At 37.4% G+C, this 72,089-nt stretch overlaps 4 protein-coding genes and 1 pseudogene across 4 annotated transcripts; 4 read left to right on the plus strand and 1 right to left on the minus strand.

Moving 5' to 3' along the window:
* The first annotated feature begins 2,639 nt into the window (after positions 1–2,639).
* On the plus strand, positions 2,640–4,270 carry LOC143614529 (putative (S)-N-methylcoclaurine 3'-hydroxylase isozyme 2). Its single transcript, XM_077087942.1, has 2 exons — positions 2,640–3,572; positions 3,671–4,270. The coding sequence occupies exons 1-2, from the start codon at positions 2,682–2,684 to the stop codon at positions 4,256–4,258; spliced, it is 1,479 nt and encodes a 492-aa protein (XP_076944057.1). The 5' UTR covers positions 2,640–2,681; the 3' UTR covers positions 4,259–4,270.
* Positions 4,271–18,461: 14,191 nt separating this feature from the next.
* Positions 18,462–19,063, plus strand: LOC143614530 (putative F-box protein At4g05475). Its single transcript, XM_077087943.1, has 2 exons — positions 18,462–18,777; positions 18,918–19,063. Exons 1-2 carry the CDS (start codon positions 18,462–18,464, stop codon positions 19,061–19,063), a joined length of 462 nt encoding a protein of 153 aa, XP_076944058.1.
* Positions 19,064–26,025: 6,962 nt separating this feature from the next.
* On the plus strand, positions 26,026–30,252 carry LOC143614531 (cytochrome P450 81E8 pseudogene; annotated as a pseudogene).
* A 9,327-nt stretch (positions 30,253–39,579) lies between these two features.
* Positions 39,580–41,817, minus strand: LOC143614532 (uncharacterized). The gene is made up of 7 exons (XM_077087945.1): positions 41,272–41,817; positions 41,016–41,166; positions 40,628–40,965; positions 40,306–40,558; positions 40,084–40,217; positions 39,882–39,984; positions 39,580–39,806 (listed from the first exon to the last, which is right to left on the minus strand). The coding sequence occupies exons 1-7, from the start codon at positions 41,815–41,817 to the stop codon at positions 39,580–39,582; spliced, it is 1,752 nt and encodes a 583-aa protein (XP_076944060.1).
* A 3,643-nt stretch (positions 41,818–45,460) lies between these two features.
* Positions 45,461–50,717, plus strand: LOC143614528 (TOM1-like protein 3). The gene is made up of 10 exons (XM_077087941.1): positions 45,461–45,497; positions 45,579–45,714; positions 46,753–46,831; positions 46,934–47,032; positions 47,124–47,237; positions 47,953–48,098; positions 48,172–48,253; positions 48,331–48,416; positions 49,413–49,613; positions 50,140–50,717. Exons 2-10 carry the CDS (start codon positions 45,596–45,598, stop codon positions 50,651–50,653), a joined length of 1,440 nt encoding a protein of 479 aa, XP_076944056.1. The 5' UTR covers positions 45,461–45,497; positions 45,579–45,595; the 3' UTR covers positions 50,654–50,717.
* Positions 50,718–72,089: the final 21,372 nt, after the last annotated feature.

Raw genomic sequence — 72,089 nt, forward strand, 5'->3', positions numbered from 1 at the left:
CCTCTTCTACACCTACACCTCCACCGCCGTCACCCATATATGCCAAAATCACCTGTACAAGCGAAATCACAGTCGCTAACCACCAAAGCGGCTGGGGCAGACTCGCCGGAGAAGAGGAAGACTCGCCAGAGCAAACTCGCTGGAAAAACGTCATCGCCGGAGCAGCCAATTTAGTTACCACCGAAGCGGCTGGAGCAGACTCGCCGGAGAAACGTCATCGTCGACTTAATTGTAACCACTAACCATCTTATCAGCTAGAGTAACTCGCCAGAGATACGTCGCCTCATTGATCTTCGTTAACTTTGTGGGACGCTGGGGATTACAACGACGGTGATGGTGCCATCGCCGGCGACGTCTTGTGATACGGAAATCTTGACGAGCATCTTAACAAAATTGTTAACATGAGGATGTCCATTTGTAAAATTCAGAGAGAGTGATTTGTAAAAGATTGGAGAGAGGTTTGAAATTTGGGAAAGAATAAATTATAATAACTTTAATACCAAAATTAAAAATAATCTATGGACAATCATACCCCTATATGCTTTAATCCATCCAATAGCTAAGATGACTTCTTACTCATCTTAGGAAAAAACTACTTCTTATTATAATCTTAACCTTGCTCTCTCTATCTCTCTCTCTCTATATATATGTGTGGGAAATGTAGAATGAAACTAGGGTTGTTCACGAGTCGAGCCAGGGTGGTTTCGAACTCTGGCTCAAAATTAAACGAGGTAACTTAGCTAGGCTCTAGCTTAGTTTTGAAGTTAAACGAGCTTAAGATCGAGCCATGACTCGAGCCGAGCTTGGGTCGATTTTTGGCTCACCTACAAAAATGTTCCAAATCAGTTCAGGATGTTTCAAATCAACTTTTTATAGCTAGTTTTATTCGAGTTTTTATCAAGCTAGCCACGAGCACGGGCTTTTTGAACGGCCCCTAAATGAAACCATTTGTTAAGTTATGAACTTTTGAAACCCATTTGTGTGGTTATGGGGGTGTCCACATCACTTTGTATTAGAATAAGCATGAGGGTAATTTTGGGTATTGCAAATGCTGATGTCCTTTCTTGTACTTGGCTCCAAATTATGAATTACGATTTACGTTTGTTACATTTACAGACGATATTAATATAAAAGATATAAAACGATGTAACAGATGTAAAACACCGCTGATTATATAAAGGTGGAGACATAAAAGATTTATGTTTCTTACATTCCAATTTACGCTTGTTTCATTTTACATGTGATATTAGTATAAAAGATGTAAACGATGTAATAGTGTAAAACACTGTTGATTTTATAAAAATAGAGAGAGAAAATTATGCATGCATCCAAATGCTGTGTTTTGTAGCAATGTTTTCTTCTTTCCTCATATTTCTCTTTCTTATTTTGTTATTTCTAATATTTTATTTAAAAAGTGATCAAAACAAGTTGGCCATCAACTTGAATTGATCTCACAAAGTTTTTATTTATTTATTTTGTCATATTAGCACGTCACGTCATCAAAACTAACCATGCTAGTTTTCAGTTAGTATGAAATTATTGATGAAAAATAAGTTAAAAATCTAAGACTGCACAAAAAAAAACATATTTTACTTGGAATTAATCATGATGGATTAATAAAACCCAATAACCTAAAAATAAGGTATTCTTGACTTTGACTATAACTTCATTTGACTACACATTTGGCTCCATTTGACTTTTGTATCTCCATTGGCTACATATTTAGTACTAAGTTTCTAATAAGTCGGCAATGAGAAGTAACCACGTGGTTTCTTCTAAGCATCCTCCCATGAACAAAGTGACTTACAAATTAATGAATATCACTAGTCCACTACTCCTTTAAAAGAAAATACCATATTACTCTCTTTCTTCTATCCACTCTCTTATAATTTCCTTTGTGACATGAAATGAAAATACTTATATCCATGAGCTAATTGAGTTAAAACTACATGTTTGAATTTAAAGTATTTTCCTATGTTATAACATGGATGTATACCTGAAAATGAGACGAAGCGAAGATTTAATGTTCGACCTTCATCTGAAAATGAGAAAGATCGGCGGTGATTGGTGGATTCCGGTATCGTGACCAGCGGTTCTTCTTGGGTGAATGTGTTTTGTGCTGATTAGTGGTCCATAGCTTTGGCCGGCTGTGTTTTTTGAATGAGTGGTGGGTATTTGTTAAATGCATGGATAGACATTTCTCTACACAAAACAAAACATTTCTTGAACTCATCGAAACAATAAAGTTATATAATATATATTAGTTTGTTTTTTTTTTAATTTCGGATATGCGTTTCACTGTCCGAACGGATATCCGAAATTTCGGTTTCGGATATCAAAACTTCGGATATCTGAAATTTTTTAGATACGGATTCGGATAGTGAAATCTACTATCCGAAATATTCGGATATCTGAAACTCCGGATATTCAACTTTGAGCACCCCTAGTCCCAACCTGGTCCAGCAAGTTGTGATGATTAGATAAGTACATTTACTTTTTTAGGGCCGTTAGAATTGGAATTTTGACAAGAGTCCAAAAAAAGAATTAATATCTTTTCCTACATAGATAAGAATATAATAAGGGTTTGCATCAATGATGTTTGGTTAAGCCGCTAGTGATCAAGTATGAGCCATGTTGGTTCTTATAAGTACCCCTTCAATTAACTAGTGATTTACCAATTAATGAACATCACAACTCCTGTCAAAGAAAATACCATGTCAGTCTCTCTCTTTCTTCTTCTACTAACTCCCTTGTTTCTATTCTTGATCATTAAAAGATTTTCGAAATCTTACAAGAACCTCCCACCGGGTCCACGCCCATTGCCGATCATAGGAAACCTCCACCAAGTAGGCAACAACCCTCATGTCTCTACCGCCATCTTGGCTAAAAAATATGGCCCACTTATGTCTCTCCGTTTAGGTCATAAACTTGTCATTGTCGCCTCGTCTTCGGAGGCAGCAGTGGAAATTCTGAGGACACAAGGCCGGTATCTTTCTTCTCGACATGTTCCTGATGCTTTACACGTTAATGAGCAAGATCACACTGTTATATGGTCACTAGAATGTAATGAAAACTGGAGGTTGTTAAGAACCATATGCCGATATGATATGTTCTCGGTTAAGGCCTTAGAGTCCCAATCTAGTATAAGAGAGAAAAAGTTGGCTCAATTGTTGGATTTCTTTTCTAGCAAGAAAGGGCAGGCTGTGAATATACCGGAAGCTCTTTTTACGACAGCGTTTAACACTTTGAGCAGCATTTACTTTGGACATGATCTTCTGGATTTGAACGATGAGAGTGGAACCGCAAGTGTTTTGCAAGAGAAACTTTTCATCATACTGAAGAATGGTATTAAACCAAATTTGAGTGATTTTTACCCGATCTTGAAGAGGTTTGATCTTCAAGGGCTAAGGAAGGAAAACTTGAACCATTTAAAGGAGGTGTTTGCTTCTTGGGCGGGCATAATTAGTGACAGACGATTGGCTGCGGCTGCAGGCTCTCAGGAGGAACTATGTTTCTTGGATCGGTTGATTAAGCGTGGGTTCTCAAATGACCAGATAAACATTTTTGCTATGGTAAGTCTAGCTCTCCTTAATTCACTAGAAATTAATATTGGTTTATATAAACAAACAAACATGTTTTACTAATATGTGAATTCGAATACAACTTGTAGGAGTTGTTTATAGCAAGTACAGATACTACAACCTCAACAATTGAATGGACCATGGCTGAGTTGTTAAGGAGAAAAGAAGCAATGATTGAACTTCAGCAAGAGCTAAAACAAAATATCAGCACGGATATTACAAAGCTTCCTTATCTAAATGCTTGCATTAAAGAAGTTTTAAGACTACATCCTCCTGCCCCTCTTTTGCTTCCACACCGTGCCATCCAAACGTGTGAGGTTATGAATTATACAATCCCTTGTGGGGCCGAATTACTTGTAAACGCGTGGGCAATTGGTCGAGATCCAAAGCTTTGGGAAGATCCACTTTCGTTTATACCCGAAAGATTTCTTGGCTCAGATTTGGACTTCAAAGGCGAACACTTTGAGTTCATACCATTTGGTGCAGGGAGAAGGATGTGTCCTGGTCAACCCTTTGCTATCATCAGTGTTCAGACTGTCGTTTCATCTTTGATTCGTCAATTTGAATGGGTGCTTCCAGATGGTCAGGACCCGCTGAAGCTTGACATGACTGCAAAATTTGGGGTGACTTTGCAAAAGGAAATACCTCTAAAACTTATTCTTAAACCGTCAAAATAATCATCGTTTTAAATCATACGTGTTATCTAATGTTTAGGCTAATATGGTGTGTTTGCATAAATATAATTAATAATAAGGTTACTTAGGAGTTATAAGTAGTATTTTTATTTTTGTTGAAAGTTTCTTAATTATGATTACGTGCTTACATATACGACGACCTTATCCTCAGTGTTAGCCGTATCTATAGAAGTTCTAACCTTAACCCGAACGCAGCTTCCCTAAACATTATTTTATCCATTATAACCGAAACAACAACCACATCATGATGATAAGTACATCTATATATTAAATAGTTCTCATAAATGACAAAAGCTGAAATGTTTTATCTTTTAGATAGATTGATGTTAACGAATATATGAATTATATATACATATTAAAATGGTGTGTTGAGATTGGTGCCAAATAAAGTATACGTTAATGGCAATCGGTTAATCTGTACCATTCTTTTTTATTTTTCATTAAGTATATTATATTATTATTAGCAGCCATCAAAAGTTTTTGCTTGTATTTTAGTCGGTATTTGGTTCTATGTACTTTTGACCACCAAGTTTTTATATTTTAGTCAAAGTTTGGTTTTTAATACTTTGTCATCACAGGATTGTTCTTTAACAACAAGTTTATTCTTTAAACTTTTGTCATCAAAGTTTTACATGTTTACATTTTTGCCATACGAGTTTCAAACCTATAAGTTCTTTGGACTTTTGCCAGCACAAATTTTTCCTTCAAACTTTTGTCACGTACCTAAGTTTCACATCTTCACCCTTTTAACACAAAATTTTTAGGCTTTCAACTTTAACCACAAAGGTTTGCAGTTTTACAAGTTGCACAAAACTTTTAATTTTTCACCTTAGTCACAAAACTTTTGGACTTTTTCAAATTGGTCACAAAAAAACTTTTTCACTTCTAACCCTAACACTTTTCACTTTCCACTTTGGTAACAATACATTTTAATTAATGATGCCATAACGAATCGATACCCACCAAGTTACTATCGTGTGCCCGCCGCAATGCGCCAGTTTAAGCAACTACAGAGATTAAGTTTCGATTCTTTCAAGTTTCATGCGAGATAAATAGTGAAGGTGTGAGGGTTCCTTCACAAATCAACTTTGAACTGCTGCTGCGCGCGGGTTCTTCAACTTGTTTTACTAAAAATCTAAGTTAATAAAATACTACCATTAATATTTCTTTTTATTTTTCTTGCCTTTTGCTTTCTACAATTTACAAGACGTAACCCAACACCCCTATCATCACACCGCTTGCTGTTGTTGTTTCAATATTCTTCAAGCCTGCGTATATAGTAACTAATACATGAGAATAGAAAAGAAAGAAAGTTAGTGGATGCCAGGTGGCATACATTGATTTGCCAGCCTTCTCCCTCTACCAATCACAGCAAGTACCGTGGCCTTTAGTTTTACTTTTATATAAGGTATAATTTAATTAGCTACAATACTAAATCTATGTTAAAAGTGTTAATTTAACAACACAATGTTAAAAGAATCATACCAAGTCAGCATTCAGTACCCACTTTAAACAACAGATTTGATCGCATGAACATATGCAAGTACCTTATGTAGTGGTGCGATGGTGGTATTGATAGTGATGGCAGTGCTGGGCGGTGGGTTGGAGTTGGTGGGGCCAGAGATTTGGGTAGCTTGTTCATATCAATGGTGCCGGGATGTTGGGGTTTGGAGTCGGTGATCGGGTTGATTGAAACCAAATCTAGATTAAAAAAAAACAAGTGTAAGTCCCATAATCGATTGATTTGGACAATAAACTCTAATCAAATCGTGTTGTTGGAGTGTGGAATGCAACAACACTAAAATCTCGGATCATGTAGAAAACGAGAGAGAATACGTGTGAAAAAGTAAGATATTATTTCCAAGAGCACTAGGGGATTTAGTGTCATGAGTACCCTAGTACCCTAAGAACATACAAGCCCTAAACGGGCCAACCCCTAGGCCGAAATACATAAAATGAACAAAATGTCAAACAACGATAAGTAGTTATTACATAAGTCTATCTAGCTTTAGCCTTACAATCACCCTTTAGACTTCTGTTAACATCTGGGTCGACTTCACTCTTTTCTTCATTGCCTTTGATCGTCTCGCTTTCTTTGTAATGGAAACTCCCTTCCTCAGTATACCATTGTTGCATGTTTTGCTAAAATTTCACATAATTAGTTTCAGTGGCATCAGGGTGATGATGGAAAACTATGCGAGTATGTGGTATTCACTAGTTAGATCCTTGAACTGAACGGGGTTTTATCTCACTGCGCTGTCATGCCTTCAGACAAGTGTTCACATGCGTTGGCCTTAGGTGAGGGTTTTTCCCAGATCGAAAGGCGAGTATATCCCAATGTGATGAATTTAGCCGGTAGCCCATATGAAGGTTGTGTTTGTAATCACATCCAACAACAATTCTTTTGTGATTGTGACTTCATCTTTTCTTGAAATTTCCCAAATTACTTCATGAATTGATACATGTTTCCTTTGATTTTTAATATTCAGTAGTTCTAGGGTTCAAATTACTTGAATTGATACATTAATGTAGGGATACATTTGTGCGTATGTATTCAGTGGAGTGGTTTGACATTTAATTTGCTTTGCGAATGCCAAAGAGTTTGGTGTGACTCACCAACTTCAGAATGCCTAAAAGTGTGCACTGCGTGGCGAGAAATCTACAAGCTAGGACCCAGGGACAATGCATTCGGCCTCCAAATTACCCACTTGTCTTGTTAACGACCAATTCACATGCGAATTGTGGTGGGTTCCGGACTTCCAAAGATCAGTGTCGGGCTACTGTGATTATATGAGTAGCAACCTAGTCTCATGGTTCTCTAAAGCCAAGCAACCATATCACGTTCGAATGTTGAAGTTGAATACCATGAGATTGCTAATGCGGTTGCGAAACAAGTTGGATTTGTAATTTACTTCTTAAGCTCAATGTTATGACCAGGTGTGCTACAATTATATATTGTGGAAACATCCTCGCGGTCTTCCTATTCAAAAACCCCATTGAATATCAATGAACTAAGCACGTACGTTGAATTATAAATGCATTTTGTTTGTGAATAGGTTTGAGTTTTGCGCATTACTGCTGATTATTAATACACATACATATTTGCGAAAGGACTACCAAAGAAACTATTTATCATATTTCGTACTTCGTCCGCCTATAATTCAAACTGCGGAGTAGTGTGAACCGATATTATATTGTAAGTATATTAAACTAGTTTTTACCTGGCGCGTTGCGCCGGACAGGTCGGTAAAACTCAGACGGTGGTAAAACCCAAGCATTGAGCCAGTAAGTCGACGCGAATTCAGTCGGTTTCGGTGACGTGTGTTATTGTCCTGGAATTACAACCAAATATAAAACAAAAATAATATATAAAAATTGAGGTGGATCCATATAGTGGCGTCTATGGCAATACACGAGCGTTGATAAAACCCGACCGCTGTCGATTCCGGACGTTGAGGCTGTGAGTCTACGGGAATTCAGCCGGTTTCCGTCATGTTTGTTATGATATCGGAACTAAACAAAATTAGCGATCGGTTAGTTTTCATTACGTTCATTATACGATGGCTGACTAAAAAACAAAAACAAAATTTACGGACCAATTTGGTGCCGCCAAGTAACCCAATAGGGCACTTGTGGCACCAAACCTTTTTTTTGTTATATAGTAATAATGTTATACGCTTGTTATAGTAACTAGTCAAATCTGTATTGGGGATTTGATTGTATTTCCATTCTTATCTTTTTGCAGCGCTTTGTTAAATATTGATGCTTTGTTAAACATTGATGGGAGTAACCAAATCTTTTTTCTTGAACAACAGTTTTTATTAATTTTAATATTCGTGTGAGTCTTTTTAAAACGGGGTGTTAATCGTTCATATCGTATTTGTTTTTTTAAAGTTGTTAATCATTTTTTAGCATAAGCCACACGAGCGTGGATATAATTTTAAACATTTACACATTAATTTGTTTGGATTTAGTTTAGTATCGTAACTATATATACCATATCCTGATTAAAAATGTTTTCATTTTTCAAAAACATTCTTCCGCTTAAAAGAAGACAATTCATTTCAAAATAAATCGAGCAAACCCTAATTTGTTCCAACGGTTTATCAGCAGGCGATTCTCTCTCTTTCTCTTGTTCAGTGTAATATATAATATGTGAGTTCATCAAATTACTTGATTGTTTCATCATCCAAGTTCTAGGGTTTTAATTTGTTTGTTTCCCACCCATGTATCCAGTTGTTTTTAATCATATAAGTTTATTAAAAAGATATCATATACTTATGACAGACGATTATGCTCTTCTGTGGTTAAACACAGATGATTTATTTCATTATATGTTCCTGTTCTGATATATTTTGCTTTATGCATAAAGTGGCAATGCTGTCTGAAGAAACACTAACCAGACCCCGGACAGATTACTGGTAACCTGGGGGTTGGATAGCTGTTTCCCACGAGGGGTTAGACCCTTGGAAGATGGTTCTTCTGATAACCTGCAAAACAGACACCGTGAGCTCGTCACTGAGAAGGGGGGGGGGGGTTCCTCCTTGTGACCACCCTCCGGCGTGAGAATCAGACTAGATTGCTCTTTAAATATAAAAGTATATTAAGAGATTGCTAGAGCAGATATCAGGTATATTCTGATGATATAAGATAATGTAATGTTCAGATGATCATACCATTTGGGGTATTTATAGCCGAAGGTAGGTTTCCAAGGAGGTATGGCCGGCTGCTACAGTGTTCCTGTTCATCAACAGTAGCCTACGCACGTGCCCTGCTGGTAGTTGGTGGGTAGGCAGCGGCTGATAGTGACCAGGCCTGCTGTGTACTATTCCCTTTCCACCAACTGCCGGCTACGCACGTGGTATGACAGTAGTTGGTGAGTAGGCAGCGGCTAATAGTGATACAGTACAGGAGCATGCTGCTCGCCATACTGTATCAGTGAGCTGTCGTATCTCTGATCAGATCTTTCGCCCATACCTCGTCAGGTACAGTAAAAGATCCTTCAGTATACGGACTGGCTTATTTGGGCGGGAGTATTCCCCCTCCCGCCTCTGTGCGGGATTGCTCCCGGCTTGGCTCATTCCTTCAGGTGACACTGAATGATCGAGAGCTAAGTGCCTTGTGCGTGTAGCCATGCTGCGCGGGTGGCCTTCCCTAATGGCTTGTATCCGAGGCTGCGGGGACAGGCGGAGTCCTTCACCATTGGGAGGCATTTCCTGCGGGACCAGCTTGCGTACTGCGCGTAAGGACGTCACGTCTCTGAGCATGGTTGGTTCTGCGGATCCAGTTGGTCTCTGCGCAGACTTCCCTGTTTAAGGTGAGTCTTGCGGGTCCAACTGGGCTCTGCTGGGACCTACCTCTTCAAGTCCCCCCAGTCCAATGTTCTTCTCATGAGTGTTTAATAAAGTGAGGTGAACTTTTGGACTTGAGCAAAGGGTTTTGAAAAGGGTTTTGTAAGGTTTTCCATGGGGATTCTTTCCGCGGAAGTCCTTGTCACTTGCAGAAATGCCCGAGTTTCCTGCTTGGTCTTTGGGTATGATGCGGGTAGGTCTGTAACCTCCTCGCAAGTCAGGAGCATTGAGTCCCAGTTGTATGGATTTTCCATGAGGTTTTGGTAGTTTTGAACATAGTGATCAATTATGTTAAGACCACCAATTCCATCCTGGAGCTTCAAACAACGTAGTTCTCGACGTTCCCGCTATGCGGGGATGTTATTTCCGTTTCCGCAAGCATTGCCCAGAAGATCCTTCTTGGTTTCAATTCCCAGCGGAGCGCTAGGTATGTGAAGGGTTTTGCCTTAACACTGTACCTGCGCTCGTCTTACGGTTACTTTACTTCCAAGGTATTCCTGGCGTCAATTCCCTGCGGGTGCTAGGTATGTGAAGGGTTTTGCCTGAACACTGTACCTGCAGCCGTCTTATAGTTACTTGGTTGCCGAGGTACTTGGCTTCAATTCTCTGCGGGTGCTCGGTATGTGAAGGGTTTTGCCTTTACACTGTACCCGCATCCGTCTTACGGTTACTTGTTTGCCAAGGTTTATTTGGCTTCAATTCCCTGCGGGTGCTAGGTATGTGAAGGGTTTTGCCTTTACACTGTACCCGCATCCGTCTTACGGTTACTTGTTTGCCAAGGTTTATTTGGCTTCAATTCCCTGCGGGTGCTAGGTATGTGAAGGGTTTTGCCTTTACACTGTACCCGCAGCCGTCTTACGGTTACTTTTTTGCCAAGGTTTATTTGGCTTCAATTCCCTGCGGGTGCTAGGTATGTGAAGGGTTTTGCCTTTACACTGTACCCGCAGCCGTCTTATGGTTACTTGTTTGCCAAGGGTTAAAGGGGTATTTTCCCGCTTACTTTTTAATATTTTCGAATTTTGAATTTTGAAATTCGAAGAGTTGGTGAAAAGATCAGAACAGTCCAAACCTCTGAAACGTCGTGCGACGGTTTCTTCTGACTGTGTCAGGACGTGCAGGAAGTTATGGTGACGTGACAGAACATGGTCATTCCAGTCGCTTTTTCAGGCGCGTGGGCGCGATTTTTCGGGCGCGTGGCCGCGAAATTACTGGCACACGTCCTTTCAACAGCTGTTGCCAGCTTGCTTTTTGCCACGTGTCATAGTTTCATTGCACATTCGATTTCTCTCTCCTCCGCATTAAATTCACCGCATTAATTGCGATTACTATATAAAGGGGGAGAGGGTTATTTGCAATTCACACTTTTCACTCTTCTCTTCATCTTTAAGGCGATTTCCGGCGAATACTCCTTTATTCAATCGAGCATTCTCTCGAAATCGTTCTCTTCTTCCTCTGCAAGATGTCTTCTCGTGATGCTGAAGCTATAGCTGACGACAGGGGTACTGCTGGCGAGTGCCAGTGTGCTCTGCCCGGCGATCAGTACCGGTACGTTGTCTGGAAGTTCATGCTCGATCATCTCGAGCCTGAGTTTCCTGAATCCCACCAGACCGTGTACGATGCCCCCAGAGGCAAGATCGGGGTTTATGCTGCATTTTTTTTCTATGGGAATCTTAGATTCCCATTGACAAAATTTGTTTACCGTGTCCTTGAGAGGCACGGTGTTCATTTGACCGAGCTGCACCCCATGGCGATCGCCAAGATTCGCCATTTTGAGTGGGTGTGCCGGATTTTGGGCATCGAGCCCCATGTGGACCGCCTGATGACCTTCTATACCTGGAGGTGCATCCAGGGGTGGTACACCTTGACGACCCGTATTAAGGGTCTGAAGATTTGCGACACCGAGCGCAGTCTTCGCGCGTGGAAGCAGGAATTCTTCTACATTTCTGCCCGCGCCATCCCCCTTGCCATGAAGTTTAAAAATGGCCAAGCGATACCGAGCCTTCACGCCCCCAACTACCAGGAGGCGGAATGGTTTTCGAAGATATCCCGGATCCAATCACCGGTTTACCGGTTTGCGGAGTCCGGGATGGTCATGTTAGGGATGAGCCGGGTGTGGAAGGATGCGTCTCAGGTTCCCATCCTTCTCGAATACGGTTTGAACTCTATTCCCTATGGTATGTCTTGTCTTTCTTTTTGATACGCGTTTGTCTTCTAACTGTTTATTCTTTCAGAGGGAAATGATTTGGAGTCGCTTCTGTACCCGCGGGAAACCGACGGTCCTGCGCGGATGGGTACTCGTGCTCTGGACGAGGGCGAGTTGCCCATCCTGGAGCAAACGGCGGATCGGTTTGTGGAGGTCTATCCGCTGGGCCACGAGATCCTGAGCCACCGGCGTCCAGGTAAGGCGATATTCTTTCCTCAATCCCTCAATGCTGTACCCGCTGCTGGAATTCCTGACCCGTCTTCTTCTGAGGAATCCTCAGATGCTCCTCCGTTGGTGCGGAAGAAGAATGCTGCTGCCGGCGTGAAGGGGAAGGAGAAGGCCTCCACAGCTGATCCAGTGGTTCTATCTGACTCGGAGTCAGATAGTGAAGAAGTGGCGGGGAAGCCTGGTGGTGAGAAGACCACTGCTCCGGAGGCTACGACCGTTACCTCCGGAGAACCAACGAAGACGACGGTGACCGGTACCAAGAGGCCGGCTCCATCGGGTTCCTCCCCGCCCGTCCGTACGTTCAGGGTCAAGAAAACCCGTAAGTACAATCATAATGTCTGTAGATTTATCACTTCATAAATTTATCCAACACTCTCCTCTTTGTGCAGGCGTGGATGTTGACGCATTCCGGGGTGAAGCGCAGAGGAGTACCCTTCCGCCAATGACGGTAGGCTTGGTCAGCCTACCTGAGGCGTCGACCCAGGTGACCGCGCCTGCTTCCGCTGGTTCAGTTGCTCCTGAGCAGACTGTTCCAGCTGAGATGACGTCCCCGCCGGCCGTGAGTGCGATTTTTACAGCATCCTTCACAGAGCCGGCGGTTACAGCTGCTGCTGACTACGAGGCGGCGACCACGGCGGCGACCACAACGGCGACCACGGCGGCTGCCACCATGCCCGCGCCACCGGCACCGATGGCCGGATCATCAGGTACGCGCAGGGCTTCCCGCCGATCTTTGCCACCTTCCCGTCTGCCTGACCTGTTGGATGGATTTCCTTTAGGTTCAGGTGATGGGTTTGGCGGCTATCGGCCTGTCATTGACCCTACAGGTGCGTGGGGTTCCTTTCTTTTTCCCTTGTTTTTTATCATCTTTTCCTTACTGCCTTTGTTTCTTTTGCAGTGTCGGATTCCAATGAAGTGTATGTTCCGCGATGGAACATACGCCGAGGAACAACCCTTCGTACCCCTGTGGAGTGCGTGGACTGGGCTCGCCACGCTGCTCCTCATGGTGCGTTGGGGGAAGCCATGGCTAGCTACCAGGAGGGTAGGCTAACCAATGAGCTTCGGGTTCTCCAAGCCCGGATGCAGCCGCGCGTCGAGCTGCTTTGTCGTGAAAACGACAAGTTGAAAGCAGCTCGCGCCAAGGACGTATCTGAGGCGCGTGCTCTTCGGGAGGAGAACCAACAGCTGGCGGCAGCTGCCGCCGACAAGGAGAAGGCCTTCAAGGCCCTCGAGGTTGAAGTTCAGGCGCGACTCGAGGCCCGCTCCAAGGCTGCCCAAGCTGTGAATGAACAGCTTCGGCTGGCCAGGGAGACTGCGCGAAACGCAACCGAGAGGGCTGCCAAGGCTGAAGCCGTTGCTGAGCCTTTGCGTGTGGAGAATGAGGAGCTCAAGGCCAAATTAGAGGCTCTCCAACGCGCTCATGATGCCTTGGCAATGGAAGATGCCAAGAAACTCCAGGAAATCCTGGACCAGAGGGGGGTGCTTGACCACACCGAGCGGAAACTTAAGGGCGTCGAAGAGGCTGCCGCAAAGGAAGTTTTACTTGCCAACCTTAACAAGAGCGAAGCCGAACGCGCCCATAACGAAGCTCAAGCTGCCCTCCAATGGCTTCTTCGAGAAGCGTTGCCTCAGGTATGTTTAGTTTTATCTTCACGCTTTTCTTTTGTAAGAAAAGGTTCTAATACTTGTGTTTTCTTTGTAGGTTGTGCGTCGGGTCTTTTCAGAGACCTCTTACGATGATGCTATGACCGCAGCCCTCAACGCTTCTCATGAGGATGGGGAAAAGGCCGGCTTCCTGCTTGGTCTAGGGTTTGTTGAGAAAGGCGTCCCGCCTTCCAACTTCCCTTTGTTCGATGTGGATACCGAAGCCATTTATGACCAAGCATTGAACCAATACGCCGCCTTCCCGCATCCAGTGGTGGAAAAGGTGGACGAAGTAGCTGCTGCTGATGATGGGTTAGCTGTCCTCAAAGCGTTCCTCGAACCACCCCGTTCTTCTGACGGAGCGGGTCCAAGTGGAAGCGGCCCTGAAGCTTGATCCTGAAGATCCCTTCCCATTGCTAAGATAGACTTGTATAGTTTTATTCTTTTAGGCGGGTAGTTACCCGGCCATTCTTGTAATATATTCTTGAAATATTAATCTTTTTGCATATAAGATTGTTATTTCCTTCTTTGGGTTCCTTGCTTTATAAACTTATGACTTGCATACTTAGTTTAAATTTGCAATTTTCCAAGTGTTTAGAATAAGAACCTTTGAACGTGGTTGATAATGGGTTAAAGTTTCGCTTCCTCCTTCGTGATTGTGCGGGTAGAACCGTCACTTGCACTTGGTAGGATGGCTAAACTTTAACCTTCATCTGACCTGCGTGTAGGTTTTCCTTTTCGAAATTTCTAAGGCATTAAGATAAGTTAACCTTTGAACGTGGTTGATAATGGATTAAAGTTTTCGCTTCCTCTTTCGTGATTGTGCGGGTAAAACCGTCACTTGCACTTAGTAGGATGGAAAAACTTTACCCTTATCTGACCTGCGTGTAGGTTTTCCTCACCTTTTGAGGATAAGTTAACCTTTGAACGTGGTTGATAACAGGAAGTCTTGCTTCCTCTTTCGTGATTGTGCGGGTAGAACCGTCACTTGCACTTAGTAGGATGGCAAAACTTTACCCTTATCTGACCTGCGTGTAGGTTTTCCTTATCCTTTTTAAGAATTTTGTTTTGAACCGTTCGACGCGCGGTTGTCGATAAGTTAGTGTTCGGTTTCCTTTCATGATTCATGCGGATAGACCGGCACTTTCATTTAATGGGATAATTGAACTCTTCCCCTTCAACTGACCTGCGTGAAGGTTTGTCAAGTTATTGGGTTCGTGCGGGTAGGACCGCCTTCCCACGCAATGACTTCACGTAATGTGAACGCCGTCACCAGTGTTGCATAGTTTAACCGTTCGACGCGCGGTTGTTGATAGGTTATTATTCAGTTTCCTTTAATGATTCATGCGGATAGACCGGCACTTTCATTTTTGGGTGCTGAACTTTTTCCCAAACTGACCTGCGTGAAGGCTTGTCACGTTATTGGGTTCGTGCGGGTAGGACCGCCTTCCCATGCAATGACTTCACGTAATTATGCGGTGAAAACCGGCATATTAGTGTTCAGAAAAGTATAAATGTAAAATCATCAGCTTCGATGTTCTTAAAGAGAATCATTTCCATTAGAAGTGGCTCTTGGCCTTTTCTTTACAAATTGGAATTGATTTACATGCAGACTGTGTAAATGAGCTCCCTTCCATGTTGTTGGGATGGGAGTGCCATCGAGCCGATACGCACCTGGTTCGGGATCTCGTTCTTTACGCAGCATGTAGTCTCGATTTTGAAGCTGGAATTGATTCGTGTTTTCCCCAGCTGAGGTTCTATACGCACCCGCCTGCTCAGCCTTTATTGTGCCACGAGGTGCGCGAGCGTCCCATCTCTGACAAATGCTTCGACCATGTCCTTTACGTCTATGCATTCTTCAGTGTTGTGGCCTTTTGTCTTGTGGAAGTCACAGTATTTGCTCCGATCAGCATCGTGACGATGTCGAATTATTGGAGGCTTTGGCCATGGGAGCTCTTCAGTGGCGAATATCTCAGTGACGCTTTTGGTGAGTGGCGTCCATCTGGAGTTCCGGTGCGACTGTACATTATCCCTTCCGCCCACTCGATGTTGCAAGCCGGATGAGGTGTCAAAGTTTACCCTTGACTGCCAAATGCCTAGCTTCCGTTTTTTATTTAGTCTGGCGGTGAGGACGTTGTCTTCTCTCGTCTTCTGAGTGTAGAGGTTTGTGCTCTGTGGGAGATCTCTACCCAGTTGCTTCTCTGTTTCCGCATAGCGTTTTGCTGCTGTCATGATGCCATCCCATGTGGATGGCATGCCATCTTTACCCGTTATGGTGCGGATGAGCTCTGGGTCATGTGCGCCCTGGATGAAGGCAGCGCGAACAAGATCTTCGCTGATATTGCCCAAACTTAGCTTCTTTGAGTTGAAGCGAGTGATGAAGTTTGGCAGAGATTCATCTTCCTCTCGTATGCATTTGAGGATTGTCCATTGCTCCTCGGTATACTTCCGTTGTTGGCTGAAGTGTTGGCTAAACTTCTGTTGGAAGTCTGCCCAGTCGTAGATGTGGTTGACCGGTAGACGATCAAACCAAGCTCTAGCAGCCCCAACAAGCGTCATTTGGAACATGTAGCACCACGTGGGTTCCGTCCAATTGCTGACGGTTGCCCCCGCTATGAACCTGTTCAAATGATCGTCTGGATCAGATAAACCGTCATATGTGCCTATGTTAGGCATTTGTTTGGCACTCTTTGGGGCGATTGCTTCCGCAATGTCCCTTGCAAACTTGGACGTTCCTGCATTCGCAACGTTTGGTCTGAACGTTTTGGAGAAGTCTCGTGGACTTCCACCTGTGCTTTTTGGTTTGAAGGCTTGTCCAAAATGCCTTTTCGGTTGGGATTCCGTTTCCTTACGCTTCCCTTTTGCCCTATGGCGAGGGTTCGCGTCGGAGTCGGATTCCTCCGAGTCATCCTCCCAGTATTCGAATTCGTCGGCCTGTTGCACGGAACGCAAGCGTTCGTCCAACTCAGCCTGGAATTCCTTTTGTCGTGCCTCCGCCCATGCCTTAACTTCATCGAGAGTCTGGCGGGGGAGTCTTCGTTTCTCAAACTGGGTATCGGTGGATCCCTGTAGGCGATCATTTACTGCACTTGCCCCAGCTTTGGTAAGTGGGGTAGTGTTCGTAAAATTTACTTCACTTGCCCCGGCTTCGGTAGCCGGGGTAGTGTTCGTAAAAACTGTGTTGCCGGTATTCCCCCCAGTAGCTGGGGTTGTGGTTACCGGAATTTCTCTAACCATCTTTGTAAAAGTTTGAAAAAACTGGAGAAAATTGTAGTTCTAGCTTTATGCACGGATGGCGCCAATGAAGAAACACTAACCAGACCCCGGACAGATTACTGGTAACCTGGGGGTTGGATAGCTGTTTCCCACGAGGGGTTAGACCCTTGGAAGATGGTTCTTCTGATAACCTGCAAAACAGACACCGTGAGCTCGTCACTGAGAAGGGGGGGGGGGGGTTCCTCCTTGTGATCACCCTCCGGCGTGAGAATCAGACTAGATTGCTCTTTAAATATAAAAGTATATTAAGAGATTGCTAGAGCAGATATCAGGTATATTCTGATGATATAAGATAATGTAATGTTCAGATGATCATACCATTTGGGGTATTTATAGCCGAAGGTAGGTTTCCAATGAGGTATGGCCGGTTGCTACAGTGTTCCTGTTCATCAACAGTAGCCTACGCACGTGCCCTGCTGGTAGTTGGTGGGTAGGCAGCGGCTGATAGTGACCAGGCCTGCTGTGTACTATTCCCTTTCCACCAACTGCCGGCTACGCACGTGGTATGACAGTAGTTGGTGAGTAGGCAGCGGCTAATAGTGATACAGTACAGGAGCATGCTGCTCGCCATACTGTATCAGTGAGCTGTCGTATCTCTGATCAGATCTTTCGCCCATACCTCGTCAGGTACAGTAAAAGATCCTTCAGTATACGGACTGGCTTATTTGGGCGGGAGTATTCCCCCTCCCGCCTCTGTGCGGGATTGCTCCCGGCTTGGCTCATTCCTTCAGGTGACACTGAATGATCGAGAGCTAAGTGCCTTGTGCGTGTAGCCATGCTGCGCGGGTGGCCTTCCCTAATGGCTTGTATCCGAGGCTGCGGGGACAGGCGGAGTCCTTCACCATTGGGAGGCATTTCCTGCGGGACCAGCTTGCGTACTGCGCGTATGGACGTTACGTCTCTGAGCATGGTTGGTTCTGCGGATCCAGTTGGTCTCTGCACAGACTTCCCTGTTTAAGGTGAGTCTTGCGGGTCCAACTGGGCTCTGCTGGGACCTACCTCTTCACTGTCAAAATCAAAATCAAATGGAGGAAGAAGCAAGGCGGGTCCAAAGCCCAAACGGATACGGCGAGTGAAGAAACCGACAAGGAACTGGTTGGAGCTTCCGTCAGATCTAATGCTCAATATACTTCAAAGACTCAGTGTGCTTAACATCCTTGATAATGTCCAAGACGTGTGTACCGCTTGGCGTGAAATTTGCAAGGACCCTGCAATGTGGAGGGTCGTTTATATGAATGATTGCTTAGAAGATAAGTTCGGAAGGAGCGGATGCAAGGAAATGTGTAAGGATGTTGTGGATAGAAGCCAAGGCCAATTGGTTGATTTGACCATCGTTGGCTTTTGCGATGATGAGCTTCTTCGGTATGTTGTTAAAAGGTATGAGTTTTATCTTTTTGGTATTCTTTTCAACATGTTTCTGATATGTTTGGATTGGCTTTCATTAACAGATCAAGTCAGCTTAGACGTCTAGAAGTCATACAATATGATCCTAGTGACTGAAATCTGGAGTAAAGCTTTCAAGAAATTACCTTTATTGGAGGAACTCAGCCTAATCGACACAAGCATTTGGAAAGAAGATATTGAAGTTGCAGGTCGTTGTTGCCCCTTGTTAAAAACACTCAAACTGAACCAACTAGCTGATAAGATGTCTGATAGATTATGGGATGATGGTAGTGATGATGATGATGACGATGATGACGAGGAGACCTTGACTATGAAGAAGTTACCCTTAGCGATTGGGAAAAGCTTACCTGGGTTAACTCACCTTGAACTCATTGGGAACTACATGAGAAACACTGGTTTGCAGGCCGTTCTGGACGGCTGCTGTCACCTTGAATCACTTGACCTGCGTCGGTGCTCGCGCATTGATCTAAAAGGAGCGTTGGGGAAAAGATGTTCGCAACAGATTATCTTAAACTTCCCCGTGATTCTCTTAAAGGGTGTCCATATAATAATTATGTTCTTGATGATTGGGATTCTGAATATGATAGAAAGTTGGACTCTGAGTCTGATGTTGATGACTTTGCTAACTTGAGCTTTGAGAGTTTGCGTGAGATGATGGCTTTCGAGTCTATATTTGATTAATCTGTCATACTGAGAGGTGAGTTGTTGTATGGATCTATAAATGTATCATTCATTCTTAATATGATGTTTGGATGCTAATTGTGCTTGTGTTTTCCTTTTGAAGGTGTAGCTGCAAGAACAGTCTTCTGTTAGGTGTAGCTCAAGCATGGTAAATCGAGTAATCAATACTCTGTTAATGATTTATCCAGTTTTATGAAACTTGTCACATTGTCAGATGTTTCTTTCTTTGGGAACTTGCTTTGGAATTGAAATGCATTTCTGTGATGGTTGTTTCAAACAGGTCTTACAAAATATGTGACCATTTTGCTAAATGTGATTAACAAGACTTGATTGCATTCACCTTTTAAATGCCACTTTATTAATTCTTAGGCATTTGGTTTTTGTTTTTTATTTCATATGGGCATTGCTTTGGTATTAGGCTTGCATAGGAATGATATCATTCTTAATATGATGTTTGGCTTTGATCTAGGAGTGCAGAATCAGATTTTCGTACACTCTGTTCTGTGGCAAAAACCCAAGTATGAGGGTTTTAAATCTAAGATTATACATGTATAAAGATATAGGTTGATTTAGGTTAAGTAGTGTTCTTAGGAGAAAAAAAACTCTTAACGGGTCAGGATGGGTGACTAATTCCTGTTTTTTTAGTTTACTTCCAGTTATTCGTTGTCTTGGACAATTCTTCTCTTTTATTAATGTCCCATATATTACCTGAACAAGGAATTCCATGTTGAGATGCACAAATTTTGCAGTATTTCAAGTTTAAATGGCATAATTGCAGATTGTAGGAGTTACAAATTGTTGTTGCTACTTGTTGATAAATAGATGTTTTGTATTAGGACTTGATATCTTGTACTAGTCTAAATCACTAGGCCTAATTCCCAACCATTTTATATCTTGTTTAGTCAAATTTGCCTATCGTAAGACATGCTCTTTGACCAACAGCCATAAACATACAACATCTTCAATTAAGAGTATGAACTATATTAGGCTGCCCTTTGGCTGTTACAATGATGCAAGGAAAACTCCTTTTCAATTAAGAGTATGAACAGTGCCTAAAATCTTGTCTGCTAATTGACTTGCAAATAGACTATTCTATATATTCTCTTTTTAGTATGTTAGACTGTTAAGAGTCTGAGAATTTACTAGCATACAGGTATTATCTGCGTCTAATCATATAAATTGGACACATATAGTTTTTTATATTTCTTAATTCATTTTGCTGAACTAATCTCTCTAGATATAATTTTAGAATGTCATGTTTGAAACCCATTCTTACTAAATTGATGATTTTATAAACGGCCCTCTTGATCCGTATCCATTTTTGCCAAACTATGATCCGAATAGAACCGTCATGACCCGTACTTATGGACGGAGCTTATTGAGGGCCAGGGGTGGTCCCGGCCCCCTGTTAACTCGTTTTTTCCCCAAAACTTTGTATGCGTAATGTAAATTTACTTGTTTTTGGCCAAAAAGTTGAGCCCCCCCCCCCTCTCCGTTTATGAAAAGTTCCATACAATTTTAGTCTGGCCCTTAGATATTTTCATCCAAGCTTTGCCACTGCCCATACTAACCTGAACCCATCAAATGCTACACCAACCCGCTTGGCCTAGGGATGGCAATGGGTCGGGTTTACGTATTCCCAAACCCATACCCGGATTATTAAAGCTCGTCCCAAACCCGTCGGGTTTAATCGGATAATTGCCCGTCGGGTTTCGGGTCCCCTATCGGGTTTTCACAATATACCGTCGGGTATACCTGACCCAGAACCCATCGAGTTTCTTTGGGTTTTTACAAAATGATGAAGCAAAGATGGATCAATTATTCATTGAGATTATGAACAAAAATAAAGATAATCAAACATTCAGTGATATTATAAATAATTTGTCATGTAAGTTGGTGAGATTTTAAACAATTTGCTATGTAATATGGTGTGACTTACTTTTCCTTACCCATGTTTGAAAGTAATGCATATGTACTCGCTAACAGATCTCCGATAAGATGTTAACTTTCATTTTCTTTATCAACTTATATATGATGTTCACGATTTATATAATTAAAATATATAAATAAAATTATCTCGGGTTATTGGGGTATATAATTGGGTAAACGGGCTTATGTAATCGGGTCAGGTAATCGAGTATATTACAAATCCCAAACCCGTCCCAAACCCGAAAAAATTTTCAAAAGTGACCCCAAACCCATCCCAAACCTTAATGGGACGGGCAATACCCGTCCCAAATTTTCGGGTTTTGGGTTTTTCCGTCGGGTTCGGGTCTCTTGCCATCCCTAGCTTGGCCTTCCCATTATGTCAGGTATAGCAATAAAGTTGTAATGAAACCCATCCTCTCATTCCCACAATCAAAACAACCAAACACCCTCATAAGTAGTTGGCGCTGTTTACCAGCCAAAGTCTTTACGGCCTCTTGCTTGAAAGTGTACAAACTAAGTTGGTCGGGCTCGGCATACTCTATCAAGCTAAAATTTTAGCCCTGTAGTACTCGGGTTGTTTACAAATTACACGTCAATCATCTACATAAATAATTTCAACCATTTTTTTTTATTGATTATCGGATGTTAGTCATTCAAGCCTGCTTAGGTCCGAACCTATTAGGAACAAAGCAAAGATAGCATGCAGATGAACACGCCGACTCCAAACCCATTTGCCAACCTGACGCGATTGACACCCCTAGTTGTATGCATGTTATCATGTTTTCTTTATATGCAACAGTTGTTTTCTGCCTGAACGCCTGGCTAAGACTTGGTAGATCTAAATACTATAGGAACGGATATTAATCATGTTGTTACCTTAATAAGTTAATATTGTTGTTTCGTTATGCATAGGATTTTGGTATCTTTCTTGCATAATTAGTTTGGCTTGTAATGTCTAGATATGATAATACAACAAGACAAAAATGCCATCTTTATTTCCTATACTACCAATTATTATAGGAGATCGACATGACTGCTTTTTATGGCTTGTCCATGGCAAAATTGAAGCCATTACAAGCCTTTTGCAAGCCATGTTCAACCATGATGGCACATATTATAATTAAAGTTTGGCCTTACTAAATAGAAAATTAGCCTGTCTAGCTAATGTTTTAATAATTGCTTCTTGATGTTAGAATCTATATGGACTTGTTTCAACTTATACATTTTTCAAACCAAACCAAAAATCTTCTCAAAACAAAGAAATGGATTTTTTTTTTTAAATTTCTTCGTCTAGCTCCGATTCTGAAAGCAAGGATGATTAAAAATGCCATGGCATTCCTTGGTCTAGTCGCACAAGCAGCAAGTCGTCCTCGAAAAGAAACAAAAGTTTCAGCGTAGAGAGATCACGAAGCCGCACATGAACGACTAATGAGAGATTATTTTGTTGAAGTTCCCAACTTCAATAAACAAATATTCAGGCGTATATCCCAGGGGCTATTTTTAAGTTGTTGCCGATATGGAGGCAAACTTTGAATACTTTCAAAAATGTTACGATGGTAGATCCAAAAAGGAGTTCTCAACAATTCAAAAAATGCATATCCGCAATTAGCCAGCTAGCATACGGGGTTGTTGTTGACGCTTACGATGAGGTACTAGCTATGCCTGAAAGAACGTCATTGTGACACTTTACAAAACTTTTGTGACAATATTATTTAATTATACGAAAAATAATATTTGTGTAGACCAACCAGTCACGACATAGAACTTGATATGATGGTCATGGTCCATGGATTTCCAGTGATGATAGGAAGCATCGATTGTACACAATAGGATTGGAGGAATTGTCCAATGGAGTGATGAGACCAATTCATACGAGGAGATCATAAATACCAACAATATCCCTCGAAGCAATGACTTGCAAGATTTATGAATATGAGATGCATTTTTTTGTATCGTCGGATCGAACGACTTAAATGTCCTATATCAGTTGCCTTTTTGCAACGAACAAATGCATGGGATGACACCGAGGTGTTTGTTTTGATGTGATCGGGCATCATTTTGATTTCGTTTACTACCTTGTAGATGGTATATAACCACTTTGGGTAGTCTTTGTAAAATCCCTAAATTTCTGGTGGAACAAAAAAATAGAAGTTTGCAAAGGCGTAAGAAGTGACGAGAAAGGTGTTGAAAAGGCTTTTAGTGTTTTGAAAGCAAAATAGGGAATAATTCGAGTATTGGTGCAACAAATGCATCCTAGAAAAGTAAGAAAGATATTGTACGCTTTCGTCATTTTACACAATATGATCATATAGGATGAGGGTAGGGCTATATCATTGGAACACATATCGATCCTCGAAACAACAATATGGCGGACGGAAATTTCATTAGTCTATTGCATAACCGAGAAACACATTTTGTTTTACGATTTAATCTTGTTGTGCATATATGGAATACCGACTTACCAAGGCTCGGCGAGTTAAAGAATTTTTAATGTTTCATTTAGTTTTTATTTTATTATCATTTTCTTTTTCTCTAATTTTTAATGTTTTTAATTTGTATGTTTTTAATTAATTGAATGTTATTCTATTATAATGTTATGTTATTTTTATTTGAATGTAATTTACATTAAATTAGTTAAATAAAAAAAAACTAAAATGGTTGAAATACAAATTAGGATGAAAGATAGTCTTTTCAAAGTCTAAAGATGATTATTACAACAATATGACGTGACACTAACATGAAAAAAAAAAGATCGTGAAAGACGTAAGGGTGAGAGAGAGGCCACCACCATAATAGATTATAAAATCCTCCACCCAATGTAAATAGTTAATAGTTAAGGCCGAGGGGTGTGGGGGGCGCGAGAGGGGGCGTGAGTGGGGGCGCCAGCCAATAATATTGTGACGTGTGGCAGAGAGAGAAACTTGATAAGATGGGTGTTGGTAGTGGTGATAGCGCCCCGGGCCATGGTGTGGAGGGGCACGAGAGGGGGCGCGAGCGGTTTATTTTTTTATAAATGTATTAAAAAAACGTATTATTAAAAAAACAAGAAATTATTTAAAAAAACACACATTAATTAAAAAAACACATTAATATATAAAAAAAATTAAAGTACTAAAGAAAAACATTATTCTTATTATTCGGCTTCGTCTTCTTCGATCAACCTCTTCCGGATACGTTCCTTTTGTTTTTCCATCAGCATTTGGTCGACCGGATTTAGGTGGCTGAAGTCTCTTGCAAGGAAGTCCAAATCTCTCATTCTTTTTTTTTCCTTTTTGTCAATAGAGACCACCTCCATGGTTTTGTTGAATTTATTGAGGGATTCAACAAGATCGTTGATGTTTACGGCTTCCCCCTCAGCCGGTTTTTTCCCCCTGGCGTTCCTTCCCAATGGCCGCCTCCTCGGCGGTGAAGACGTTTCCTCCCCCGCAACGTTTAGGTCGAATCCAACCCGGCAATCCGACCCGGCGGAAGTGCTGTACGCTCCAGACGAACTAGTTTTAGTCCGTTTCGGCCCTACTTCCGCATCAACGTCCGGCGCCACCAGCTCAACCCACTTAGAACACCTTCTCAACCTCTCCCACACCTTTACATCGTCCCACGTCTTCACCGTCCCATACCTCCGCAGGCACTCCTGCCTCCACTCTTCGACAGTGAAATTATAAACCGCCAAATCGTCACTGCCACTTGGTCTCATACGACCGGCGTTCCTGTTGAACAGATTATTAAACAAGCCGACAAATTTTCTGATTTCGGTCCACCGACCCGAAATCATATCGGCGGTCCGCTCTGTACTCCCAACGAGCGAATAGAACGTCTCCCTAACCTTTGTCCAAAAGACCTTGCTCTTTTGGTAGTCCGCTGCAAAATGCATAAATAAATTTGTAAGTCATTTAACTTTTTTTGGTAACTTTTTTATTAAAAATCATTTTTAAAAACGTTAAAACAATTACCGCAACGCCGATCCTCAGAAGTGACTATCCAAGCCCGACACAGGGCTTCCTTCTCATCCGATGACCACGGAGTGATTTTCCGTTTCGCCCTTCCGGTCGAAGCCGAACCCGACCCGTCCGTTGCAACTTGTTTTTTCCGGTGGACGCGTCTTCTTTGTCCCGCAGCTTCACCTTCTGGTTCTGGTTCTTGTGTCTCCGGAACTACAAAGTTAGGAGACGGTTGTATGTTGGATGGTTGAAAGCCGGATGGTTGTTGCGACCCCGAATAAAACATCGGTTGGTCCGGTGCCGACCATAAATCGTCGTAACTGTAATCTGATTCTAGGTTTGGGTACCAATTTCCAGCCATGTTTTTAAAAAAAGGTTTGGAAGATGGGGTGATTTCGGGTTTTGGGTGTGGTATGTGATATTGGTTTGGGTTTGATATATGTTTAATACAGAGAAACAAAATCGAGTTGGAAATAGGTTTGATATGGGTGTTGAAATGGGTTTGATATGGGTTTGTTATTATATATAGGAAAAAAAAAACGTTTTTTTTTTAAATAAAACACCCCCCAACGGCTATTCACCCTTTCCAAGAAAACTCTTGCGCCATTCTCAGCCGCTAGCACCCTGACGCCTGCCTCGTTTTCCGCTCTCGCGCCCCTCTCGCGCCCCTATCGCGCCTCGGTGGTGTGGTGCTCGCGCCCCGGGGCGCAAGCGTCCGGCCTCTTGCGCCCTTCCTAGCGCTCCACACCCCTCAGCCTAATAGCTTATTAAAGTGGTAAAACAATCCGCATATATATAGAGAAAATTAGTGATCTTTGACTTTATGAATACATTGACATTGTCATGTTGACCACTTTACCAAAAAGAAATTATTTGAAATTTCAATTTCCTTAGTCAGTTGACCGGCATTTCCGTTACCAAAAATAATGGTCAAATAATTGAATAAATCAATGTACTCTCACAGACGTCAAAACATACATTAAATATTACATAATTATTCATAAAATTAAATAGACATTTTTGCATCCCTTGATGGAAGTTTTTCAATATAAATATGAAACATCATAGGTGAAGACCTCACTAAAGATTAAAAAAATGGTGGAAACAAATGTCTTCCTTTTCATTCTCTCCCTTGTTATAATCATCTATATGATCACCAAAAAAATAACCAAATCAAACCTTAACCTACCACCAAGCCCTCCATCACTTCCTATTCTCGGTCACCTCCACCTACTTAAACAACCCCTCCATGAAACCCTACTTACCCTCTCTCACAAACATGGTCCTGTGATGCTGCTTCGTTTCGGTGTCCGAAGGGCGGTAATCATCACCTCTCCGTCCCTCGTCGAAGAATGCTTTACCAAAACAAACGACATCGCGTTAGCCAATCGACCATTAACACCTTCCGCTAAACACTTCAATTATGATTACACCACCATGGGTGCAGCCCCATATGGCCACCTTTGGCGAGCCTTACGTCGGGTGGCTGCCTCTGAACTCTTATCAACCACCCGGCTCGACGCAACCACACATTTGCGCGAACATGAAGTTAAACTTATGTGTAAGCAAATTATTAATAAATCACCAAACAAAGTGGATCTTAAGTGTTGGTTTAGAGACCTTTTGAATAACATAACAACAATGGCTATTATGGGAAAGAGGTACCATGGAGATCATGTTAATATCAATGATCTAAAGCAAGCGTCCGAGTTTCGGGATATGATGGAGGAGTTGTTTAAGCTCTTGCGTACACAAAATATTGGAGATTTTGTGCCTGTTTTAGGGTGGCTAGGTGTTGGTGGTGTTGAGAAGAGGATGATTGGTTGAATGAAGAGGGTTGATAGGTTTCTTGATGATGTTATAGATGAGCGTCGGTGTGTTGGGAGCGGCGAGTCGGGAATTATGGTGGATAAATTGATTGTTTTGCAGCAAGAACAGCCCGAGCTTTATACTGATGAAATCATAAAAGGCTTAATGCTGGTAAAACTTTGTTACTTTCTAGTTTTGTAATATTTTAGATGATTTGAAACACCTCAAAGTTGCAAGAACTTAGTAATTAAGAGGATTCTCATTCCACCTCCTATCCCTAAATCAAAAATTATACTAAAACTTACTATATTTTTTCTCTCTATTTTAATTAAATAATAATTTTTATATCTTTTATAATTACCTTTTCTCTTTCCTTCACTCACGACCACTTTCAAAATATATTAAAAAATTATAGGGAGTGAACAGTAGCTTTTCAAATATACAGAAAAATCACTACTTTTTCTAAAATATAAAAACTCTTCACTCACAACATTCTAAATTACTCTCTAAATTATAAAAACACCCCTCATTTGATGTGAGGAGTTGGATGAGAATGCTCCAAATCACCTTTTTAAAATGGTTTACATAAAATCACACTTTTGAGAATTTTTTTTAAAGCATGGCTTCTTTATTCTGTTTAATGACTAGCTAGGGGTTGAATTTTTTACTTTTATTTTAAAAGAGGGGTCGTTACTCGTTAGTAAGTAATGGGGCGAAGTTTGAATGTTTTAACGTGTGACCCTTTTTAGAGAATTATGGTTGTTTTTTAGTGTTTGATCACAAGGGGTAATTAAATTCTTTTTGTTTTTAAAAGAGAGATCGTTAATAGTAACGGAGTGGAGCTTGGATGATTATAGGTCTGTTTCAGTACTAGCTAGGTTCTCCTGTTCATTGCTAACTACTAAGAGTGTTTTTTAATAAATTTAATGATAACAAAGTGGAGCTTGGTGTTTCTAGCTTCTTGCTTGAGTGTTTTAATAAAATTTTGTTTGTCGTTAAAAAAATAATATGTAGTATAACATCTATATTATATATTACATTATTAAATAGTTTCGTTTGTATATTATTAAAATATTTGATAATATTATATAACATTTTATATATATTACGTATGTTATAATTTATTTAATATTTCATAACGTGTTTATAATTAATGCAAAACATTTAAACATCTGGGTTTAAAAGGGTCAGATCTCTGGTTCAAGTCTCACATATAACAAGAATTAAAAGAAAAATTGCCGTTCAAAATAAAATTAATGTAAATAAAATATTTTTTATTATATTTAGAATTAATATTATATTATAATGTAATTAAATTCAAACTCATATAATATAATGTTAATTAAATAAAGAATATTATAATACTAAATAATATCATATAATAATAAATTACTTAATACAAATATCTTATAATGTTATATAGTATGAAATAACTTATTATGTTATGTAGTATTTATACAATTTGATATTATACAAAATTATATAGTATTCGAGAGTATTATATAATTCATATTATATATAATATATAGATAATTTACATAATTTATGATAAATAATATAATATAGTATAATATAATATAATTAATATGCATGATATAATGCATATAATTTATATTTTATAACGATATAAAATGCAAGAACAAAAACATTAAATATAATAAAAAAAATACTCTTCGTTATTAATAACACTTTGATGAGATGGTAAGATGATTTTGGTATGAAATTGAAGATTATAGGTTCAAAATCTATAGAATATAAAAGTTTAGCCGTTAAAAAGTAATGGATGGAACAACGTACTGAGGCGGATCTAATGCATAACTAGGGTGGGCCGGTGCCCACCGTCCGGTTGCCGGCGTGCCGCGTTTGCAGGCAGACGCTAGTATATTATTACTCAATAATCAGTAAGTGCCCACCGTTCGACGCCAGTCCATGTCCACCGTCGGTTACCATTATCGGCGGATTTACAGAGGTTTTGTCTACAACAATCCAGTGATGCTATTGATATGAATAGGAGAGAGAGAGAATGGGGAAGATGAAAACTGAATACTTTAAATCAATACTGCTTTAAATGCTTTTTTATATTTTGTGCAGATTTTGTAAACCTAACTTTATTTAACTAAAGGCTTAGTATTAAATCAATATTTTGTTTTTTTCTTTTAAAAAAGCTTGCTGTCTCACTCGGCTTCAAGATTGAGGATCTAAAAAAGAGTTTTATTTTTGTCATTTTATTAAAATAATAGTATTTTGTATATAAACTTTTTATTTTTATATGTTACTTAACAATTTATAAATATATAATTTTAGTTTGTCAAAAAATATTAGTATCATTATATGTAAAAATGTCTTTTTGAAAATATAATTTGTGATCCTCTGATTATTATAAACAAAAAGTATATTGCGACTATCTGATTAAAAGTTTCTGATTCCGTTACTGAAGGTCGTGATAATGAACGTGATGTTTGGTGATAGTGTATAATAATCAAGGAGGCGGGTCTAAGTGCAACTTAATTATATATATGAAATATAATATATATTCTAACTTTTGAAGGGTGGTGTGTAAAAAGACCAATTTACTTTTTCATGTACCCTGAAAGTTTATTTTGCTTTGGGCCTCTAAAATGGTTAATTAGCCTTGGTCTTATTGGCCTGACCCATTTTAACATGATCCATTTTGTGTCCCCCATAACAAAAATTACTGAATCCGTCTCTAACAACCTACTAGCCAAATACTTACGTATCCAGTATCTTATGTTTTCTGAAAAAGTCTACACATCAATATTAATTCAAACTTCACTCCATTAGTAATAGAGGTAACCGCTTTTTAAAACAAAAAACACATTCAGCGCCTTAGTGATTAAACACCAAAAAGCAACCCTAATATTAGGTAAGTATGGAATACAAGGAAATATTATCATGTTTCCAAGTAGCGTACGTTTGAGAAGTTCGGAAGTGACCCTGAAAACGGAGTCTTTACTTTTATTTAGAGTTTTAGATAAGCTTGTTTATATATTTGTTTTCTTTTTTAAGCTACTAGTACTGTCTCATTATTTTTATACATAATTAATGTTACTCATAATATCGCTAAAAGAAATCATAAATCTTAACATCTTGTTGGAATATTTAGATAGGATGTTAACCACCTTTATCTCTTAATATATTCAGATAATGTTGATTGCGGGTACAGAAACGCCGTACTTAACACTGGAATGGTCTATGATGGTGTTGCTTAGCAATCCGAATGCTATGCGAACGATCAAGAACGAAATCAACGCTCATGTTGGTTCTGAACGTTTGTTACAAGAAACCGATTTGGGTAAACTAAGTTACCTTCAAAATGTTATAAATGAGAGTCTATGTTTGTACCCAACTCTCCCCTTACTACTTCCACGTGAAGCTTTCGAAGATATCACAATTGGTGGCTATTCGGTACCTCGTGGAACAATGTTGATGGTTAATGCATGGGCCATTCAAAGGGACCCTATTTTGTGGGATGAACCTGAAAAGTTTATGTGACACCCGGTAAATTCCCAATCCCTTAAACCAAGTAATCAACCTAAATATTAGGTAATTGTTATATGCGCCCTGCGCGAGCGCACCATATTAGAATCAGCACGTGCATTTGTTATGTGCGCCCTGCGCGAGCGCGCCATATTAGAATCAGCGCGTGCATTTGTTATGTGCGCCCTGCGCGAGCGCGCCATGTTAGTCAGCGCGGGCATATTATGTGCGCCCTGCGCGAGCGCGCCATGTTAAGAACCAGCGTGGGCATATGTTATATGCGCCATGCGCGAATGTTTTGGCTTTATGTTTTCATGTACCTTAACGTTATGTTGTCTAATGGGTTGACCATCCCGCATGATGCTAAGGCGGGTGCATCCTAAATCGTTTATGCGCGTGCGGAAGGGAACTAACCTCCCCGCATGGCGGGAACATTGAGAGCTAGTTTGTCTGAAGCTCCAAGATGGAATTGACTTCAACATAACTGATCACTATGTTGAAATACCAAGACCACCTGGAGAATCTACAAATGAAACTCAATGTCCTAACTGCGAGAAGGTTACGCACCTACCCGCAGCAAAGAAATGTCCTTCACGCAGAAAGCTATGCGCACAAAGTGATACGCACAGAACACTTAGTCTATTCTCCAGACGTAAGGAGATTACTCCCGCCCAAAAGGAAACAGTAGCGTGTTTCAGAGATTTTCCACTTTTTACTGTACACGGACAAAAGTACCTGAAAAAGCACACTGTAACATGAAAAGTCAACTGTCAGCCACCCTATTCTCACCAACCCCAGACCTGCATGTCCTGACCAAATCAAATCAAAATCTTTTATCCACTACTCCACTTTTAAATAAATAATAATAATTTCCATACCTTATCATCATTACACCTAGATATGAAAAGATTACAATCCCCTAAAGCAAGGGATTGTGTTCCCTTGAGTTTGCCTATAAATATGTAACCTAAACTATCACCCAAAACACACTTCAAACTTCTCTCTTAAGAACTGCAACTTGCACTAATCATCTCCCAAGCATCCGTTGTTTTCGTTTCCGATCCTGTTACCAGGTAAGCCAAGAATATAACCTTGAGATCTGCTTTCCAACCCTTATATTCTCCTAATTCTTGATCTTAATATATATACTTCTTGTTATTTAATCGCATTCTAGACCTTCAATTCCGAGGCCAACACCAACAAAACCCGAATCTCGATTAATCCCTTAACAAGAACCACAGGTGAGTCTCACAGCCCCTATTTTCACTGTTTTCACTATTTTTAAACTGTTTTCGGGGCGAGGGACACGTACTTAAATTACGATTTATCATGGTATACTTACAAGTTATGTAAACGATTATGTTTAAATTATGTTTCATGATGAGCAATGCAAACGGTTATCTTTGGTTTACAATGTATGTGCGCCAGAATTCGAGTAAGTGATCACTTTACCATTGGAACTCTAAGGGTAGGGACTGCTGGTTTGATCCACCCACTCGTAGGGGTCGCACCTCTTTGCATGGACGAGTGCCTAGTATGGTCATGGGGCAGTACTATGGGTTTGAGCCCGCTCGTAGGGGTCGCGCCTCTTTGCATGGACGAGCGCCTTGTTTTCCGGCACAACGTCTGCGCGTAACCCGCAGGACGGTATTATTCGCTCGTAGTGGCAGCGCCACTTACACAGACGAGCACGGTTTTTCAGATGTGTCCGCGCGTAACCCGCGGGACGGTATTACTTGTTTCGCTCGTAGTGGCAGCGCCACTTACACAGACGAGCACAGTTCCCAGAAATGTTCGCGCGTAACCCGCGGGACGATTTTATCAGAATGTGTTGATAGAACTATGTTTTACCAAGCATGTGTTTTAATGATGCTATCAGAATTATGTTTCAGAATGATTTTTATCAAGATTATGATGCAATACGATTTATCAAGTTACTAAAACTTGTGAACTCACTCAGTTTATACTGATTCAAATGTTTTTACGTGTCTTTCAGGAGATAACTAGGTAGCGCATGGAGTCACACTTAGAGCACCTCACGCTGAACATCTAAAACTAGCTTTTTGGAAGATTTTAGTTCTATCCCTTCGATGCGCGTGGTTGTTCCCGCCGCGCAAGGGGATACGGCGTGGAAATCTTCAACAGTTTTTATACTTGGATGTTTTTATGTAATTTTTAAACAATGTAATGTATTTGTATTAAACATTTCATGCGCAATGAAAATCTTACTTTGAATGTTTGCAATGGCTCGTGCTTAATTATCAATCCCCACTCGCGCGCGCCCGGCTGTTTCCGCCGCTCAGGGCCGGGTGTGACAGATTGGTATCAGAGCACTGGTTATAGCGAACTAGGAAAATAAGTTTTAACCTAGACTATAACCGTTGGGGAATCGCATGAAATATTTTTCAAAGAAAATATTTTCAAAAGAAACTATACACACACTTAGGAACACGGGTCACACAGTGTCTAGTGAATAAAGATAAAGAACATTATGTGCTCAGAGTAAATGCGCTAAGTTTAATATATTTTCATTCTCTTTTAAAGCGAGAATGCCTCCAACTAAAGCCAAGGGAATTACCATGACACCCGAGGAACTCGCGGAAATAATCGCGCAAGCGATCGCGACACATGAGGCCAGCAAGGCCGAATCAAGTCAGGGTCGTCAGAATGAGACCCCAGAACCCGAATCAGGAGCCTTGGACAAAGGATGCTCCTACAAGACATTCATGGCCTGTAAGCCTTGGCCATTCAAGGGTACCGAAGGGGCCATTGGGCTCTACAACTGGATTGACAAGATGGAGACAGTTCTCTCCATTAGCGGATGTAGTGAGAACCAGAAGGTCCTTTACGCGACCTGCATGTTCCAAGAAGCAGCTTCATCTTGGTGGAAGCTTCAAGTGAAGACCTTGGGGCGAGAAGTTGCTCTTCACAAAACCTGGGAGGAGCTGAAGGAGATGATGATGAGAAAGTTCTGCTCTCGCGCAGAAATCCAGAGTCTGCAGCAGGAATTCTGGAACCACACCATGGTAGGAACGGATATCGACGCCTACAACAACCGGTTCAACGAGCTTTGCCAGTTGGTGCCAGACATGGCAAACACGGAGGAAAAGAAGATCGAGAGGTATATCTTTGGGTTACCTCCTGTTGTTAGGGTTCCGCTCAACGCCGCAGCGCCTCCAACCTTTGATGAGGCGGTAGCGCGGGCCATCACCCTTACAAGGGATACGGTCCGTGCGGGTATGTTAACTACGCGCGGAATCGAGCAGCGAACCTCTGATCCCAAGAGGAAGTGGAACTCTCACCACCGAGGGTCCGACTCCAAGCAACAAACAAAAACTTACACCATTTTCGACCCATCTGTCTCTTTATTTTAGATTGAGTTTGAAAAATGCTTATTGGTTTATTGATGTTTTTAAAAAGCCAATAGTTTAAAATGTGTTTGGCAATCACAAAAATCTTTCCTATTTTAGTTTTTTGAAAGGTTTAAAAAGCAGTTTTCCAAAAACCAAAATCCTGGCTTTTCAAAATGGCTTTTTAAAAAAGCCAATAAGCTAATAAGCATTTTTCAAACTCAATCCCAAACACCCCCTTAGAAAACTTACATCCTACAGCTATAAATCCAAACAACCATGTGAATTAAAACAAAAAAATCAACCGAGCGGATCGACTTAAGCAATTGTTCACACAAACCATGGACATTTCAGGAGGAAGCAACATTGGCCATGGCGTGAAAACATTACAAAATAGCCATTTTTTCGTCGTATCTGGAGGAATTTCAACATCGTCCTGTGGAATTCGTGGACCTTTAAAACCGCGCCACGCGTCAACATATTAATGGATCCGACGAAATCGTTAAAGGACTGTCGGATCCAAATGAATTTTTAATGGATCTGACGGAATTCTTCATTTTCTACCTCTCAAACCCGAACCTCCATAACCAATCTCCATCTCTGTCTTTCTTATTTCTCCACAAAATCAAGTAAATTGCTTAGTTTTTCGAGAAGAACACAGCCATAGTGTTCAACTTTTACTTTAGAACTCAAAATCAAACCCCCTGAATTGAAAATTTATGGTTCGACGGACAAATTAAACAATCGGACCCTACAGAAGCATGAGTTGAACTGTTGGATCCGCCTGTTTATTATTACATCGTCTAGAACATGAATCCTTCATATAACTTAAAAAAGCGCTTGATATGCCGGAAAATTTGAATACGTATCAATATCTGATTGACTATACTAATCCGTTGGATCAGTTCTTGTTTCCATCGGATCCAACCAAATAATTTGGCCATTTTCGAAAATTTTTCCAAAACCTTGACTGTTTTTTAAAAGCGTTCATAAAAGATAGCCATTTGAGGAATTTTCCCTTTCTTTAGTCCTCTTGTAGCTTTATGGCTATGGTTTTTAATAAAATATTTATGTTTAGTTTTATTTGTTAAATTCTTTTTTTACTAATAAAACTAGTACTTTTACCCATGCGTTGTGGGGGAAGGTCAGCTGTTTTTTAATGTTTTTAAAATCGATAAAAGTGGGTTCAAGTGTTTGAAGCTAATGATTTCCTTTTGACTTTAGGTTGTTCACCACAAAACCATTGTATACAAAAAGGAACTTAAAAAGATAATACCACTTAACACATGAAAGTGCTTCGACTTAGATTTCAAAACTTTTCAAAAAATACAAAACATTGTTAGGAACTAAAGACACTAAAACATGACACATACTACGGAACAAACAAGACCACATTTATTTGACATACCATCCAAACTAATAACACTTACCTAATAACAAATAAGATGAGGATACATATTTATTATCACTTCAAACACAAGCAGATAATGGTACATGTACAGTGAACACAATTAAAAAAAAAACTCTAGAAAAACCATAACAAAATGAAATCATGCAACATATTTATCGACAAAATAATAGGTAGCCAACAAAAAAACAAAATATGAAACACCACCAACTAGCAGCTGCAAACAAAAGAAGATATATAGGTAGCCTAAATGAATCAGCATTATGGAATGGAAACCATATAAAAAGAATGACATAAAAAACATCCAACATAACATATAGTGCACATCTACATGGAATGCTTGGAGAAAAAACAAAAAAATTCAAAACCTAAGAAAACAAAATAGCCAAATTAGCATATACAAAACCAAACAAACACAATAAGAAAACAGACTTGAAACATCAAACAACAGACCTGAAACATCAAACGCAAAAAAAGCGGAAAAAAAATTACCACACACAAACGACAAAGAAAACGAAGGCTCATATCTTTACCAACAAAAGTTCTTGCTCAAATCCATCATGGCTGCAATCACATTTGCAAAACAATTGCCACCAGGTTACAAAGCCAATACAAAGACCAATTTTGCTCGCCCTTTATTTCATCATCACCCTGTATACTTATCGGATGGAACTGAAAACAACATAGACAAATCGGCCAATGTCGCAAACAATCACCATTGCAAACTTCTACTAGACCACCGCCAACCGAGCCATAAGGTGTGGCCGGGTGGTCGACGGCCACAGGCCCGACACCCCGCTAGGCCCGAATTTTTTTTAATTATACGTATTTTTATTAAAACAATATATATATTTAGTGTTTAACCTCAATTACATAACCACTAGCTTGATCTAGTTGCAAAGGGTATTACTCCCAATCAAAAGGTTATAGGTTCTAGTCTCATTTGAGACATGTTTAATCCTATCTTTATACAAAAGTTTTTTACACAATCAAAACTATAAACAAGTAAACTCATATCAAAATTAAATTGTTTAAACCCAACAAAATACTCCTTTTACTTAAGGCCCAAAAAAAATTTTCGCATTCCGCCCAAAATTTTTTTTGCTATCTCAAAGCCGGCCCCGCCAACCCTAAATCACTGCCACCAAGGGTCCAGAAATCGAACCAGACAACAGTTACAAAATATATCTTAGAGTGATTAGGAACAAAAGTGACGGGTGTGTGGGATGGCACAACTGTAGCTGATGGTCGGAGCAACACACAAGAACCCACCACCGCCATGAACAATCACCGTCACAACCGTCTTGCACTTTCGCCTAGAGTTCGTTTTGGAACCTGGCAACAACACACAAACAATCACCACCTCCATCGTCGTGCGTCTTCGCCTAGGGTGAGCCCGACAACAACCACCGATGAGTAGAGAGAGATAAGAGGTAGCATTGTGCCTCCAAATAATAGAGACACCTTCGTCGTCGCTATAGACGGCCGATAGTGTTCATTCGTCGGCCAAAGCTGATGAAACCGATGAAAACACTGTCGGGAATCGCGAGCAACAACAGGCAAACACCCCCCCCCCTCTCTCTCGAATCACCCTCTCTAGGTTCTAACACAGTGATACGCCTATGGATTATAGAGACGAAGACAATGACGGTTGATAGACCTAGAAGACGATCACACAGAGAAGTAGAGAAAGAGAGCGAAGGTGGATTCCAAATTGTTAGTAGTATAAAACAAGAAAAAAATAATGACCCATACCAGCACCAACACACAGCTGTCAATAACCAGAGATGTAACATGACGTTAGCAGTGTACACACATGAGAAGCACAAGATACAACTTCATATGCATAGCTTCTCTCACAAATGTGAATACATAAATGTTGATCACTACCACCAACCCATTACACCCCACATGCCACACCAACAAACCATCACATAAGAGCCCTTTCAAATTCTAAACTTTTTAAAACCCTATATTGTTCACAACAATGTAGGGTTTTAAAAAGTTTAGAATTTGAAAGGGCTCTTATGTGATGGTTTGTGGTGCGCACATATGATTTATATATGTGTAAACCCTCGGGTGGGCAAAAGTGAAATTGCACTAATTTTGACGTTATTTTACTAATCTCGTGAAAATAACGTTAAAAGTGACGGACGGTTAATCAGGCATCATGTAGTGGCGTTGATAGCCGAAAGACAACGGTACATGCACCGATCATCCGGTGTCCCGATGATTGAGTGCTATGTGCCTTATGTCCAAGGCTTGATGCAAAACTACTATCGAGCCGGGGGTCTCACCGAAAGCAGCATCTCTATCCTTATAGGGTAGAGGTAAGGCTGTCTACATCTTACCCTCCTCAGACCCTACCATAGCTTTGCTATTGGTGGGATATACTGAATACGATGATGATGATGATGATGATGACATTCTTCCACAACAACAAATCTGTAATGTATGGTTAATAGTTATTAATAGTTAATTGATAGCTTCTGCCCTTTATATATTAAAAGTATATGTAATGTATTGCGAGTATTGTTAGGATCATGTTCCAAAATCCAAACACACACACACACACACACACACAAACTACAGAAAAGTAAGAACACAAGAATTTACTCGATTTGGTGTAAGCCGATTTATATCCACGTGTTGCAACCAGGATGTATTATTATTGCTCTATGCTCTCATTATGAGAAAATTGCAGGCTATATAAATATATTACATATTAGGGTTTTCTACCTTGTGGTAGCGACACACGACCATAGTGTAATAATAAATGAAAAATCTCACAGTGTTACATTTGAGATGATGTTTAAAAAATTAATATATTCTATAATAGAAAGTAAACTGGAATTAGTTGTCACATTAATGCCCATCGTATATACTTTTCACATCCATTTGTACGTATGTTAAAATTCTTTTCGAATCCACTAAATTGTTTTCATATTCATCATTCATGTCCATTTCCTCTCCTTGTTCGCTTCCACTCTTTTCTGTGGCAAACTCGGATTTTTAGTCCAAAGACTAAATCCAATCCCAAAACCGAAATTGTATTGAATATCCTACCAAAATATATAATTTCAGTATGGTTTCGGCCATTTTCCGGGTCGGGTTTCGGTTATCCTCAATTCATCCAGAAATCTACTCAACCTAAAAGAAACCAAAAACATAATTTACTAAGAGATAAAAACATCATCATTTTGAGAATTAGATGAAGAATTACAGAAATTGTCTTTTATCTTTCGTCCAAATTTCTCTCGTTGTCCCTGATCTTCAAAATTGATCCTTTTTGTGCTTTACGTTTCAAAATCCTTCAGCATTTGTCCTTTTCGCCTAATCCGGTTAGATTTTCTCGTTAAGTCATGTCAGTAGCTACTCACGTGAGGGCAATACGGTCTTTTCAGCTATCCTTCAAATTTTCCCCAATATATAACGACCCCTGACCGATCATTTACTCACCTTCGACAATACCTAGGGTTCGAAAATCCAGAAATGTTCTGACCATGGTTCTCTGCAATTGTGGGAAAACGGTGATCATCCTCACGTCGTGGACGGGCAGAAATCCTGGTCGTCGTTTCTATTCGTGTCCTGACCAGGTAATTGACGATAATTAGGGTTTTTTACATTCTTTGTCTAAAATCTTGTTTTTATGTGAAAATCCAGAATTCAAGATGTGTTTTCGTGGTTGGTACGATCGTAAGTGTCAAAGATGTGCTGACATCATTCCGGGCTTGCTTTGGGTGAAGGACAACCTTGAAGTTGCGAATGAAAGGCTTGTCGGGAAAGTGAAAGCAAGTGAATCCAACGCAAAGAAGCTGAAGAAGTTCCTGATTGTTAGTTGGATAGGGTTTATTTTGTATCTTCTTTTGGTTCAAGGTGCAGACAAGTAATGTTGTGGTTTTGGCTGTTGATAGGTAGTCTTTTGGATGTGGGGTTGGTTTAAGTTGTCTTTTGGATGTTATCGTCTTTTGGGGTCGGTTTAGGTTGGGTTTAGGTTAAGCTGTAGGTGCAAAGTGCACGTCTTTTGTATCTCTTTTGTATCTCCAAGCAACATGATGTACAGTTTGTAGTTTAATGAAAGTGCTACAATGCACAAGTTTGTACCTGACACTCATACTTTGTTGCACAACCATTTGTCATACTCTGGTGCACAATTGCAATACACAAACTCAAAAGTCAAACTTATTCAAGTCAAACTGTTTAACACAACCTCAAACATAACCAAATCAACGTAAACTTCATAATTCACATAACATAAGTTGTTCACAATACTTAACCATAACCAGTTAGAATACCTAATAAAGTCAAGTGCTCCCACAAAGTTCAAAATACACAAAATCATTAGAGGGTTCAAAGTACACAATCAAAAGACATTACTAAAGCAGCATAATCAAATGAAGATCTAATGAAGCAAGATCCCATTAAGCTGCCTTTTTTCCCTTCTTTTTTAGTGGGCCTATGCAAGTCCTCACATTATGGCCAGTGCTCCCACACCTGCTACATGCTCCAAAGGTGTTCTTCCTTGTCAATTTGCCAGTTGCTGGTATATCATCCTTTTCCACAACTGACCTCTTTCATGCCTTCTTAGGTCTGCATGCCATGGTGTGATGCTTGGGGTGCTACAATGGTTGTAGGAGCCTCACATTTTGTCCACAAGGTCATCCCATTTATTGGATTTACTTTAAAGGAATAAACCAACTTCCACATATCCATTGTGTGCACCGGGTGAACCCAACTTTCTAATGCCCCCACTCTTCCTCCATTAGCAGCCACGAACCAAAATGCAGCCACAACATGTCTGCAGGGCATACCTGTACCAAATATAAGTCTTCATATAAACAAGGCAACTTGATACAATTAATTCAAACCAAATATAATCAACATACCTGTAATTTTCCAGTCCTTGCAACTACAAGTCCCCATTGCCAAATTCACAACACGTGGATCAGTAGGTTTTCCACTCACCTCATATAGATCCCCTCCATTCCACTGCACACTGTAATGATTTGCTTGTTTCTGGATTGCTTAAAACAGTTGTGTGGCCCTAGGTGTTAGCAGGCCTTCACATTTATCAATAATCCCAAGCACAGTCACAATCCTCCTCATTAAATACTCCCTTACATACTCAAGTGCAGATATGATGGGTCTGTCCCTGCCTTCCACAATCTTGCCATTGTATACCTCACACATGTTGTTAATCATTACATTAGAAATTGCCAATCCTGTTAAAGGATTATACAAGATTATAAGCAGACAGTCTAATAAGTATCACAAGCATACAGATTATTGCTAAAGTCTTTAAATACTAACCAGAGTTGTGTGACATGGACCAGGATTGAGGTGCTAGTTTTGACAACCACAAGTGTGCTTTGTTGTTGAACTCCTTTAACTCATTCATTGCAGTAAGAAACTCAGGTTTGGTTGTTGAGGTAGCACATTTGTATAACATGTTTTTATACAGCACACCTCTATGTCCTGCAAGCTTCATATTCTCATGGATGTGCCTAAGACAGTATCTGTGCTTAGCACAAGGAAACAAAGTTTGAATGGCTTGAAGAAGCTCCTGTTCAACATAAACAAAGGTTAACAGATAACATAATGACAAATAGCAAGTGAACCTTTAATTCCATACTTTTTGCCTATCAATCATGAAAGTAAACCTTGAATTGCTTCCTATTTCCAGATCTTCTGCCATAAGCTCTAAGAACCAAGTCCATGAGCTAAAACTTTCTGACTCCACAATTGCATAGTAGACAGGGTAGATTCCATTGCTGCTATCAAAACCCACTGCAGTAAGCATCTGACCTGGAAAGGTGCCTTTCATAAATGCACCATCTAGACCAAGCAAATCCCTGTTTAATGCTTTAAACCCCTGTTTTAAAGCAGCCAAACAAACATATATCCTTTTGAACTGTCTGGTTGTAGCCTCATGAGCTGATGGTGCTTCAACCTCAATCTTAACAGTGCTACCTGGATTTTTATCAAGTAACTCAGCAGCATAATCCCTAAGCAAAGAATACTGTTCTTGTAGTCCCCTTCAACTTTTTTCTTTGCTTTCATCTTGGCCCTGTATGCTGTCATCTTACGAACAGCAACACCATACTTCCTTCTAAATTGATCTTGAACTGCTTTAACAGGGATGTTAGGGTTTTCTTCAATCTGTTCTAACATCTGTTCAGATAGAAAAGTAGATGTGCAAGAACATATATTCCTTGATTGAATGCATGTGTGGTTGGTATTTAATGTCCTAACAACCCAACTTTGAGAATCTTTTACTTTGGAAAGAAACAAGACCCATGGACATTGATAAACATGTGAATTTGTCCATTTGCCCCTACCACCATCATTTAGTTCGGGTCTTGTTGCCACTAGCCACTTCCCTTTTGTCTTTTTGTTCCCACTAGCCCCTTTAGTTTTTCCTTTTTCCTTATCAGCCCCTTTGCCTTTTTTGTATTTAGATTTCTGTTGGCTAGCAACATGCACCCCACAATCATCAACCTCAAAGTCTGGCTTAGAACCAGTACAAATTGTCCTTACTCTTATGTGATCATCTTGTTTGATTTTAATCAACCTTTTAGTTTCAACTGCATGTTTTCTAATCAACTTCTTAGCCTCTTCTTTTCTTCCAAATACCTGGCCAAGATAAAAGTTTGACATATTTTCATTTGATCTTCTTATACTGTGCAACATGTTTTTCCTATTGCCGGTCTCATTCTCATCTGATTCTGGCCCACTAAGAAACTTGTCATTGTCTATTACATCCTCACAAAAATCTAGTGGTTCTAAATCATCCCCGTCTTCAAAATCTGTATTAACATTCATTCTATATTCACTCATGTCCACTTCAGGCCATGTTACTCTCCTCATCCACAATATACATATCATCATCATCCTCATTGTCAACCCTATTCTCCTATATATCCTCTTTCTCATTCCCAAGCCTACTTTGCTCACTAATGTCTACATCCTCTTAATAATTCCCAAACCCACTAGAATTGACCAATATCTATATCCTGATTGTCATTTCTGTAACATCTAGGAAAAGCCCATATTTCTTTTGGGTTAAAATTTCCAACTTTGAAAGTTGGAGGATTAAAATAACCTCAAAATCAAGTAATGGGAAAAATGAGATAAGGAAAGATTAAGCATCTTATGTTTAAGGAAGTAGGAAAATCCATCCCACATGGATAGATGGAAGAAAAAGGGAAGCATTCCATGGGTATAAATAAGGAAAAGATACTTTCATCCCACATAGAAACAAACAAAGAAATGGAAGCTCTTTATAAGGAAGCAAGTTTTCATAAAAATGTTTTAATGTGGCTAACCACTCTCCATAGTTCTAGCGAAGGGTGCGAAGCACTCGACGCGCACGGACACGGACACGGACTCGGGCGATGGGCGTAATGTGGTGTTTTGATGGCGCACTTTGCACTTCGCACGCTCGCATCGCCGCATAAGGGCCGCTTTAGTATTTTTGAAAGTTGGAAGTATGATCAAGAAGTGGCAAGTTATCAAAGACGAGGGACTAAAAGTAAAAATCTGAATTCTGGAACCCATCGCGCTACGCGATGAGCCCAGCCTCAAGACCATCGCGCTACGCGACGGCCTGTGATGACGCAGCAACATGTGTCGCGACCAGGGGACACGTGGTAGACGCTAGGGCTGAGTCAGCAGCCACGCATCGTTTCTCTGACATCGCGTTACGCGATGGCTTAAGACAATGGACCATCGCGCTACACGATGGATCCCAAATTCGGCTATAAAAGGGAAGGCTCACGGCATTTCATTTCACACAAAAATTCACACACATTTCACACACACTAGCCTCGGTTAGCGTGCCGGTCTCGTGGAACGTGCCAAGCTCCGAAGCTCTGACAGTTTAAGCTCTAGTATGGGATATAGAGTAGAGGTGCTGCTCGATCAGTCATAGGCATTTAACTCCAAACACCCGTACGAGGTAGGGGTTCTGATTAAGTTATTATTTTATTATTATAATAAAAGCTTAGACCATAGTCGGGGGTATAGCCCAAACCTTGATTACTGATAAACATAATATAACTTTCCATAAGCAAGAGTTATATTTAAATTATTGTTTCTTCACGATTAAGAAATGTAATCAGTTATATGCAAAGGTTATAGTTAAATAGTATTTCTTAATGATTAAGAAAAATACTATTCATTCACACAAGTAAAGTAATGTTTCTTCTTGAAGAAGAAACCTGGTATAAATGTTTCTTCCTGAAGAAGAAACCTGATATATAATTAATAAATAAACAAAGGGACTAAATGTCCACATGTTTTGTACAAATAAATTATCAAGGTTACAGCTATACAAAACATGTCTGAAGCTAGATCGTTGATCTAGATATTTATACAAATGTTATACTCGTACTATAGGTCCGAGATAACAGCCAATCAATCAATCTGAAAGCTGAAAACAGAAACAGGAATCAGTAACAGAAACTGATTTACAGACAGGGGTTAGTAACCGAAACTGATCAATATACAGGAATCAGTATCAGAAACTGATTACAATCATAAAAGGTGAATACGCCCTAAACTTTTACAACTCTTTTAGAGTCTGAACTGTTTACATAGGATTTACGAATCCTTAAAACTTTGTGATACAATAATGAGAAACGGGCATACTCAAATTAAGAGTATACATGTGTCTGGATCCATACATACATGGTGACTCGGATTTCCCCGAGGCCATGCATATCATCAAACATGCCTCTGGTAGTCTACGGGACTGATCAGAGAAATGATATTGTGTATATGATTAATTGTACATGTACTTAGGGTAATTGTAACCCAATTGAGTTGGGTGCCTAATGAGTATTGACACAAAGGTATTGTTATTGTTTACACACTGGTATTATTGAGTCAGTGTCATTCACCGGCTGTGTGCTGACGTATTTTTCCCCACATTTCAGGGAACTATAAAGAATAGAACTGACATGCAAGACTGATAGAAGATTAGAGACATAGTCATTAGAGGTGATGTGATGGCTCAGATATTCTAGTTAAATATTGTAAAGAATCATATTTTGAAATAACAGGTATTGAAATAACAAAACGGGTATTCTGACCTGACATTTTATAAATGAATATTTTATTAAAAGACTTCCGCTAATAACCCGCAACTCTGATATATTTTCAAACCGGATACCAACTAACGGGCGTCGCACCCAGGCCCTAAGTCGGGGTGTGACAATTTCCAAACCCACTAAAATGACCAACATCTATTTCCTCATTGTCAGCCCCACTAGATTGCCCAACATCATGTCCAGCCCCACTAGATTGCCTAGCATCCAGCCCAGCCCCACTAGATTGCCCAACATCTTCATTTAACTTTAAAGGCACAATAGAAAAGGGCCTAGGTTCATCAATCTCTTCAATAGTGATGGACTTAGACTTAGTTGGTGAGGTAAACAATTCCTTTATGTTTTTAATACCATGAGTGGTATAAACATGGATGAGCTTATGCTCTTCCACATGTGTAGCTAACTCCAAACAATCTTTGTCACTACTTAGGTGTTCAAGGCCATTGTCTAAGTTCTTTTTAGGATGCAAGAACTGGTAGTACATTGGCATTGTCTCATTGTAGCCTAACATATCCAACATCAGATCAAGCTCATGAATTGAAAACTTGTCTATGTCTATTAAGTCCACAAACATTACCTTACCCTCCAACATAGGTACGGTTTGGAGGTGTTGTTAACCTACCACAAGTATGCAAGCACAAACTGAAATAATTAGGATATAAGGTTGCAAAAAAAGTTTTTTTAAGTTAATCAACGGTTAATCGTCACCAAGGGTTACAAATTGTAGCGAAAGATGCAACATTACCGTATGCATCATCGAGGTCATATTCTTCGCTTGTGTCACGTACGAACCAGCCCGAATCACACACCGGAGTTGATGATCGGTCTTTTGTGGCTGAACCCTAACTTATCGAATAGCGAGGATGAAGAAGATGAATTATTGAACGGTCAGGGGGTTAGGGTGGGTATATATTGGGGAAAATTTGAAGGATAGCTGAAAAGACCGTATTGCCCTCACGTGAGTAGCAGCTGACATGACTTAACGAGAAAATCTAACCGGGTTAGGCGAAAAGGACAAACGCTGAAGGATTTTGAAACGTAAAGAACTAAAACAATCAATTTTGAAGATCAGGAGCAGCGAATGAAATTTAGATGAAAGATAAAGGAAAATTTATGTAATTCTGTCATAATTATATTAAGCCAAAAACTTAGAACTTTCTTCAAATTATGTCTTATCTCTCAGCTGTATATCTTATAAAATTTTTAAAAAGCAAAAGACGTTGACACACACAAATACACCCAAACCAAACGCCGACCCAGAAAAATAAACCTTCTTTTATTCTCCAATTTTGTATTCCTGAACAATTCTGAATTCATACATAATTCTTTAAGGGTAAGCTCTCTGTTTTTTTTTTCTTAATTCTTGATCTTGGGTTTTCAATTTCATCGATTTGGGTATTTCCCCTTCGAATTACACACCCGATTACTTGAATTCCAATTCTATTTATTTCAATTTCTTGAATTTTAATTTTTTAGGGTTTAGGCTTCAAGAAATGTCAAATAATAATGCAGCGGCAGCAGCATGTGCAGAAAGAGCAACAAGTGATTTGCTGATCGGTCCGGATTGGGCGATTAATATTGAGCTATGTGATCTTATTAATATGGATCCTGGGTATCAATTCTTTTTCCTTTTTGGGTTTAATTTTGCTTGCTAGTTCACTTTATTAGTTTCAAGTTAGGATTTTTATGCTTGATTAGTATTTTGTTGCTGAAAAATCTTTAAAAGGATGATTATAGAGTAGAAGTTTGATGACTTTAAATGGATTTTGGTCATCTTGCCTTGCAAATTATTTTTTTTTCCTTTTATATGATTATTAATATTTTCGTGGGTTGAAAGTTTAATATGATGGTAATTTTTGTTGTCAGTTCTGTTTATTTTTCTCAATTAAAATTATTATTTTGTGGCTAAAGAAATTATAAGTAGAAATCTTTAAAATGATGATTATAAGTAGAAATCTTTAAAATGATTATTATAAGTAGAAATCTGAGTTATTTTCCTTTTGGGTTTAATTTCATACTAATTTTGCTTGTTAGTTCAGTTTATTTGTTTGAAGTTAGAATTTTTTTGCATGATTAGTATTTTGTTGCTGTAAAATCTTTAAAACGATTCTTATGCAGTAGAAGTTTGATGACTTTAAATGGATTTTGGTCATCTTGCCTTGTAAATTATTTTCCGGTTTAAATAATTGTTAATAATTTTATGGTTGAAAGTTTAATATGATGGTAATTTTTATTGTCAGTTCTGTTTATAGTTTTAAGTTAGATTTTTTTTAGTAATATTATTATTCGGTGGCTGAAGAAATCTTTAAAATGATGATTATAAGTAGAAATTTGAGGGTTTAAAGGGATTTTGTTCATCTTACCTTGTATATTCTTTTCCCATTTAACTAATTTGCACTATTTTTAAGGAGTTAAAGATTAAATTGATGGTAATTTGTTTGTTACTTCTGTCTGTTAATTTCTAGTTATAATTTTTAATTTGTAATTAGTATTTTGTGGCTGAAAGTCTTTAAGATGATGATTATATTGTAGAAATGTTCTAGGATTTTTAATATGCTACAGCAGGATTTGGTCATCTTGTCTTGTAAATTCTTCTCGAATTTTTCTTGATTTAGTGATTATATTTCTCAGCTATCTGCTTAATTTACAGGCAAACAAAAGATGCTCTGAAAGTATTAAAGAAGCGGGTCGGGAACAAAAATCCGAAAATTCAGCTTCTAGCTCTTTTTGTATGTGTTTCATTTTTAACCATTTTCATCATATTTGTTACTTGTTTAAAAAGAACAACTTTATCATTAACCTTGTTTTGAATGCTGTAATTTCTGAACTAGGTTTTGGAAACTCTGAGTAAAAATTGTGGAGAGCACGTGTTTCAGCAGATTGTTGAGCGTGACATTTTGCATGATATGGTCAAAATTGTGAAGAAAAAGGTGCGTTATTTGTAATTTTTGATCATATGTTTTGGTTTTTTACAGTTGGGTTTTTTTGTTACTAAGTTAACTCATAATTATGATATGGCAGCCAGATTTAAATGTACGGGAAAAGATTCTTATTTTGATTGACACTTGGCAAGAAGCTTTAGGGGGTCGTGGGGGAAGGTATCCCCAATACTATGAAGCATACAATGAACTGAAGGTGATTGGTAAATATATTTTGTACTCGAGTAATTGTTGAATAATAAATTTACGAAGATTTATATTTCCGTGTTTAATGTGTTTGTTAATGTATCAACAGGAAATAATAGAAACACTATTTTTGGAAGATATCGACATTTAAGGTTTTAGAAAATCAGGGTGTTAATTAAGGTTGACAAAATAGTTTGGTCGGGTAACGTGTCAAAAAACAGGTTATGGTCAAAATGGGTCATTCCGGAAAAAAGTACCAAAATGGATTCGCGTGCTATATTGGTTTTAACTTTTAATGAATAGATAACGAAATAGTAACCAAGTTCAATAAAGTCTCTTGTACGTTTTTTTTTCTAACTAAAAGAAACACTCAAGTTACAATATTATTCTATTTTTGTGTAATATTTTGTAATTGTTTAAATTGAATAATGGAACAATTAAGAAACCTGGTGTAGTGACTTCTTTTCGTCACATTTACCTCCCACTTCAAGGTTAATGTTGAAAAGAATAATCACTAAACAATAACCAAGTTTCATGCCTGCCCCAGTTGACTTACTCTTTTAACATTTATAAAAAGTTTCACAACAATCGAACAATATTGAAACTCAAGTGGTTTTGTTATTATTATAACATTTGAGTGACTTTAATGGAACTCTGAAGAAACTTGTTTACTAGTAAAATATTCTATAATATTAATGTACGCTCTATTGTTGATTAATTTACAGTCTGCAGGAGTGGACTTTCCACCACGAGGAGAGAACAGTGTGCCACTATTTACACTACCACAAACACACCCTATCGTCCACCCTACTTCACCATATGAAGAAGCAGCTATTCAAGCATCCCTTCAGACGGAGGCTCCTGCACTTGGGTATATTACTTTTAAAATGATCAACAAACTTTCACACCTGTGTTTATGACGGTCAAACTGTTGGTTTGTGCAGCTTATCGGAAATCGTAAATGCAGAAGGAATAGCTGATGTGTTAATGGATATGCTTAGTGCCTTGGATCCCAAGAATCGTGATGTACAAACTTATTTACTAAAAAGTTTTTTTCGCAGCTTTTTAATTTATTTCTGATATTCTGTGTTTACTTGTGGCAGGGGGTAAAGGAAGAATTGATTGTTGACCTTGTTGACCAATGTCGTTCTTACCAACAACGTGTCATGACACTCATAAACAGTACAACGTAAGCGACTATAATTATTTTTAAATTTAGTAATGTACCAGAATATATAAGTTAGCCTTTCTTCTAGGCCTATAAATGAACTGAACATTTGGTTTTGAGTGTGGTGAGAAGTTCGTTTATTTAATATAGAAACCAACATGAGCAAATTTTTTTGTTCATTTAGTTAACTGAACGAACATGAACACATGTTCTATTTGTTGGAGTTAATTCCCGAACCGAGTTATGGATCGGGAAGGTGGGGCCGGTTCGAGCTAGTGGATCGATCTCATTAATTAATTAATTATTATAATTAGAGATAATTATCTATTTTATTTATTAGATAGAGATGGAATTTTATTTAATAGATAAATAGGAGTTTGTATTTTACTCTAATTGTAATCGAGCCTCTATATAAACCCAAAGAATTCATGTAAGGGTTATTGGAGAATTGATCAAGTTTTGAGTTATTTTCTTGATTAATAAAATTGGTGAGTCGTGCCAAAATATTCTCCAGTGTTTAATTCGATCTGGGCCATTACTATTCGGTCATTTATGTTGGTGGACGATTGCTTATGTTATTGAGGTTCGTTCATTTGTGTTCGTTGCTTTAAGTTTGTTTAAATTCCTTCTTTGACATCTGTTTATATATTTATTTGAACTTTTTAGGCCTGTTACAATTTGGTCTGATTTTGAGAAACTAAAATGTTATGCGTTACAATTTAGGCGCTCAGTTATTTTCGTTCATGTATGTTCAGTTATGTTCGTGAACAGTTCATTTACACTGTTAACAAACGAACAACACGTTCATTTTCCAAAAGAACGAACACGAACACAAACAAGAAAACCATGTTCGTTTATTTGTTCGTGTTCGATCGTTTGTTCATTTAAAATCAAAAGAACCAACAAAAACATGCGTCATTCGTGTTCCTTCCATATGTTTACAAGCCTGCTTTCTGCTTCATTTTCCAAGTTTGACTGTCATATTTCTAAGTTCTAACTTTATGTATCCTATTTCAGAGATGAAAAGCTTCTAGGTAAGGGTTTGACTTTAAACGATACTTTGATGCGTGTTCTTAGTCGCCATGATGATATTGCCAAGGGTGTGGGCTCCACTCAGGTCGTGGGGACCCCTGCAACAGAAAGTTCAGTTGCACCTCTTGTGAACGTAACTCACGAGGATGATGAGTCCGATGATGATTTTGGTCATCTAGCACATCGGTAAATATATTTTCCTTCCTTTTTATGTGTTTCGGTTTTATTAATAAATCAGATATTAAAAATGATTACAAAAGTCGTCTTTTGTAAATAGTTATTTTACTTTTAGCTTCAATTATTTAACCAAAATCGACCTAATTTTAAGCATTAAAATCTATAGGGGAGGGTTTCATGAGAAAACCACAACGATACGAGAAAACCAAGAAAACTACCCCAACCTATCAATTTTTTTTATTTTTTTTTATTTTTCTTCATTTCTTTTAACTGTAAGGTTAGTATTGTAAGAAAAAAAAGGTGAAAAATAAATAAATAAATAAGTAGCTCACGAAGTTACATATATGTAATTCACAAAGTTACTTTATCTAACGACACGTGTTTTTTGGCAAAAATTAATAAAATATAAAAAGAATGAAAAAAATTCTTGTTTAAACATGGTTTTCTCATGATCCATTTTCTAAATGTATATTATATTTTGCTATTAGATAAAAACATTACATCGAATGAACTAAACATATCTTTATTGTTTCAGTGGGCAAAACCGGAACCAAAAGGCTACAAGAACTGAACTACCGTGTGTGGCCCCGCATCTACCACCTCCACCGTCATCAAAGAGGCCTATTAGTTCGGAATCCAGCATGACGGTTGACTATCTTAGTGGCGATACATACGCCTCTAAATCATCACCAAAACCATCTTCCCCTCCTTCGGTTTCAGATTATTACATTAACCCAACCGCAGAACTTTTCACTTCTAAACCCACATATCCTAAACCCTCTTATCCTGAACCCACATATCCCGAACCCTCGTACCCTGAACCCTCTTATCCTGAACCCTCATACCCTGAACCCTCTTATCCTGAACCCACATATGCTAAACCGTCATATGACAGCTTGGCGGGTCAGACTAAGAATCTTTCTCTTAATTCTAAACAGCCGCCCAAAAAGGAAAAACCGGAAGATGCGTTGTTTAAGGACCTTGTGGATTTTGCGAAAGCCAAATCGTCAACGTCTTCGACTTCTTCGTACCCGAATAGATCGTTTTGATGGAGTGAGGCAGTACATTTGTTTGAAGTATAAATCATTTAGTTCATGTGTTTGATATTGTGTTTTTATAAGTAGAAGGTAAAGATTTGTGGTGTGGAATAAGATGGATTTGTGGACTTGTGTTTTGGTTTTATGAGTGCATGTAAATGAGTTTTATGGTGTGATTATTGTATTCTGAAATCCCTTGTTAATAATATCATGCAACATTGCATGTTTTTGGTTGTTGGTAGCGAATAGACTAAAGGATTTATCATTTATATAAATATAAATAGTGATGTAAGAATTGTTTACTTGATTATAAAGCTTTTGGTTGGAATTAGGTTTTTTGATAGTTAATGAAAAATGTATTCCACAGCGGCTAAAAGAAAGTCAAAAGAAAACTAAAATGAGACAATGATCGTAGTGGTTCAGGTAGTAAGCATTAAATCGTTTTCTTTTATATTTTACATATTCATGTGATATATCATTATTGATATTGGTGGAGTTTAGTACTTGTTTGGGAATATAGTTGGTGACTTTGACATTAGTGTCGGCTATAGATAATATGACAGTAGAGAATGCATTTTATTCTAGTCAACTTAATTGCAAGTCTGATTTGTGTTACTTTAGAGGAGTGAATATATTATAAGTTTTAATAACATTTTCTTTTCGGCCCACATATGCTAAACCGTCTTAAATCTATATACTTACTGAATTACAGTCTAAAAATGGGGGAGCACGTGTCGAGTTACAATGTCAAGTCGGGGACTCGGGGTTAAAGGAGCTGATCATATGATTCGTTAGCATACTGTTAAACACATTGTTTTAGGTAAATGCTGTCTTTTCCTGAGCAAACACTGAAGTTAAGGTGAGTTTAGTTGTGCATATGCCTTCAGGTGAGTTCTTTATGGTTGATTGTTTTCCCCTTTTAACATGTTTGAACAAAGTACACAGAACATGGTTTTGAAAGTTGATAGCACGTACTAGTCATTTAAGATTAATAATACTTGCACGAGCCTGTACAGTTAACACATGCGGTTTTTGTTACTTAGTTATTCTCATCACTTGTTTCACTATGTGTTACACACAATATAGTGGTGTGTTGATATAATATAATAATCATTAAATATCTAGAGAATGAAAAATAACCACTTTTTAGCAATTGGAATCATATTTCAAAAGTTACTTAAGATCTCCGATATTTGTCTCTCTTTCAGTCTTTCACTCCATTTTTTTGACCATTTCTCTTCTTTTATCTGTTTCATTATCAAAACAAAAAAACATTAGTTACTTTAGTCTCAAATTGTTTTTTTGGTGGTTAAAAACACACAAAGAAGTTACAATTAACCTTAAAAAAATAAATTAATAGTATAATGATATAATAAATACCTTTCTTTTGAATCATATTCATACCATAATAAACTTCTCCCAATTAAGTGGTGACTGCCAATGATAAAACCTCTTTCACATTTTTTTTATAATCATTTCTTCTTCTTCTTCTTGGAGGAGAAGAATGATGAACATCCATGACTGCAATCACTTTCTCTCCTATTTCATTCATTACAAGCATCACTTTATTATAATAATATTAAAAAATGTAAAAATAATTAATTAATGGTATTCAAACCATGACTGCCTAGCTACCTCATTGTGCATGCATACACACGTGTCACCCGAGGAAACACTTATATAGAATATAACCCATTGTTGACAAATGCTAGAACCTTACATATGTTTTTTAAATCAATTTGTATTCTTTATTATAAATACATGTTAAATTTGGTTTTTAATTAGACCGCCGGCCGGCATTACTTTAAGGTCGCAAAAGGACGGTGACCCATTACAACGTTATATTTTATGAAATATATATATGACAATGGACAGAAAAGAGGTCGATCATTAAGTATTAATAATATAAAATAAGTGGGAATAGTTGTGCGAATAAATAATGATATTTAAAAACTAAAGTAAAATCACGTGACAATACAGCAATACTATGAATGCATGTATGAACCATGCATTACGGGTGCTTCTAACATCGTATGTAATATGCATAATCTATAATAAGTAAAGAATACAAAAATAAAAATATATGCAATGTTTGCTTGATAGTTCTTCACGTCAATTTGCATGTTAGAGATTAATTTATTTCGTGTCTCATCACATCAATCTAGCTTTTTTTTTTATAATATTCTCTATATCTGAATGCGATAAATATTTTCGGCCCTTTTGATTTATGTGTTTTAACTCATTTAAGAAAATAAAACATCTCCATCACATAAATATTAGAAATTAATGACACCAGACATGACTAATCAATCATATACTTAATTATACAGTACAAGTAACTAACCATGCATCATATATAATTTTTGTTATCAACAAAGGTCAGGGCATCCGGGATTACGCTTCTGCCCTATTATCATAACGTAATGACCCAAACCTACCTATCCAGGAGGAAACCCACACATGGGAAAACCCTCTGACCCAACCACATATGTTAATTGTTAATTAATTTCATGCTTAATTACAGAAAGGAATAAATTATTATACCTGGCGCTATGATCGTTGTTGGCACTGCTACTGCTACTGCCACTACTACCGGTTCTACCACTGCTGCTACTAGCGATCCCAATACTTTCTCTATCTCCGGAATCTGTAAACTTCTTCTCCCACTGATCACCACAACCACTACCACCAGCGGATTGGTCCAGTGTATCTGGCTTCGAGGAAGATTTTACAACGGACTTCTTCTTCGATCCAATCATTAACGGGTAAAACAAATTAATTAAAAGGCCTTTGTTATTATTCATACTTCCATTGTTCACAATAACCCTCCTAGTTTTGTTACTCTCTTGGCGTTTCACACTACCGTTTTTCTTTAACCACAACCCTTGACTTTCTTCACCTTCCTCCATACTTTGTCTAAACTCTCTTCTTTGTTCGACAATATCTTTCAACGTTAATTCGTACAATGTTTCCGGCATTTCCTCCACCATCTCCCTCAATTCCTGTTGAGCTCGAGCAATGGCTCGAGCTCTAGATGCCGGTGAAATTTCCTCAGAATTGAAAAATCTCCCTGGACTATCTGGGGGACTAGTAGTTCCCCATAATGGAGGCGAACAGACCTCTGAGTCTTGGTCTGTTGCTTCCAGTCTAAATTGGACACCTCCACTTGGTCCTCCGCGACCAGAACCACTATCAACGCCATTATTCATGTGTCGGTAATTGGCGTGGTGATTAAAGTTATGAGTTAGGTGCTCATTCAAGATGTTGTGGAATTGAGGTTTGATATCAAACATGACTAAATTTGGTGTGAAATGTGTGTGTGAAGACGGGGTGTCATTGTAAAGGAATGGCTTAAAATGCCCGTTTGTGTGTTAAAATAGAAGGAACTTTATTTGATGGCAATTATGTATGATTTGAAATTAAGGACTTCTAGATGCATGGGCGTGAGCATGAGCATGAGCGAGGTTAACAAAGAATAATACATGGTGGTAATCATGTCTCACGTGGGGCTTCAGCAATTATAAGCCAATCTGTGGTCATGCTATCCTTCTACCTCAAAAGTCACAAAATGCACGAATTTTTTTTTAAGAAAATTCTCTAAATTGACCATTTGAAAGGATAGAGAAAAAAAAAATGACCCGTAAATTTTCAATATATTTCTAAAATGTCAATGGAAATCTAGACTGGGACGACACTTTGGGTAGCGTTTCAACGAGACTCCTCAACCTGTTATAAACTGACACGTGTAAAGTAACTAAGAATGCCTAACAAAAAGTTGAAAATGTTAAAGGAGCCATCCATATTTTTTCTTAATTATTCTGCTCAAAAGCAGTCTTTCCCGACAGTTTTTTATGTTTTCTATCTGCTCCGTACAAATTCCAAACTTTTTGAAAATTACACTACACATTTAAGAGAACTTGCTCCAAGCAGACGAGTTCCATATCTTTTCCACCTTTATTATCCGGTTTCAAAGATGATACAACTCTCACAACAACAATAATCATGACGCAAGATTCTTCAAATGTTTCCCAACCATGGATGCAAGTTCCAACCACAAGTAACTTCTTGTAATCAAATTATTGGACATGGAATCACACCGATTCAATGGTTCAAGCTGAACTTTAACAAACCCTTTCATGATCCATAGACAAGACATTAAAAGGAGGTGAGATGGAGATTAATATTAAGTTATTAACCAACTTTAGATGACACGCATAAACAAAAGATATGGATCTCGTCTGTTTGAAATAAATTTTTTCTCAAATGCGTCTTGGCAGATGGAATTCAAAAGGAACAATTTTAAAAAAATTAAGAATTTATATGGAGCAGGTAGAAAACATAAAAAAACCGTCAGGAAAGACTGCTTTTGAGCAGAAGATTTAAGGAAAAAATATGGATGACTCCCTCAACATTTTCAACTTTTTGTTCGGCCTTGTCAGAAGTAATTTGTCTGTCTTTAGTATTTTAATTACTGGTTTTGTGTCAATCGAAAATAGAGAAAGCACTTTTCTTAAAAAATATCACATGTTTCTTTGTTTTTTAAGGAAGTTTTGTGACGATCAACTACGAAAAGAAGCATTAATGGTTTAGCCCAAAAAACTGGTAGGTTTATAAGGTAGAAGAGCAATGACTAGAGGATTGATGCAAGAAAATAAGCGATGGACTGGTCGAAGAAGAAAGGTTTGTTTGGGATTGAATCATGATGATGGAGACAGAGAATATGTATTCGAGTACATAATAAAAATATTTTTTAAAAAATTGACACCGTAAGGGTTATTATTGAGTAGCAATGTTTGAGAAAGGATTGCGTCTTCCAGAAGAAAAAATTCTCCATGGAAACAATTTTCAATACTATGTAATTTTTTTGTTTTTGTGGTTTGTTAATAGATACAGGAAGATAAACATTAGTTGAGTAGAGTGGTTACAAAATCCACTCATGAATTATGAGTTTTTTTCGTCTAGCTTCTTGCTAGTAATCGGTTTTAATATTATTCTACTGTTCAAAATAATACTCGCATAGTCGCATTTAGCTTGAACAATAAGGCATGACTATGCTATTTCCAATTCTCCTCCCTCAAAATTAATGAAGCACTCGGATTTTTTTTTGTTATCAAAGTTTTTATTTATATATATATATATATAGGGTAAGGATCTTAAGAGAATCATTGGCAAATTGAAAACTTTGAGAACCATTTTGGACCACTAAAAAAACCTCTAAAAATATATTTAAAAAATTATAAAACAAAAATTTTTAAAAAGTAAAAAAACCAAAATTTTTATATTTCATTCAGATTTCATTAAAAAAAACCAAAATTTTTTTTTCTTTTTAATTCGTATTACACCTATACACATATGTATACTTTCATTTAATCTCTAGTTATGTAATATACACATATGTATATTCTCATTTACCTTAAATTATACATATGTGTATAGGAAAAAACATGTGTGTACATATTATACATATATGTATAATAAAAAAAACGATTTTTTTTTCTTTTTTACTTCGTATTATACCTATACACATATGTATACTTTCATTTAATCTCTAGTTACGTAATGTACACATATGTACATTATCATTTACCTTAAATTATACATATGTGTATAGAAAAAAAGCTTGTGTGTACATATACATATTATACATATATGTATAATTTAGCTAAATCGAGAATTTTTTTTTAAAAAAACCTGGATAATAAATAAGAACTTTGGTTTTTTTAGTTTTTTTATTTTTGTGTTCTTTTTTGTTTTATGATTTTTTTTATTTTTGGGTTTTTTTTATGATTCAAAATGGTTCTCATAATTCTCAATTCCCAAAAAGTTCTCATATGATCCTGATCATATATATATATATATATATATATATATATATATATATATATATATATATATCCATTGTCCTTTATAGTTTTTTCAATATATATTGATATATATAAGTTTTCATGTGCTTGTTTTCAGCAACTGAGTTTAGAGGTTTACAAAGCCAGATTTGTTGGATCTAACCGGATTGGTTTTAAAACGGTTTGTATATAGTCAAACGAAATCAAAACTAGTTGGACCCTAAGCCGAAGTAGTTCGAAATTGACTTATAAGTAAAAGATCCAAATAATCGGATTGGTTTTAAAACGGTTTGTATATAGTCAAACGAAATCAAAACTAGTTGGACCCTAAGCCGAAGCAGTTCGAAATTGACTTATAAGTAAAAGATCCAAATAACCGGATTGGTTTTAAAACGGTTTGTATATAGTCAAACGAAATCAAAACTAGTTGGACCCTAAGTCGAAGCCGTTCAAAATTGACTTATAAGTAAAAGATCCAAATGGTTTGAAACCAAATCTATTTGGTTTTAATCAATTTCTATCAAGGCCGGCTCTGAAATGTAAAAAATTTTGGGCCGAAGGCGAAATTTTTTTTGGGCCTTAAGTAAAAAGGAGTATTTTGTGGGTTTAAACAATTTAATTTTGATATGGGCTTACTTGATTTTAACTTAGGTTGTGTAAAATTTTTTTTGTATAAGTATAAGATTAAACATGGAACGCATAACTTTTGGTTGGGACTTGGGAGTAATACCCCTTTGCCACTAGACCAAGATAGTGGTTATATAATTGAGTTTAAACACTAAATATACATATTGTTTTAATAAAAATACATATAATTTTTTTAAAAAAATTTCGAGCCTAGCGAGGTGTCGGGCATGTCGCCGTCAACCACCCAGCCCCCCGCCCCTCGGGTCGGCCCTGATTTATATCAATAAATACTTAAACCAATTTCAAACTAATGGTTCAGATCAGATTAAACCAGTTTAACCCAAACCGATTTCAAAATCCGTTTTGATCAGATTCAACGAACCCGGATTAGCTCGGTTATAACCGGTTTCAACCGATATATTCTCAAATTAACTTTTAACTTTAAACTCGTGGATTGGATTGAAAAGGGGTTCCGTATCCTAATCCAACTTGAGTTTGCACCTCTAATTGAGTCGTATGTAATATGATACTTTTTTCTCAAACGATAGGCTATTATTGAACAAGTTACTTTCATAAACGATAGGCTATCAACTAAAGTGTGATGCCAACGTGTTGCTTTATTATTATTACTAGCTTTTGAATATTACTATTACACGGGATTTGTCAAATATAAAAATAAACTAAAATTCATTATTTGAAATAGAAACATAAAATTAAAGGTAAAAAAATGGAATATGTAGTACAAACAATAAGAATGCTAGAACCTCAAATTTACATTCATATGGAAAACATAAAGATACATTAAATATTGATTATATGATAGGTGTTTATGAAGTGAAAAAAAGGGAAGGAATTGACGATTTCCAAACAAGTGAACAATTTGGATTTATAATTTTTCAGTAAAAAACATGAATTGTATGACTTCAAATTTTTTTAGGTATAATTAAGACAAAATAGCAAAAGGCGTCCTTTATGTTTGATAGTTTTTTCAATAGACGTCTTTTAGCAAAAAAAAAAAAAGCAGAAAACATACTTATGTATCAAATCATTTTCACGTTAAATCCTTTGGCTCTAACACAGTTAATTTTTCTTGTTAAATATGATCATGTGCAAGGCACATGAGGGTTTTTGTAATTTTATATAATTATTTAATAATTAATAATTAAAACTTAAAAATATAATGACTCTCTCTCTCTCTCTTCACCATCTTCCTTCTTCTCTCTATAACATCCACCATCACAATAAAAAACCAAACAACCATAACCACTTGCCAACCACCACCTGCTGTCAACCGCTGCCACCACCTACTTCCGTCATCGCCGGAGCTATCAAACCCCCAATCTCCGACTCTCTCCACCACCGTCAACCTCCAAAACACCCCGTCGCCACCACCACCTGTAACCAGCCACCCGTCGGCACCACCACCTGTAGCCAGCCAACCGTCTCCCCACTCGCCGCCAACACCCCGTCGCCACCACTCCCCGCCACCACCACAACCACCATCAGGGGAAACGAAACTCGTCAGTTCAGATAAAAAATGAAGATGAAGCAAAATTAAAAACCCTAGATCTAGAGGGATGAATCGGACCATATCAGACCTGAATCGAAGACAAATTATACCTGAATCAAAACAAATCAAAGTTTATTTGATGAACCAGGCATAAAAGATCCAAAATCAAACCTGAAATTAGGGGTTCGACATCATCTTCTTCGGCAACCCCTCCGACAACGATGAAAATTGAGGGTTGATAGCTCCGGCGACGACAGAAGCAAGTGGTGGCAGTGGTTAATTACGCTAGCTGTTTTGGAGGCTGAGGATGGTGGAGAGAGCCGGAGATTGGGGGTTGATAGTTCCGGCTATGACGAAAGTAGGTGGTGGTAGCGGTTGACGGCAGGTGGTTGGTGATTGTGGTCGACAAGTGATTATGGTTGTTTGGTTTTTGATTGTGGTGGTGGATGCTACAGAGAGAAGAAGGAAGAGGTGAAGAGAGAGAGAGAGAGTCATTATCTTTTTAAGTTTTAATTATTAATTATTAATTATTAAATAATTATATAAAATTACAAAAATACCTTCATGTGCCTTGCACAATTTAACGAGAAAAATTAACTGGGTTAGAGCCAAAGGACTTAACGTGAAAAGGATTTGATGCATAAGTATGCTTTCTGATATTTTTTTTTTGCGAAAGGATGTCTATTGAAAAAACGATTAAACATAAAGGACGTCTTTTGCTATTTTGTCTGTAATTAATCATGGTTTTAATGTTTAAAAGTTTTTTTTTTAGAATGCTTATGTTTAGAATATTAAATTTAAGATTCAAAATTAAATAATCAACCAATTAGAAATTTAAATTAAATAGCATAATTAAAACTTTTATACATATATGATGTGAGAAGCTTTGCATAATTCAAATTGAATTCACGAGTCCTTATTGTTAAAAAGTGTTGACTTCTTTAATGAAAACTAAGGTATACATTGAACATAATTATATTTTAGATATTAAATTGTTATAAATGATCATTAATGTGTACGTATATATTGATGAAAAGGAAGTAACTCATGGGTTAAACTATTTTCACCCATAACACATGAATAGCATGGATTAAGGAGAAGAAATATTATGAGATTTATGATATGATTGAATGTGGTTAAGACAATTAAGCATCATTATTTTTGTTTATTAATATAGTAAGAAGTAAGATAAGATAAGATGTTAGGGGTGTTTGGGATTGCTTATTTTCATCAACTTATAACTTATTAACTTTTTGAAAAAGAATAAGATGTTTGGGATATCTTTTGATGTGAGAGGAAAAAGTTAATAAGTTATATTTTTATAACTTATTAACTTATTGAAAAGTTATAAGGAGGTAAAATAAGGAATCCCAAACACCCCCTTAAGTCCATATTTATATACTATGTTTTTTTAGTTTATATATGTTGCTTTATTATTATTTATTTTCTTGTCCATATTTATACACTTTGTTTTCTTTAGTTTATATATCAACTAGTGTTTTCACCATGTGTGTTGCGCCCGGGCGGGTTAGTAAAACCCGTGCGGTAGTAAAACTCAAGCATTCGGTCAATTTCAGTTACGTTTGTTACGGTACCCAAACTAAAACATAACGGACGTAAAAACCGGGGTGTTAGTAAAACCCAAGCGTAGTAGGGCCCGTGCATTGCAATGGTGAGTCGATGAAAATAAACGTTTAAAATTATCAAATTAAAAAAACTTACATTCGTTACGATACTGGAACTAAAACAAAAGGATGAACATAAACCAAATATAAAATTTGAGGTAGATTAATGGGGTGGCGTGGTTCGGTAAAACTTGGATGTTGGGAGACCTTAGCATTGTCAGTCCCGGGTGTTGAGGTGATGAATCTACGTGAATTCGATCGGTTTCCGTCATGTTTATTACGGTATCGGAACTAAAACAAAAAAATATAATATAAAAATTTAGGTAGACCAGCGGGGTGTCGTCTGTAGGGGTGTTTAGAATAACCGAAAAAAATTGAAAATCGAATCGTATCCGTAATCGAGAAAACCGAATCCGAATTCAAAATTCGATTTTCGTTTGGTTATAACCGAAAACCGAATTCCGAATTCGATTAACGATTCGATTTTCGGTTATGTTTTTTTCTTTTAAGCGATTAGTTTGATTTATTCGGTTAACCGAATTATTCGATTAAAATATGAACTATATTAATTATTTTGGATATGGCCAAATATTTTTTAAGTCCATGTCTAATATGTGTAGTCCATATTCATATCCATATTTTGATTTTTCTTTTTTGCATGCTTTAGAATGGTTATTTTATGGTTGACTAGTTGCATGTTTACTTGTTAAGACACAAAGATGAAGCTTTTGAAATGTTCAAAGTCTTCCAAAATGAAGTACAAAATCAACTCGATAAAACCATCAAAGTACTTCGTTCGGATAGAGGAGGTGAATACCTAAGTGATGCTTTCCGAGATCATCTTAGGAGTTGTGGAATCATCTCACAACTTACTCCACCCGGAACACCACAACATAATGGTGTGTCCAAAAGGAGGAATCAAACTCTATTGGATATGGTTCGATCTATGATGGTTAGAAGCACATTGCCTCTATCATTTTGGGGTTTCGCTTTGCTCTCCGCGGCCCGTATTTTAAATATGGCCCCAACCAAGAAAGTGGAGAAAACTCCTTATGAAATATGGAATGGAAGGGTTCCATCATTGTCATATTTAAAGGTATGGGGTTGCGAGGCTTATGTCAAGAACAACACCCAAAACAAACTTGAAAGTCGATCCACTAAGTGTATCTTTGTAGGATATCCTAAGGACTCTATGGGATATTATTTCTACAACCCAACCGAGCAAAAGGTATTTATTGCTCGAAAGGCCGAGTTCATGGAAACTAAGTTCCTTATGGAAGGTACTAGTAGAACGGTGGAACTCGAGGAGGATCGAGAACCACAAGTCGATACACGTTTGGTTGACACTAGCAATCAACAAGAGGTTGTTGATAATGATCAAGTGGTTGATCAAGACACACAAAACGTTCGCAAATCCGGTAGAATTAGTCATCCACCCGAAAGATATGGATTTTTCATGGATGGATGCTATGTGGTAGATTCGGATGAACCCACCACATACCGTGATGCAATGTCACAATCCGATTGTGACAAATGGATTGAAGCCATGAACGTTGAGATGCAATCCATGCATGACAACCAAGTATGGGATTTGGTTGTACCACCTCTTACTTCTAAACCGGTTGGAAGTAAGTGGGTTTTCAAGAAGAAAACCGATATGCATGGAAACTTGGATACTTATAAAGCTATACTTGTAGCAAAAGGTTTCACTCAAACTCAAGGGGTTGACTATGATGAAACTTTTTCTCCCGTAGCAATGCTAAAGTCTATTAGGATATTGTTTGCCATAGCCGTACATTATGACTATGAGATATGGCAAATGGATGTTAAAACTGCTTTCCTAAATGGGCATCTTGAGAAAGATGTCTATATGGTACAACCCGAAGGTTTTGTTGATCCACAACATCCTAACAAAGTATGCAAGTTAAAGAAGTCAATCTATGGATTGAAACAAGCATCTAGAAGTTGGAATCACCGATTTGATGAAGAAGTTAAGAAATTTGGGTTCATCAAGAATGGTGATGAAGCTTGTGTGTATAAGAAAGCTAGTGAGAGCATCATTACCTTCTTAGTATTGTATGTTGATGACATACTACTATTTGGGAATGACATTCCAACCATGGAAGGGGTAAAAGCATGGCTTGGAAGTTGTTTTTCTATCAAGGATCTTGGTGAAGCCGCTTATATTTTGGGAATAAAGATCTATAGGGATAGATCAAGGCGGTTGATAGGTTTAAACCAAAGTGCATACATTGACAAAATCTTGAAGAGGTTCAAGATGGAGAACTCTAAGAAAGGTTTGGTACATATTCAAAGAGGAACGATATTGAGTAGGTCTCAATGTCCAAGCTCAAAGGATGAGCAAGATAGAATGAATGGAATCCCATACGCATCGGCTATTGGATCCATCATGTATGCAATGGTATGCACTAGACCGGATGTATCATGCGCTTTAAGCATGACAAGTAGATTCCAACATAATCCGGGAATTAGCCATTGGATGGCGGTTAAAAGTATATTGAAATACCATAGAAGGACTAAGGATATATTTCTAATATACGGTTCGGGTGAGGAGGAACTCGTGGTAAAGGGTTACACGGATGCGAGTTTCCAAACCGATCGAGATGATTCTAGATTACAATCGGGATATGTTTTCGTTATGAATGGTGGGGCAATCTCTTGGAAGAGATCAAAACAAGACGTGGTAGCCTTATCCACCACGGAATCAGAATACATTGCCGCCTCATTGGCAGCTCAAGAAACTGCGTGGATAAGGAAATTCATTGCCGACCTAGGGGTAGTCCGTACCATTCAGGACCCTTAGAGATCTTTTGTGACAACGAGGGTGCAATTGCACAAATCAAGGAACCTCGTGCACATCAAAAAACAAGGCACATTGAGCTTAGGTTAAACTACATAAGGGATGAAGTTGAAAAGGGAAAGATATGTATTCACAAAGTTCACACCGATCAAAACATTGCGGATCCACTCACGAAGCTTCTTGAAAGGCCAAAGCATGAGGGTAATACTTGTGCCTTAGGACTTCGGTATTCTAGTGATTGGATATGATCGAAATTTTGTATTTGGATATTGGAACAATTGTTATTTTGACTCATTCATGTGATTATGACATTTTGAGTTATGTTCCATTTTAGGATGTTTAAATCCGTGAATAAGTTACTTATTCTAAATGTCCGTAGTCGCTCATATTTGTAGAAACAAATATGAAGGTAAGGCTATTATGAACTTGGATTGGTGGATATTCATGGGATATGAATATAGAGCAAGGGTTGCTGCCAAGGTTCATAGATATTTATGGGTTATAAATATTGGACTGACCCGTTATCAAATGTTACTACATGGAATCCTTGTGATTGATCATAAGTAAATTTGAGTAAAGGAGAATATCATAGTATCCTCCGACCAGAGATACATATTGGGTCTTGATATTCACCAAGTATTATACTTTGACTTAGTTCTTCGCTGCTCTGAAACATGACAGTACATAAGGCTAAGATCAGGTCTGGTACAAGGTGATTGTGAGAGACGTATGTAGTCAAGAGGGGATTTGTCCCTCTTATTCATTGAGAGTGAGATGTCTAAGGCCTGATCACTCTGTGTCTCTGGATTTGACATGACATCTGTGGCAAAAGGATAAATGATAGATGTACCTAAATCATTTCAAGGGACTTGAAGGAGATGATGTTATTGAATGGCACTTCGTCATGCGTATTAGGGGTAGTAAACCGTAGTTAGGCGGTATTTGCTACTTGCATCAATCTTCTATGTATCTTGTGCAAGTGGGATATTGTTGGACTTGTTATGCCCAAGACACATATTTTTATTGATGTGGCTAGTACGTCATGATCCAAGTCGGGTCATACCCAATAACAAGCTAGACAAACACCTATAATATTCGTTTATGGATGATATGATCATAACAAATGAATATTAACACTTGATTTATTTAGAAAGGGGTTTCTAAATACAATGTACTTGTGTAGTAAATAAATCATATGGATGATTTATATTTGAGAGAACTTTACATAGTGTTATTTAAGTTGGTTAAATAACAATATGTAAACCAAATTACCAAGCATGTCACCTATATGTTTTATAACATATATGGAAAGTTGTATAAAAACTAATAATAATAAGAATGAGAAAGGAAGGCCCCCCCCCCCCCCTCTTTCACTTCCATTATTATATTAGTTTCTCCAAAGTAGTGGAGGCATGCAAAGGTTTTTATTGGTGCTAGTGAGTGGTGCCTTATTTGAAAGACTAATTGTCTTGTTTCTTTCATTATTCTCTCTAACACAACACACATTCCACAAGAGAATACTTGAGAAAACTCTCTCTACACTTCTCTTTTCTTCTCTTGAAGGGCCAAGAGTAAGAACAAGTACACTAGAGGAAATATCCTCTACACCCATTCTTCTCTTCCTCTCTTTGGACGACCAAGGAAAAAGGAACCAAAGAGAAGACACAAATGTTGCCAAATCCTAGCTACAAGTGGTGTTTGTTGGAAGCTTGGGGTATGCTAGCTTGAGGAGCTTCATATTCAAGTTCTTGCCTTCTTCATCATCATCTCCTTCCTCTTCCTTGGATTTGAAAGGTAGCTTTAACATGCATGTACTTATAGTGACATGCATGTGTTAGATAGTATGTATTTCGTATTTGGATCCGGGTTTGGGTTTTGCATGTGTAAAATTGGTTTTATACAAATCAAATTAACAAGATTTAAAACTTATTTCCGCTGCGTTTTTGGTAAAATAGGGATTTTATCACTTTGATAATCTTGTTAAAACCCAACATTTACCACATTCATCTTCTACACTGAAAAGTGTTTAGGTAGATATGATTTCATTAAAGATATAAATATTTATTATATTAACATAAATACTCGCATATTTTTAATCTATAATTTAGGTAATTAGTTATTTAATTTTTTTTTTCGAACGACAACTTTCATTAAAAAGGCACAACTAGCAAGACGCTAGAGGCCGAACCAACAAAAACAACTTAAAAAGAAAAATTACACCAATCGTTCCAAGACAAAAATTTGAAAGACGATCTATTTTTTATCCAAAGATAGCCAAGTACTTGATCTTCTCCATTACCTTTAAGAGGTTATACGAGATTCCTGAGAAAACGGCCTCGTTCCTCGTCTTCCAAATGCACCAACAAGCCGTAAAAATGATGCCTAGCAGAACTTTTTTCTTTTTGTAACACAACAGGGTCGTGGTGTGAAGATTGAGAAGGTCCTGTATAGAGTAACCGTAGATTGGAGGTGTCCGACACCAAGAGCTAACAGCATCCCAAACCGCCATTGCAAGATGAATTGATATGTTTTGATTACACTGACATAAATAAATTTTCATTGAAAATAGGAAAATAATTTGAGTGGAAAATTTTGGCTAAGAACGAATTTCCAAGTGACATGTGTCGCCATTATTTTACTTTATTAAAATAGGTAGATGCCATGCATAATAATATAAAAAAATGTATAGTAATAATAATATACCATTTCTTATATTACGCTTTAATTTAAAAATTAAATCACTTTTTTTAATATCTTTAAATTTTCTAAATATATTTTATAACATAACAACAAAAATATGCATGCATATATATTTTCTATTTAAAAAAAAATCTATTCATATGTGTAAAACGGATTTAATTAAAAGAAAAAAAAATGAATTTAATGGATTTGTGACATTAATAGCGAAATCAACCCAATATATATTTAATATAACAAAATCCAAATTCTTTTTACAAACTCTTCTCTAATATTCCTTATATATATAAATATACAATTTTAGTTGAGAATATTATTATTGCAATTGATCAATGTGTTATGGTATCAAGTGTATCACACATTCATTATTATAATTTTTCATATCCAAGTCTTTTCTTTTGATTTATTATGCAATTACATATCAAACATTTTCAACAAAAATTAGTGTTTCAACTATCAATGGACTCATAATCAACATCTTTTGTTTTCAAACTTTTAAAATTTTAACGCCACAATGGCATTGGCCACGGACGAGCTCTTTTATTTGTAACTTATTTACTAAATTCATAAAAATCAATAAATGGTCATATGTTTTTTTAATTATGTCTTATAGTTTGCAATAACATGTAAAAACGTGATGGCGCTGGGCGTGGCAATTGGGGTACTGCCACTAATGAGATTGAAGTGTAAGTAGTTACAACTTTGAAACATGTGAACTTGCCACATCTTGTAAGCCAGCTTCTTGCATTCAAATATTGCTTTTTAACATTGAACTTTATGTTTATGTCATCTTACTTCTTATTTTATAAACAATACACAACAAAAAAAAATGTATGTTTAGCAATACGCCCAATGCCAAAGAAAATGCATTGTGTGGTTGGGATCATTAATTATTTTGGTGGCTTATTTTATTTAACGGAATATTTACTTTTGAGAGAGTAATTGCATCTATAGAAAATTCACTTTACTCTCATGCTTATGACAATTTTCTTCAAGAAATTGCCAAGTAATCCTCTTTACTTTTTTCAAATTTGTAAATTTTAAACTTCTTAGTCCTTGTAGTATAAATATTCAAATATATTTGTAAAACATTTTTTACACAATTAATTATGTTCTTATGTTTAACATTTAGTTTTTTTTTTATTTCAGATAATTCATTGTATTAATTTGAACATTGACAAATCCTGTGTAATACACAAGTTCTAAAACTAGTAGTAATAATATTGAACTACTTAAAAGAGTTGTCCATGCAACAATGTGAGAATTCCGTACATAAACATATCTATAAGGGAAAATTCCCAAAATAAACATTTATGAAAACAAATTTTAAGTTTTATGTATCCTTTGCAAGAAATTCCAGAATTAGGTATTATCAACTAGTCGTGACGATTAGTTTGTAGCACCAATTAGAACTTGCCATGTGTCCATAAACTAACCGTAACGAGCACGTTTACAAATCATTTACTCGTCACGACTAAATAAGTTTCATGCCTCGTAATCAACACCCACGAGTAATTCATAAGTCCTTTAGTCGCGACGAGTAGATTATAAGGTTAAACTTGTCGCGACGAGTTAACTACTAATAAACTACCCGTGTAGGGAATGTACACCGGGTAAAGTAGTCGTCGCGACTAAATGACTTATGAATTACTCGTGAGCGTTGATTACGAGACATGAAACTTATTTAGTCGTGACGAGTAAATGATTAGTGAGCCTGCTCGTTACGGTTAGTTTAAGGACATACAGCAAATTTTAATTGGTCTACAAATTACTCGTCACGACTAGCTTATAATACCTATTTCTGAAATTTTTTGCAAATTGTACCTAAAATTGGAAATTTATTTTTATAAATGCTTATTTTGAGAAATTTCCCTTAAAATCTGACCTACTAAACACAAGCAAAAGTCATTTACCATAATAAATAATACTTTATCTATAATATATATAAACGAAAACCCAAAAATCATGTGTGTCGCGATGTGGTCGCTTTCACTTTTAATGGAAGCCACCAGATTTCTTGATTTTTAAATGGAGGCCTTTCATTAATTTAACCCAAATTCATGGGTATGGATCTTACCAAAACCAGATAGCTCTTAAACGGGTTATAACATCTCATTAAATTAAAAATTAATCTTACCAATTATTTGATATGAAAATCCTACAAAATAGGAATATACTAAAATTTAATATCCAATTTAAAAAGAAAAATATATTATTTATAATTAATAAACAATTTTATAGTAAAAAACATAAGCGGGTCATTGGTCACCAAATCCAGATAGCTTTTAAACGGATTATAACATATCATTTGTTTATGAAACCCTTTCATCATCAAACCCTAAGTATATTATTAACTTTCTTACAATAAAAAAAATAAAATCCAAAAAATAAATATTAAAAAACAAAAAATGTAAAACAACCATTCTCTCAAGCCATCATATTACTTTATTTGTAAATGAAGGCTTATCACGCATTTGACCCGAATTCACGAGTAAAGGTCTCACCAAACCCAGATAGCTATTAAATTTAATCTCATCAATTATTTGATACGAAAAGTAATCTCATAAAAAAGTAATCTCATTATATTAAAAAAGTAATCTCATCAAATATTTGATATGAAAATTCTATAAAATAGGAATATACTAAAAATTAATATCCTATTTTATTTTAAAAAAAGATATTATTTATAATTAAGAAAACAATTTTATAATAAAGAAAATAAACGGGTAATGGGTATTACCAAACCCATACAGCTTTTAAACCGGATTATAACATATCATTTATTTGTGAAACCATTTCATCATCAAACCTTAAGTATATTAATTATTAACTTTCTTACAATAAATAAAATTAAAATCAAAATATACATATATAAATATTAAAAACGAATAATGTAAAACAACCCCCGTAATACGGGGGATAAAATCTAGTTTTAAATATAACTTTATTTTCAATTAAACTTGTCGTGATAACAAAGCTTAGAAACGTTAATTAATCTTTTGTTTTGATAACTATTAAGATTTAAGATTATGAATCTTGTAAAATTATTTGATCATTAAAGATGATTTAGGCCTGTAAAAGAACCGAACATTTGGTGAATTATTCGTGAACCGTTCGGCGGGAAGTTCGTTTAAGTTCGTTTATATAATAAACGAACGAACATGAACAAAAACTTTGTGTTCGTTTAATTAAACAAACGAACATGAACGTTCATTTATGTTCATGAACGTTCGTTTATGTCTATTTATTTATGTTCGTTTATGTATTAATAGAAAATAATTAAATATTATCTGGATATGTCATCTGCTTAAAGGTTTTATATTTGTTAATTTGTGATAATTTAAGTGTTTTCGTTTAAGTTTGTTTATATTTGTGTTCATTTACATTCGTTCATATATTTTCGTTTATCTTTGTTCAGTTATGTTCGTTTAGATTTTAAACAAACGAACACAAATGTCCATTTTTAAATTAATTAACAAACATGAACATAATATTTGTTTGATTAAGTCTCCGTGTTCTTCTAAAGTAAAATAAATGAACACGAACATGCCCTTGTTCATGTTCATTTGATTCATTTACAGGCTTTCATTATCACATTGATGAATACATCAGTCTCAATCTCTAGGCTCTGCCGATTTTATTTGTGTTCGTGAACCGCTCGTGAACACATTAATTTCCTTCATGAACGAACACGAACATAAAATCTCGTTCGGTAAGTGTTCGTGAACACATTATTTTCTTAACGAACGAACACGAACAAGGCCTTGTTCGTGTTCGTTAGGTTCGTTTACAACCCTAGATGATTATATACCAGATACATATCCCTATACACTTAATCCGGGGTGGCTCGTGGGGCAGCGAAAACAAGTTAGGGCTTTAGGCCCACACTTAATTAAGGTCCCTCAAATCTAAAAAAACATTATATATAAATATATTATAATGGGTAAAATAAACTCAAAGTAATGTTTGGTGTTGTGATAGGTTTAGTTGTTACTAAAATAGGTTATGAGTTCAAAACTTTTAATAAACAATTTTTTTTTCTTAACACTTGTCATGAAAAGGTCCCAAAATCTTGTTTCGATTTAGGCCTTCACATTCGTTGAGCCGGCCCTGTACTTAATTAATTATCATAAGTCATAATGGTTATTAATCATACAAACAAACATATTGATATTTAAGTATCCATCTAAGGAAGCAGGCATCAAAGAAATGCATTCATGAAGATTGAATGCCACAACATAAATATGTTGTGAAATTAGAGATGGCAAAATCAACCTTAAACAAAGATAACAAAATTTATAATAATGAGATTTTTATAAAATCATGATGCCTTTCAAAGTTTTAGCTAAAGTTCTGTAAAATGGTTTTAAAATATTTGAATTTCAAATGAATATCAAGTGAAACCTACATTACGAGGAAAGGCGATCTTCTAACTTCTAAGTATTTTATTATTGGAGGCAACAAACAACATAAAAGTTTAAGCCAAAATAAAAATGGAATGCATCATGCATACTTTTACCATTTTGATGAAATATCTAAACCTTGTGTGTAACAGTCAAAGAATACTTTTGAATATCTTAAGATATGGCCTAATTATATGGATACAAGTTACAAAATTAGTGAAGACAATGCATAACATTTACAACACAAAAACCAAGTTTGATGTGGATTGGTTGTCCACAGCCGCATGAAGCAACAACGGGGAGGGCAGTCCTCATCTTCCTTGTTATGTGTTTGGTCTCTTGCTCAACTCACTCTTCACCCCTTTTGATCTAATAATTCAATAAACGCATCTAAGTAATCTCTCTCTAGCTTCCTGAATGTTATTTATCAATTTGAAGAAGAGAGATCAAGAAAATTAAGAGCAAAAAGAAGAGTCGTTATACAACTAAACATAATCAATCTATATTCTCGTGTTGTTGTTGTTGTTAGGTTATCACCCTTTCACTCTTTGTAGCAATAATTAGTTTGTGAGGGTTTCACCTTATTTGTTTACGAACACACATGTTCTAATACCGTTTGTTAGGATTGGGTTCTTTACTTCTTTACTTAGAACACACACAAAATGATTTTCTAAGTATTAAGATTGGCGAAAACAATCTTAATACTCACACTCACTAAATGAATTGTCTTACAAATTATGAAAAACTTCTTATTAAAAGAACACTTCAAATTTAAGCTCCAATGAAAATTTCACTTAGTAATTCAAAGGTTCCTCAAATAGACAAAACACTCTTACATGCACAATATAACCATTCCTAAATGGGCTATTTATACATTCCTTACAAATCACAAAACCATTGCCCTTTGTTATCTTGAGATTGCTATCCATGTTGTTAGTTCTTCAGGCCCATGTATAAATTGAGGTTGGAGATAAAATTGAGGTTTTAAATGATTTTTAAGGATATTATGTGGCAGATGACGTGGCAGTTACGGACGCCTAAGGTCGCATTTAGCATTGAAGATGGTCTTAGCATAATTCTTCAAAGATAGTTTTTAGTACTTCCTTGCTTCATAATCATCAACTTTAGAATCTTTACTTTTCAGGGTCTTTATTGAACGAACAAGCATATAGGTTGGTAAGAGTCAGCCTCAAGGACCTTACAATTCTAATGAACAATTTTTGGTACGAAGACGAAGTCTGCACTACATGTTGCTCTGTTGATTATGAGATACAGTTTTTGGTATTGTGTACGGCGCACACCATGATTCCACTACATGACAAGATAGTGAACTCTACAAGTTTGATTCATTTTGATTTTGTACCATGTTATGCTTGTTTCCTGTGAGTTGTGACCAATCAGTGCTGCTACTCATCGTTTGACACTTGTTTACAATCAATTGTTTGTAATAGTTTTAATCAGGGCCGTCTTCGAGAGCTCAATGACTTTCGTATACCTTACACTGCACGAGTTATAAAAATAGTCCCCACAAAAATTAACTTCAATATATATAATCATAATAATAAAGCTATCTAATCTGCCAACTTTTTTATTATTTTTTTCTATAATTATTTGAGTTTAAGATTTGGACCATTGGACTTAGTCATGGACTGACGGTGTCATGGCAGTTTTGAACTTCATCTCTTGGTAATATATGGCCTACGCCTACAGTTTAGAAGAAATTTGGGCTCATCTTGGCTATGGGCTGTGTAGCTGTCTCGTAAAAATCGCTATACGCTAGTCGGACGGTGGGTGTGGGTAGGGGCTAGCGATTAATCAAGATTACTAAGGATTAGTCGGATTGAAATTAATATGCATATATATTCCAAATATGATGTATAAAATTCGCAGTTTGGACCGATTTTGGACGAACAATTAATCGG

This window comes from Bidens hawaiensis, unplaced genomic scaffold (assembly GCF_021521415.1).
Source record: "Bidens hawaiensis isolate Kalapana, Puna unplaced genomic scaffold, B.hawaiensis_p1.1 tig00040155_1, whole genome shotgun sequence".
NCBI classification, from domain to species: Eukaryota; Viridiplantae; Streptophyta; class Magnoliopsida; order Asterales; family Asteraceae; genus Bidens; species Bidens hawaiensis.

What these genes read in the sequence shown, in the direction of transcription:
- LOC143614528 (XM_077087941.1), top strand. Translation starts at nt 45,596, where the DNA reads ATGTCAAATAATAATGCAGCGGCAGCAGCATGTGCAGAAAGAGCAACA. An exon ending in AAGCATACAATGAACTGAAG is followed by an intron (nt 47,238 to 47,952) that starts GTGATTGGTAAA and finishes ATTAATTTACAG; the next exon opens with TCTGCAGGAGTGGACTTTCC. An exon ending in TTTGGTCATCTAGCACATCG is followed by an intron (nt 49,614 to 50,139) that starts GTAAATATATTT and finishes TTATTGTTTCAG; the next exon opens with TGGGCAAAACCGGAACCAAA.
- LOC143614529 (XM_077087942.1), top strand. Translation starts at nt 2,682, where the DNA reads ATGAACATCACAACTCCTGTCAAAGAAAATACCATGTCAGTCTCTCTC. An exon ending in AGATAAACATTTTTGCTATG is followed by an intron (nt 3,573 to 3,670) that starts GTAAGTCTAGCT and finishes TACAACTTGTAG; the next exon opens with GAGTTGTTTATAGCAAGTAC.
- LOC143614532 (XM_077087945.1), bottom strand. Translation starts at nt 41,817, where the DNA reads ATGAATGTTAATACAGATTTTGAAGACGGGGATGATTTAGAACCACTA. An exon ending in TAATGAGGAGGATTGTGACT is followed by an intron (nt 39,985 to 40,083) that starts GTGCTTGGGATT and finishes TACAGTGTGCAG; the next exon opens with TGGAATGGAGGGGATCTATA. An exon ending in CAAGGACTGGAAAATTACAG is followed by an intron (nt 39,807 to 39,881) that starts GTATGTTGATTA and finishes TATTTGGTACAG; the next exon opens with GTATGCCCTGCAGACATGTT.
- LOC143614530 (XM_077087943.1), top strand. Translation starts at nt 18,462, where the DNA reads ATGATCCTAGTGACTGAAATCTGGAGTAAAGCTTTCAAGAAATTACCT. An exon ending in GAACTACATGAGAAACACTG is followed by an intron (nt 18,778 to 18,917) that starts GTTTGCAGGCCG and finishes ATTCTCTTAAAG; the next exon opens with GGTGTCCATATAATAATTAT.